Source organism: Populus nigra, chromosome 17, assembly GCF_951802175.1.
Source record: "Populus nigra chromosome 17, ddPopNigr1.1, whole genome shotgun sequence".
In the NCBI taxonomy this organism is placed as follows: domain Eukaryota; kingdom Viridiplantae; phylum Streptophyta; class Magnoliopsida; order Malpighiales; family Salicaceae; genus Populus; species Populus nigra.
In genome coordinates, this window is record NC_084868.1 from 12,235,618 (window position 1) to 12,304,366 (window position 68,749).

At 33.1% G+C, this 68,749-nt stretch overlaps 11 protein-coding genes and 1 pseudogene across 14 annotated transcripts; 11 read left to right on the top strand and 1 right to left on the bottom strand.

The window, feature by feature from the left end:
- Positions 1-2,949: 2,949 nt before the first annotated feature.
- On the bottom strand, positions 2,950-5,278 carry LOC133676973 (serine carboxypeptidase-like 45). The gene is made up of 10 exons (XM_062098799.1): positions 5,047-5,278; positions 4,851-4,955; positions 4,648-4,743; positions 4,441-4,533; positions 4,256-4,326; positions 3,877-4,149; positions 3,587-3,711; positions 3,393-3,485; positions 3,193-3,310; positions 2,950-3,090 (listed from the first exon to the last, which is right to left on the bottom strand). The coding sequence occupies exons 1-10, from the start codon at positions 5,276-5,278 to the stop codon at positions 2,950-2,952; spliced, it is 1,347 nt and encodes a 448-aa protein (XP_061954783.1).
- Positions 5,279-6,560: 1,282 nt separating this feature from the next.
- LOC133676895 (mitotic-spindle organizing protein 1A-like) lies at positions 6,561-8,441 on the top strand. Of its 3 annotated transcripts, none has more exons than XM_062098683.1 (3): positions 6,561-6,744; positions 6,934-7,185; positions 8,082-8,441. In XM_062098683.1, exon 2 carries the CDS (start codon positions 6,957-6,959, stop codon positions 7,179-7,181), a length of 225 nt encoding a protein of 74 aa, XP_061954667.1. In that variant the 5' UTR covers positions 6,561-6,744; positions 6,934-6,956; the 3' UTR covers positions 7,182-7,185; positions 8,082-8,441. The 3 variants fall into 3 exon arrangements, with proteins under 3 accessions (XP_061954667.1, XP_061954666.1, XP_061954665.1); XM_062098682.1 differs by having other exon boundaries at positions 6,564-6,744; positions 6,886-7,185; positions 8,079-8,441; XM_062098681.1 differs by having other exon boundaries at positions 6,564-6,744; positions 6,886-7,185.
- A 3,569-nt stretch (positions 8,442-12,010) lies between these two features.
- On the top strand, positions 12,011-15,640 carry LOC133677560 (IQ domain-containing protein IQM3-like). The gene is made up of 9 exons (XM_062099639.1): positions 12,011-12,276; positions 12,404-12,518; positions 13,169-13,234; positions 13,389-13,477; positions 13,619-13,706; positions 13,812-13,943; positions 14,056-14,148; positions 14,897-14,998; positions 15,089-15,640. The coding sequence occupies exons 1-9, from the start codon at positions 12,098-12,100 to the stop codon at positions 15,449-15,451; spliced, it is 1,227 nt and encodes a 408-aa protein (XP_061955623.1). The 5' UTR covers positions 12,011-12,097; the 3' UTR covers positions 15,452-15,640.
- A 123-nt stretch (positions 15,641-15,763) lies between these two features.
- On the top strand, positions 15,764-19,021 carry LOC133677559 (putative SWI/SNF-related matrix-associated actin-dependent regulator of chromatin subfamily A member 3-like 1). Its single transcript, XM_062099638.1, has 3 exons — positions 15,764-17,372; positions 17,553-17,844; positions 18,084-19,021. Exons 1-3 carry the CDS (start codon positions 15,846-15,848, stop codon positions 18,881-18,883), a joined length of 2,619 nt encoding a protein of 872 aa, XP_061955622.1. The 5' UTR covers positions 15,764-15,845; the 3' UTR covers positions 18,884-19,021.
- Positions 19,022-19,769: 748 nt separating this feature from the next.
- On the top strand, positions 19,770-21,022 carry LOC133676974 (putative SWI/SNF-related matrix-associated actin-dependent regulator of chromatin subfamily A member 3-like 1; annotated as a pseudogene).
- Positions 21,023-23,665: 2,643 nt separating this feature from the next.
- Positions 23,666-26,748, top strand: LOC133676975 (putative SWI/SNF-related matrix-associated actin-dependent regulator of chromatin subfamily A member 3-like 1). Its single transcript, XM_062098801.1, has 3 exons — positions 23,666-25,132; positions 25,234-25,528; positions 25,770-26,748. Exons 1-3 carry the CDS (start codon positions 23,666-23,668, stop codon positions 26,564-26,566), a joined length of 2,559 nt encoding a protein of 852 aa, XP_061954785.1. The 3' UTR covers positions 26,567-26,748.
- Positions 26,749-32,206: 5,458 nt separating this feature from the next.
- On the top strand, positions 32,207-33,888 carry LOC133676976 (putative SWI/SNF-related matrix-associated actin-dependent regulator of chromatin subfamily A member 3-like 1). The gene is made up of 2 exons (XM_062098802.1): positions 32,207-33,748; positions 33,832-33,888. Exons 1-2 carry the CDS (start codon positions 32,207-32,209, stop codon positions 33,886-33,888), a joined length of 1,599 nt encoding a protein of 532 aa, XP_061954786.1.
- Positions 33,889-33,931: 43 nt separating this feature from the next.
- LOC133676710 (putative SWI/SNF-related matrix-associated actin-dependent regulator of chromatin subfamily A member 3-like 1) lies at positions 33,932-35,290 on the top strand. The gene is made up of 2 exons (XM_062098434.1): positions 33,932-34,217; positions 34,462-35,290. Exons 1-2 carry the CDS (start codon positions 33,932-33,934, stop codon positions 35,259-35,261), a joined length of 1,086 nt encoding a protein of 361 aa, XP_061954418.1. The 3' UTR covers positions 35,262-35,290.
- A 2,701-nt stretch (positions 35,291-37,991) lies between these two features.
- LOC133676977 (putative SWI/SNF-related matrix-associated actin-dependent regulator of chromatin subfamily A member 3-like 1) lies at positions 37,992-39,579 on the top strand. The gene is made up of 2 exons (XM_062098803.1): positions 37,992-39,497; positions 39,562-39,579. Exons 1-2 carry the CDS (start codon positions 37,992-37,994, stop codon positions 39,577-39,579), a joined length of 1,524 nt encoding a protein of 507 aa, XP_061954787.1.
- Positions 39,580-39,690: 111 nt separating this feature from the next.
- On the top strand, positions 39,691-41,230 carry LOC133676647 (putative SWI/SNF-related matrix-associated actin-dependent regulator of chromatin subfamily A member 3-like 1). The gene is made up of 2 exons (XM_062098360.1): positions 39,691-39,976; positions 40,203-41,230. The coding sequence occupies exons 1-2, from the start codon at positions 39,691-39,693 to the stop codon at positions 41,006-41,008; spliced, it is 1,092 nt and encodes a 363-aa protein (XP_061954344.1). The 3' UTR covers positions 41,009-41,230.
- A 1,654-nt stretch (positions 41,231-42,884) lies between these two features.
- Positions 42,885-44,062, top strand: LOC133676978 (putative SWI/SNF-related matrix-associated actin-dependent regulator of chromatin subfamily A member 3-like 1). The gene is made up of 2 exons (XM_062098804.1): positions 42,885-42,960; positions 43,068-44,062. The coding sequence occupies exons 1-2, from the start codon at positions 42,885-42,887 to the stop codon at positions 43,838-43,840; spliced, it is 849 nt and encodes a 282-aa protein (XP_061954788.1). The 3' UTR covers positions 43,841-44,062.
- A 13,422-nt stretch (positions 44,063-57,484) lies between these two features.
- Positions 57,485-61,841, top strand: LOC133677399 (probable mediator of RNA polymerase II transcription subunit 26b). Of its 2 annotated transcripts, none has more exons than XM_062099437.1 (9): positions 57,485-58,666; positions 58,880-58,948; positions 59,079-59,161; positions 59,836-59,888; positions 59,998-60,122; positions 60,230-60,257; positions 60,373-60,683; positions 60,801-60,858; positions 61,131-61,841. In XM_062099437.1, exons 1-9 carry the CDS (start codon positions 58,127-58,129, stop codon positions 61,253-61,255), a joined length of 1,392 nt encoding a protein of 463 aa, XP_061955421.1. In that variant the 5' UTR covers positions 57,485-58,126; the 3' UTR covers positions 61,256-61,841. The 2 variants fall into 2 exon arrangements, with proteins under 2 accessions (XP_061955421.1, XP_061955420.1); XM_062099436.1 differs by having other exon boundaries at positions 57,487-58,666; positions 60,768-60,858.
- Positions 61,842-68,749: the final 6,908 nt, after the last annotated feature.

Sequence of the window (68,749 nt, forward strand, 5' to 3'; positions counted from 1 at the left end):
TCTCGAGGCATCGAGAAAATATTCAAAAAGAAGAATTGCAGTTGAGGGTGAATGAGGAAGAGGTTATCTTTAAAGTTTTAGAGCCATCAAGCATCCTATACTGGTGACTCGGTGAGAGTTGTTTCAGCATCCCTGCAATTGATTACTTGGTTCATCGAAGGGTTTAAATCAACAAAAGGAGCCGTTGGACGAGTTTTGTAATGAAGCTTATCAAAATGCAAAAATCTACAAGGAAAGAACCAAGAAGTGGCACGATCAAAAAGTTTTGTTGTTCAATTCACGACTTCACTTGTTCCCAGGAAAACTAAAATCACGATGGTCATGTCCTGTCACTGTTGCTAAAGTTTTTCCACTTGGAACAATGAAAGTCACTCAAGATAAGAAAGGGATATTCACAATGAATGGTCAATGTTTGAAGTGCTATGTGAGTGGGGAACTTGTCGGCAAGAGGAGTGACATCCTTCTTGATCCAAATAAATGAAAGAAATAATCATTCTATTGACTATAACTAAGCGCTATTGGGAGGCAACCCAACATTAAAAAAAAAAAGATGAAAAAAAAACACAAAACCTTAACTTCACCCTTTTTCTTTTAGTTGTGTGTGCGGATTAAAAAACAATTGAGCAAGATACAAGTTTATGTTCAACGCAATCATACCTTCATGGTGACTAGCTTGCTAAAAAGGGAAGTATTCATACTTTCTTCTTTTTTCATTTCACATCGAGGACAATTCAAATTTAAGTTTGGGGGAATGGATATCCAGTTATGTTTAATGCTAGTGTCGGCTATGTTTATTCAATTTTTTCTTACGAGAGATACGAAAAGTGAACTTGCATTTGTATGGGTGTGACATGTTTTTAGGATTAACTTTACACTCTTAGGCTCTTTGTTATGCTAAGCATTTCATTTTTTATTTGGAATAGACAATATGTCTTATAAAGCAAGATTAAAAATACTTGTATTTTTGAAAATTATTGAAATACACCTTTTCTTGCAAAGTTATGCGAGTTATGTGACTATGCATAAAAGATGAGTAATGTTTTTCGTGTGATTATCCTTTTGATATAGTCTTAAACAAGGTTTAAGAAAATAGAGTGATAATGATTAGATAATTAAATGGATAAATACATATGAAGTTCTATCTATTTTAATATTTTGAGTTGTTTAGTAATTAGGGGTATTCATCACAAATATTTATTTTTATATCAAATAACAGCTTGAAATATGAGTATGCAAAATACTTTACACATGTAACTTGTTAAGTAACTGGGTCCATTCATCACAAATATTTATATTTGTATCAAAAAACAAGTGACATTTTAAAGATCAAAAAGATTAGAAAAAAAAATAGAAAAGTAAATGAATAAATATCTCTTTAACTTGCTACCTTGTTTTTAGCGGTGAGAAAGGGTGATTATAGGATAAGTTTTACATGATTGATTATGTTGGTTGCATGATAAATATGATTGAGTTTGGAATTATGTAAAGATACTTAAACTAGAGAAAGTGGGTATGCATAGTTTTTCTTTATTTGCTATTACTCATGTATTAAGTTGGAGTGGGATGTTTGCATGGTAGGTCCATTGGGTGTGATAAACTTAGCCTAAATATGTTCATGGTTCTTTGTTTTATGGTTTTTTTTTGGCTCCAGGATAAACAAACATTCAAGTTAATTTGATGGTATTTTATAAGGAAATTTATTTCACATATTTTTTTAGTTTTAATTGTTTCGGTTCAGAGTATTTAGTATACTTTTTACCTTGGTTATTTATAATTCTAAGTATCTTTGGTATTTATTTAATTCTTGGGAATTCATGGTATTTTCAAGTATTTAACTATCAAATTAGATTGAAAATGAGATGATATCTCTATTGAAAATGAGATCATGTGAAGAGACAGATAAGAGGTTGAATTTAAAGATCAAATCTTAGTTTATTTGTTTTAGTCAATCTAGGACACTGATTAATTTTCAGGTTATAGTTAGAGCTATACAACTCGATTTCATGTGTTTTTTACCTTTTTAAAAAGAAAAGATATAGGCTTACAATTTCTATAAGGGTTTTTTTACCTTTTCAAGTTGTTATGTGAAGTTCTAATATATGATTTATATAATTATCTAACACCTCTTATCAAGTAAAAACCCTTTAAACTTGGAAATTCAAATCTGTGATCATTTGATCAATAAAGCTCTAGTACCATATCAAATAACAATCCCATCCTAAAAACTTAATTAAACTATTAGGTTAAGCCCCTAAAATATGATTTATATAATTTTTTTAATAAATCTTGTGTCACAAAAGGAGAATAGGCTCCAATTATTTGCTTGAAGAATGTATCAAATATTTATTGATTAACCACAGACAGAAAGGCGGTCCAAAGAAACTTATAAATGATTGATTGGCAGGATAAGAGAAATCAACCCCATAGGAATAGTATGTTTGCTTCTGCAGAATAAGGAAAGGAGTTCTTTCTTATACCAAAAAACATGTTCGGTTCAAGAGTTTACGGAAAAGCTGCCAGTGGTCAGAGCAAAAATTTTCCAATTATCGAATTTGAACATTGTATTATATGCACAAATTAATTTTAAAAATAATCCTATTTAAAAAGTCATTATAAAGATCGAACCTTATGAGTGCATGCCTGCGTTACATGCACATGAATTTTAAAGTACAGCAAGTTAGAAAAACAAAAGAGATGGCGCCTTGGAGTAAACGACCGTTTCATGCAAGACTTATTGCAATCTTTATAGATTGTTCAATAAACAATTTTATGGTTTACATTTTCCACTCTCAAATCCTAACATTTACAGATGAAATATTGCAAAAAAATTTAAATGTCGTGAATACCGGTCGATAAAATTGTTAATTCTGGTAGTGGTAGTTTTATTTTTATTTTCAGGATGAAGCCTAGCTTCAAATACATGCCCATAAATTTGTTCGGTGAATTTAGCTAGACAAGAGGCTTCCCAGATAGAAATGCTGCAAATAGTGCCAGTGATCTTGCTGGTGATGAAAATGGTGTCATTTGAGAGCCTCCTCTAGTGGTGGTAAATGTCAGGATGTCATCATAGACTTGTGTCCATCCGCCAACCTGAGAACAAAAATTTAAGGACACAAGATCAGGAACCAAAACCATACTTACTTCTTGATGGTATGTAACTTGGTTTATCTAAAGCTGCAGCAACAGGCTAACCTGTTTACCCTCAGACCAAGCTGTATAGGGCACAGTTGCGTTCAATCCCAGCTTTTTTGCCATGCATTCCACCAAAGTCCTACTCCCCGTAAATGGGATAACAGAATCCTGATCTCCACTGTGTTTCAAGTTTGTGTCATTAACATTGGCAGTCTCGTTTGCTAGTTGGTAAAAAGAGATGAAAAGGCCGGTTCATGTACCTGTATACTAGAACCCGGATGCCTGATCTGACTAATGAGCCCACCACATCAATTGTTGGTATCTCTAGGTTTCGAAGATCATAGTGTGTAACTCTAAAATGAAGCAATAAATCAGAACAAGTAAGTGTGATCCTGTATTGGTAATACAAAGTAATGAGAAACTAGAAAGAAGAAGAGTAGGAATTATTAATTACCTACTGCACGAAGTCCATTGTGGAGTTCCAACAAGCTTGGCATGAAGAGTTTCTTGCACATCTTTCCTGTTCAAATATAGAAAAGTTTTATCTCCTACACAAAGATCAATATTCTCTCCAGATTTCTGCATAAGGGGAAGCAAAATCCAATAATAAGTCCAAAGGAGAGCTGTAATGGTTTTAGACGAACTGTTATGTCCTAAAGAGCGTACAGGCTGACTGAGTGCATCCTGTAGTGATTGATCTGATGAGAAAGACTGGAACCTTGGTGATAATGGATGATTATGAACTCCCAATAGCGTTTCTGATTCACCAGACGATAGACAAACATTTCCAGTGACATCATATGTATCAATAACGTCCGGAATTTCTGCATTAAGTTGATCTACCACTTCCAAACAAGAAGCCGAAAGGGAGGCTCCTAGACGCTCTCGCCAGAGTTGTGAAGTGTTACATACTGCACTGAGAAGTTCATAAGTAGGGTTTGATATCAACCCATGAGACCAATAGAAGTCACCTTCCGAGTTAAAATCTGTACCGAACTCCAATAGAGGGTTTCCTAGCTGAAATGCCAAAAATCAGATCTTAAGAGGCCAATGAATATCACTAGAAAATACAACGGTAGAGAAGCTAATATAAGAATTCGGAATTCTATGTTGCACTACTCACAGCTATGCCCTTCAAATTGAATTTTAGTCCTGACTTCACAATGAGGTAAGCAAGTTGTGGTATATAGTGTCCTGTCAAGGAACAGAGTTCAAGATCGCTGGTACATTAGACCAACAGTCTCAAGCTTTATCCTTATCCCTGTCAAAATATTTCGTGATGCGCTGTTTTCATTGAATTAAACACACCTGCGTAGCTCTCTCCTGTGATAAACAAATCCCTATTCTTGTACTCAGGAAATTTCAGGAACCAATTCTGTAGGAATACAAAATTGTCTTGTGCTGAAGAGAAAGCAGCAAAAAAATGTAAATAGCTCATGATTTGAATTAGATAACAAAAGTTTGAATTGACTAAAGCAAGAACAGCTACCAGCTAGAGCAGGAAATGTGTTAAACCTGTGATAGTGTCGTTCACCAAGTTATAGAAAGATTGATTGGCAGAATAAGAGAAACCAACCCCTGCTGGCGATTCCAGGAACAGCATATTTGCTTCTGCAGAAAAGAGGAAAGGTAGCTTTCAGAAATTCTTTCAATCTGTAAAACAGAAGGAAACCTCCTGCTAACTCTAACAGAAAACGTACAATGTCATGTGGAATAACCTTTGTTCCAACTATAATCATTTCTAACAAGACTCTCTCCACCACTTGGTCTGAAAGGGCCATTCTCAGAGAAAGCTCCTGCTCCAACAGAAGAACAACCAGGCCCTACAGACGGAACGGAACAAACAATATAACGGCAGTTAAAAACAATTCTGGTGTAGGAGAAAAACACAAAACAAAAGAAAATTTGAAGCACCCCCATTTAGCCAGAGCACAAGAGGCCTTGAAGCTGGGTCTGATTCTGCTTCGACAAAGTAATAGAAAAGAGCTCTGTCTTGATTTTCATCTACAGTTACATATCCTGCATATTGCTGGAAACTGACTCTTGGTTGCCCTGGCAAACTCAGGAGTTTATCATCTACAGCTCTGCATATTTGCATGAAAGTTGCTGATATCACTACCATAATTATCCATGACTGAGCCCCCATGTTGCTGAGAAAGAGAGCCGCAATGTTTCAAATTATGCCTCAACTCTGTGATTTATATCGAAGTTTTGCAACTTCACTTCTACTTATAGCATGGCAATCATCGAAACCTTATCCAAAACATTTTCAGGGAAAAAGTTAGACTTACACGGTCAAATAATATATGACATCAAAACATTACAAGAATTAACAGCCAGGTGAATTAACTCATGCTTTTCATAAGCTTGCCCAAAGACAAAGTGCCGTCCTTGGAAAACCTCCGAAGAATATGTTCGGGCACCATTAATTGGTTTTTTCTTTGAATTGACCATTAAGCAGGATAAATACTTCAGGACATCAACCGATTAATTGGTTGAGATTTGGAACTAGATAATCCAGGAGATTGTATTTATAAGCAGCTCTATGATCTTGTTTGCTTGACCCAAAATGTCTACTGGGCTACTAGTTTGCTGTAGGCTTATCTAGGCTTTTCAGGAGGGATCGATTCATATTTTATGTGGCAGCATTCAAAATTGAAAGTGGTGTTAACAGTCATTTCCCTAAGCCCTTATGCCATCCTAAGATCCAATGATCTTAGACAAATCAAAGCATGGATCACAAGTCAGGCCGACAGGGCTAACTTTTTTATTCTCATATCAAACCATCCTCCAAAGTCCCGCCGGTAAATGTGATAAATGAATCCTGATCTCCAGTTCTCCACTGTATAATTTTAACTTTATGCTGTTGTCATTCACAGTAACGTTTGCCATTTGGAAGAAGAGATGAAAGCTTGTTCACTTGCCTGTATCTTTGTAGTAGGTATCTCTAGGATCCGTGGATCATGTTGTTCAACTATATGGTGAAGAAAATATAGCATATGATCAAAAATACATATTAAAACTATAATGGGAATTGATTAGTAATATATAACATTATTAAAGCATACAATTAAACAGAGATTTTAAAATTTTCATTTGCTTACATTAAAATTCCCTCCATAACAAGAAGGAAATTATATTTATAAAAAAAAAAGATAAAAACAAAAACAAAAGAAGGAACAAAAATCCTAGAGGGTGGAGGCTTGTTGAAATGTAGTGAAGCTTCTTCTCCAGAAAAAAAATTAAAAATTTTCATTTTCTTGCATTAAAATTTTGATCCAAATGTCGAATGTGCTTACCTTAGAATTTTTTGTTTTTTTTTTTTTTTTTAAAAAAAGTTGTAAATTGGAGAAAATAAGTCAATGACAAATGGCAAAAGGTGTCAACAAAGCCCATTGGGCTACTATGAAATCTTTGAGTAGTTTCATGGGCTTGCCAATAGAAGCAACCGATGACTCCCCCTCTCCCTCCTTCGCAGGGATCCTTCACTCCATTCTCATCTGATTCTCTCTCAAATTCACTTCGATCGAACGCATTTGACTGGAAACGGAAAAGGGTATTCTTAAATTGAAGCAGACGTGAGATTTATCCTCAAAGACTTCATTTTTCCAGGTTCTTATTTTCATGTCTTCTGTAAAGTTTTAATCTTTTTCGCAGTTTAGGAAGATTCGAATTTTTGTTAGGGCTATTGGCGTGATATTTAGTTTATAAATCATGGGTTTAATCTTTTTATTCATTTTATTTTGAATGAAGTGCTGGATATTGGAGTTGAGATCACAAGAAGGAATTTTCCCTCTTCAGATATTGTAAAAATTGTTGCTGTCATGGATCCAGAGGCTGCAAAGACTGCAAGAGACTCTTTGAATTTGGCATTTCACATGTCAAACCTTCTTGATACAGGACTTGATCGACACACCCTTTCGGTTCTTATTGCCCTTTGTGATTTGGGTTTGAACCCAGAAGCACTTGCTGCTGTTGTGAAAGAACTCCGGAGAGAACCTGTTTCATCTTCACTGCCAAATTCTAGTGCTCCGGTAGCTAAACCGTAGTTAGGTAATGGATTTGTAATGATTTCGGTAGAATGCAATGTAAGGTAATATGATGTTTGCTTGTTTGTTGATCGGATTTTTTCTTTTTGTATTGAAATTCAAAATGCAGCGAACCACTTGTAGGTTTTTTGCCCTCCCTGACTTGATGAGTTGTAGAAATTTGGGTACCGTTTGTAGAGGAGTGGAGAGCTCTGTCTCAAACACAATTATGTGCTAAAGATGGAACTTGTTGTCTAAGCGTCCACTGTACTTTAGTGATTTCCTCTTGTTAAAGCCTGTGTGTTCCTGACCAAACATGCGTTTTGATTGAGTTTAAGTTGTTTCGGTTGTTTCATTCATGTTGCCCTGTTAGCAAGAGAAATTTTAATTTGTTTTCCACTGTTGTTGGCTGATTTGCCTCTCCTACTTGGGTTTGTTTATGAAAGTTCTATTCTAAACACCTCCACATGTTGTGCCAGCAGAAACTGTTGTGTGCAATCTGGCTTTCTATTGTTCTACTATAAGTTGTGAAAGATGGTAGGGATCGTACTTAGCTTATTTAAAGAAACCTGCCCTTCTGATCTAGCAAGTTAGTGTTCCACCTTTTGTTTGTTGCAGCCTCTTCAATTACCAATACATTTTGGGAAAATGCATTTCTAATTATATGCAGTTCTAATTATATGCAGTTCTGTTGTCTGTGCTACTGTAGTCTGTCGAATGCTTGTAAGGTTTTGTGAATATTCGAATTTCCTTGCCGAACTAATTTTGCTCATGTTTTGGATTTTATAATGCATTTTATTCTGAACATTGCACCGTGCATTATATATCTATACCTTTTACTCTACTTCTATGCTATGGAGTTCTTGCATCTCCATGACACTAAATGCGTTGACTGACCTCCAGTATGGCTTTACCCAGCAGGACCATTGGGTTAAGGAAATCCAAATCTGACTGAAGCATAGTTGCAGCTTTTCTCTAGGCAGCAAGCGCAGATCAAATTTCGCAAATATTGAAGTTGCTGAAGTGCAATTGTTGATAGTTTACCTTGATGGAAGTTTTAGATTTTCTTCACCTCTGCTTCAGAAGCTTTTCTGTAGCTATGCTTGAGATGTTCCTCTCCATTAGATCTATGACACATGCTGTGTTTGGAACTTCACCACCCCTTTATGCGTGAAATGCATTGAGAACTTTTATGTGCTGAAATTTTTGTGGCCGGTGTCAACGTTGTTATATCTGGATAAACCTGTGATGGAATGAAGCTCCTGGGCATCAAAATCTAATTATTTCGGTTGTATGTGCAACTGTAGAAAGAGGCCTCATGTGTAAGCAATATGGATATCATCATAGTCAAAAACTTGCAACACAAGAAAAACATCCAGCTCAGCACATTCATAATTTTGTTGTTTTTTTTATGTTGTGTTATATTTTTTTAAAAAAATCAATATGAAGTAAAATTGGATTTTAGTTAATAGTGGTTATTTTTTAAAATATTATTTATTTAAAAATATATTAAAATAATATGTTATTATTATTTTAATATTAGTATATCAAAACTATATGAAATATAAAAAAAATTAATTTGAAGCAAAATAATCTAAGTATATATTTGATATTATGATGTAAAGTGTTTTTTAAAAATATTTATTTAAAAATATATTAAAATAATTTTTTTTAATTTTTTTTAATTTTTAATATCAGAATATTAAAATTATAAAAAAATAGTAAAAAATCAACTTGATATTTTTTTTCAAATTAAATATATTTTTAAATGCTTATAAACTTAGTTTCAAACACAATATAAAGCGAGGGTTTTTTAAAGTGTAGTATTGGTTATTTTTTAAAATATTTTTTATTATTATTAATATATTAAAATAATTTAAAAATATAAAAAAATTAATTTTAAATAATAAAAAAATCAAAATTTAAAGCAACGCATATCGTAACGCAAGCGTTCGAAACGGCCCTTGAATTAATGGATCCCACCAGGTTCTGACAAAATGATTTCAACGTCAGAGTGCTTTCACTGTATTTCCTTCCTCATCTCAACCTGATGGTCCCCAAAATCGAAGGGGTCGGGAACAGGAGAGGGCCTCGCACAGTCGAATATTTTCTTTACTTTTTTTTCTGCCACCGACATGATTAAAGCTGTATTTGCCTTGGTAATGTCAATTTCCTTGCAGAAGTACTTTTTCGAGCTAAAAATAAATAGAATTGGGAATATTTGAGGATCTTTTAATTATTTTTATTTTTTTCTCTTTTTAGTTTATAAAGAAGTCCAAAATATCTTCTTCTTTTTTTAATCTTAACATAAGACTTTTATAATAATAATCTACATCTTAAAAATACTTTGAAAGAATGATATTATAAATAATTTAAAATGATTTTTTTTATTATTGAGATAATAATATATTGAATTAAACTGAGTTAACCTTTCAATTCTATAATACGGATCATATAACTATGATAACTCTATATAAATCAAATCAAAATAAATTATGAAATTTAATTTTAAATAAATTTGTTGTTGAATGAACAAATTAGAAAAATTTTAATAATAAAAAAACAGTAAAAAAATCTAAGTTTGCTTGAGTTAACTTACAAAACCTATGACCCAAGTCATATGACCAGAATAATTTTATAAATAATAAATAAATAAAAATAACAAAATCTAATCCATAATTAACCAAATATTAAAGATTTTGAATGATGAAACTGAAAAAAAAAAAATTAAGCTTATACCTGAAAAAATATCGTACAACAGTTTGATCTCACCTTCTAACCCACTTCTTTTTCTTCTTATTGTTATTATTGCTATTATTATTGTTATTATTATTATTCTTGAGTATTTGGTATGATCCTCATCTTATGTTCCTTGTTTTTATTTTATTTTTATCTCTTATAAACTAAATTTTAAAATTTCATTCATTATACTAAGCTATGCCATTTCTTTTTATTTTTCTAGCCTGGTTACTAAACATATATCAATTTAGGATCTGTGTGACTCGGAACCGAACCAAGTTTTACAATAAATAAGAAGAAATTAACATGGTTAAAAATCCAAGTTAATCTATAACTTTATAAAAATTTATTGATTTGTTAAAAAAAATTAAAAAAAATAAATTAACTTCAGTTAATATAAAAAACATGTGATTTGAATGTTACCCTGAATTAATTTTAAATCAGCTTTAATATTTATAAAAAAGGGATTTTGATCCTCTTGCTTCAAATCTCATTATTGATGAGAGGAAAAATTAAATAAATAACCTTATCCAAACCACTCCTCCAATCCAAACAAAACCCAAGAAAGCTGCCCCACATGAATTTAATAGCTTAAAATTAATTTATTATTTACACCAGAAAACATAAAAAAAAACGTTAGGTTTTCTTTTCAGTGGTGGGTGTAGCTAACCCCTAGCAGTGATACGACAGAAAAAAAAGAAGTAATAATAATAATAATAATAATTGTTTTGTTGATGTGTCACATCAGATGATGAGATCCACGTTCCCAACGTGGAGAATATAAATCTTAGTTTGCCTTTCAAAAAGTTTGTCCTCTTGCCTTTTGTAATATACGTAGCATATTTAATTTTATTTGTTTTTTTTGGTAATGATATTTAACTCTTTTTCTTTAGATAATTTCAATTTAATCCCTGTAAAAGATGAAAAGTTTAATCTTTTTACTTAAAAATATTTCTTTCTTCAAAAATTAATCTTTTAGAGATTGAAAATTGGCTATATCCCCCTTAATTTGGTCCTCTTCTCTTAAAAAAAAAAAACTACTTTTTATTTTGATACTTAATAACAAAACTTTTTTTTTTTTGTCCCTATGAAAGTTTGACATATTTCTACTTCCACTAAGTCGATTAATGAAATATAATAATTTTATATATATGAAAAAAAAATTAAGATACGAATTCATGTGTTTTTTAAGTGATTTCAAAGTGATTTTTTCAGTGAAAAATTAAATTAATATTTTTTTAAATAATATTGATATGAGAATTAGATCATTTATCTGTTTATGATGCAGGTTCATTTAATTTTTAAAAAAACATTAAGAAAATATTTAGATATTACTAATGTGTTTTCATGAAAAAAAATTAAATCATATATTAATTAACATAATATATCCCATTTAACTTGGTAAATCTAAAAACAACTAGAAAAAACATAGTATGATTAAAAATATTTCAAGACAATATTTTTTTAAAATATTAAAATATTAAAATAACAACATATTGAATCGATTTAGGTTAACTAGGTTAACATGTAAAATCTACAAATCGTGTTATAAGACCGTAATAATCTTGTAGAAAACGTATCAAAAAATATTTTGAAGTTTAATTGTTAATTAACTCAATGTTAACTGATAAAATTAAAAAAAAAATCAATAACAAAAAAAACTCGAGTTAATCAGGTTAACCCGTTAAAATCATGATCTGAATCAACTATAATAACTCTATATAAAACAAACCAAAATAAATTATAAATCTTCATCCACAATAAAAATAAAATTAAAAAAAAAAAAGAGTCCTCCTCCATTAGTTTCTGTTAATTATGTCTGAACAATCCTAAACCACTGGCTGTTTTATAACAAAATCATAAGAAACAAAAAAGAAGGAAGAAGAAGAAGGGACATGAGGTCCAAAATATTCTGCTGTTCGTCCCCACCTCAAACACCATCAAAGCGTGAAGACATCCAACAACTTACTAGCTGTCAGCGTATGATACTTGCAAGGCTTCAAGCACCAACACAGAAGGACTACCTGGTTCTGAATATATTAAACTTTACATTTATAAACATTTAATATATTTTTAAACAAAAATATTTTAAAAAACATTCACTTGTTAGTATAAGAAGGACTACCTGGTTCTGAATAAAGTACAAAAGCTTTTTAAAATAATAAACATCTCACCACACAAACAAAAACACATCATCCATGGACACTCTGAAATCGCAATGTGCTGATATGTCTGCAAAATGTGAGGGATCCCTAAAGGGGAGGAATCGCAAAATGTTTAATGAGATTGCTGCCGTGGTGAAGGTGCAGCAGATGTACAGGGGTTATCGCACTCGCCGCAGGATGGCAGACTCTGCTGTCGTTGCTCAAGAACTTTGGTTAGTCCATCAAAAACTTAGTTTCTGGTGTTTTTCTGGTATTATATGTGATGTACTAGAATTAGGGCTAAATTTTACTGGACACTAATTAACATTTGTGGTTTGTATTGATTTTAATTAAATTAAGGTGGCAAGCAATATACCATGCTGACTTGAATGAAAATACGGTTTCCTTCTTCAAAAACTCGAAATCAGAGACTGCTGCTTCAAGGTGGAAACGTGTTGGATCTCATGCTTCTAAGGTCTCTCTATAGTCTCTACTCATTGATTATGTGTTATCAAAAATTGTCTTTTGTTTGTTGAGGACAAGGAAATTCTAAAAAGTTTTTATTTTTCGACTAATGATGCAATAAACACCAAGCATAGTGATGAACATCAACAATCTTGAATTTGGCAGTCGTGGACTCAACAATCTTCAATGGTGACCCACGAGATGTAATGAATATTGAATTAGGTATAGTTATTAAACCCGGATTGGATAATAAAACTTACTATCTTGATTGACCTAAGACTTAGAATGGATTGTGTTTAAAAAAAACAAGTGAGGGTTGATCTGTTTAAATTTGGATGACTTAATAGGCAACTTACAATCTAATTAAGCCTCATTTTAACCTTTTTTATTTATAAAATGAACTTATTTTTATTAATATAAATTAAGCTATTAAATTCATGATCCGAGTTATGAATCGGGTTAGATTTAATAACTTTGAAACTATATATGAATATAAAAAAATACCAATAAGCCACAAGGCTGTTAATCAATTAATAAAAAATGAACAAGGTTTTTAGTTGCTATTTTGTTTTACAATATATATAGTTTTATGCTACCAAAAAAGAAAAAAAGAAGATATGCTATGTTTAATTCGTGGAAATTTGGACTAATTTATGGCAGGTGGGCAAGGGCCTAAGCAAAAACGCAGAATCAGAGAAATTGTATTTCGAACATTGGATTGAAGCTGTAATTACATTCTCTTCGCACTGCCAATTTTCCATTTTTTTTCTTAATAATTATTCTATCATTTGGATTATTACTATTAATTTGCAGTAATTTTGTTGAAATCTGATATTGTGATTTATTTTTATCTTTTTTAAATATTTTTACATTAATTTAGATTGATCCAAGGCATCGTTACGGGGCATTCTTGTATATGTATTTTAAGAAATGGTCCGAGACAAACTCCAGTCAGCCTTTTTTTTACTGGTGATGTACCTTTCCTTTCCATCTTCTGATATTGGAATTTTTATTTTTATTTCATCGTTACAGCTTTCTTTCATAAAACATTTTGGATTTCAAGCAATTTATTCATGTATTGCTAAAGGTGTAAGCTTGCTACTCTTTTAGGTTGGATGTAGGAGATGGCAAAGAGGTTGAAGTTGAAGAATGTCCTAGGTCAAAGCTTCAAGAAAACAGCATAAAGTATCTAGGACCTGTATGCAATTTTTTATTATCAGCATAATTATAGCTTGAGTCATAAATTCTTTTTTTTTTTTTGAAGTTCCTAACAGTCTGCCATCTATTTCTTTCTGCGAATCAGAAGGAAAGAGAACAATATGAATGCATCATCATTGAAGGGAAGTTTTTTCACAAACAGTCCAGAAATCTTGTTGATACAAAGGGAAAGTGGATATTTGTTTTGAGCCCCACTAAGAGACTGTATGCTGGACAGGTGAGAGGTCATAAATTGTGCAGAAACAATTGATATAGCTATAGTTTTCTCTTTAACTCTACTGTTTCTTGTATATTCATAAGCATCTTGATGCATTTTTTGCTGCTTGCAGAAAAAGAGGGGCAAGTTCCATCATTCGAGTTTCCTGGCCGGAGGTGCTACTATAGCTGCTGGAACGGTGATCGTAGAGAATGGAAATCTTAAGGTGTGTCAAAGTCAGAAAATCATCTTAACTTACAATAATGCTTTTTGAATTTAAAATCTATGAATTATTGACAACTTAATCATTAAAATTCTGACACCTTATCAATCAATCCACAAAGAATATAGGTTTTAAGAATAGTTTTATAATATATTCTCTAATAAAAAATCCTCTTGGACATATAATGTTGCCCCAATGGAGTATGGGTATTGAATTTTCTACACATTGTATACAGGTCGATTTAAGAAATACAAAAGTTAGTATCATTGTCCCTATTAAATTCTGGCATCCATTTTTTTTTAGCTTTACCGCGCATTGGATTATTGGTGCGGTGAGAGTGGACCCGATCTAATTACATGGGTTGACTCGTGATTCAAGTGATTCGAGATTTAAACTTGACCCATGACCCAGGTTGATTCTTAAATCGGGTTTAAGAAATATGGAATAAAGTTTGATAGCTTGACCATGCAGAAAACCTCTCTAGTTTTCATTGATTTTTGGTAGAGTTGTAGGCACGGTAGAAAAACTTTTATCAGTGAAGCCCTTGAGACATGTTACTATATATATATATATATATATATATATATATATATATATATATATATATATATATATATATTTTAGAGTGATTTTACTATAAAAATTTTTTGAGGAATTTTATTTGAAAGATTTTGTGAAATTATTTTTCTTTTTGGGGAGATTCTGTTGACGAATTCTTGGGATGTTTTCTTTATTTATTTTAACTCTGCAGTTCATTTCTCCAATGAGTGGACATTACCGACCAACACAAGAAAAATTTGAAAGCTTTCTATCATTTTTCAAGGACAATGGAGTGAATCTTGATGAAGTCCAGGTAACTTTACTGTAAGGCTTGGGCTGTTATCCATGGTAGCAAATTATTTTTTCTCGTGTTATGTTTCTGGTATCTCTGTTCGTTTTGCAGGTAAACCAGGCTATTGAATATTCCAGCGCCAGCGATTATGCAGCCAAACTGAGTGGAAGTGGGAGCGGTAAGATGATGGAAGTTGCCAAGATTAACTTAGAGCCTCCTCCTACGATGAGAACTCCCCATGAAGAGAAGGATTCTAAACTACAAGAAGTTGACAAGGAAACCAGAGATGAAAACAAAAGGACATTGTCGGAGGGTCTTGAGGAACCGAAGGCAACTATATTCGATCTTAACAAGTGGTCAACTGGAGCTGGCCCAAGAATTGGTAGTATTGCAGACTACCCAGCTGAAGTGCGAGAACAGGCCCTGGAGTTTGTTAACTTATCTTCAAAAACTCCACCCGCTTCAATGCTGTAGGTGGATTGCTAGCCAAAAAGTCTGAATCTCCTTTTTAATGGCTTTTGCTTTGTGAATGACTAGAGCGGTAAACTGCTGTAACTTGTCTTTGTATTCTGGGAGTTCAAGGCCTCATAGGCTCCTGCATGTGTTTTAATATTATAAATATTAAAAAAAGGAAGCCCAATTTGGTCCTCCCGATTCCAATCAGCCCATCCTATCCTATCCTACCGATAACCGTCACTAACTAACTCGCTTCCGAACCCGCGCTTTTCAAACAAATATAACGGCTCTACCAGCTATTTTCATTCTTCACAGCACAAGCAAAACACCCCCCCCCCCCTCTCTCTCTCATTGCGTTCACTGACTGAAGAAAGAAACAAGAAAAAGCAGAATCTTTCTTTCATTTGCTCTAATGGAAGTGGAAGAAGAAGAAGAAGAATATCGTATTCTGCTTGCTTTTGGTGATAGGCGATATGCTCCAACAGAAGAATATCAACAAATTCGACAAGAACAATTACCACTTGTCATGAATCTTGATGCTTGGAAAGATCCATCTACTTTTCAAGATTGGCTATCTTTTGGTTCACGACCAATCCGGACTGAAACCACCCTTGTTTGTTCTTTTACCACCACTATTGTAGGCCTTAGAGATGCAGAAATCAATGATCATGAATTGCTTCGATTTGTACGTTATCGACAATGCCCTTATGATGAGTATGCTATAAAGGTTTTAAATTCTAGCTCTAGAGAAATGGGGTACCTTTCTACACCAGTTGCTCAGGTTTTATCTCCTTTAGTTGATCTTCGAAAAATTAATCTTGAAGGTGAGGTGGCTTTTTCAAAAGTTAGACATGACATGTCTATTCTTTGTGCAGTTAGAATCCTTGCAAAGGCAGCTGATGTACAGGGTGTTAGAAAAGAGATTTTGCCACTCGACTTGCTTTTACATAATCTACCTCGTGCAAGTTTTGGTTCATATGAGGATTTGGGGCTTAAAGAAAAGAGTAGGATTGAGAAATTGGGGACTTTGGAGCCACCAAAGAATGTGATTAAAGCTAAACTTCTTGATCATCAAAAGGAGGGGCTGTGGTGGTTGGTGAATAAAGAGAAGTCGGATGAGTTGCCCCCTTTTTGGGTGGTGAAAGATGGGCTGTATCTGAATGTTTTGACAAGGCATCAAACGAATAGGAGACCAGAGCCTTTGCATGGTGGGGTTTTTGCTGATGATTATGGATTAGGCAAGACCCTGACCTTGCTTTCTTTGATTGCTTTTGATAAGGTTGGCAATGTTACTGAAGGAACAGGCGAGGAGGACAGGTTAGAGTTTGTTTCTCGTGGTAAGAATTGGGGAAGGGTGAGTGAAAAGGGTACTGGAGAACAAAAAATGCATAGCCTTTTGGATACTAATATAAAAGAAAGTTCTGTGCGCATGGCCGGGGAGTCTTCTAGTGCTTTGGTTGCTAAGAAAACACTAGTCGTGTGCCCTTCTGCTGTGTGTTCGACATGGGAAAACCAACTGCAGGAGCACACTCAAAAAGGTTCACTTAAGCTATACAAGTATTACGGGGATAACAGGACGAAGGATGCAGAGGAGCTTATGAAATATGATATAGTGTTGACCACATATAGTACCTTGGTTGCTGATGGATGTGAGCAAAAACGGTACCCTTTGATGAAGATCGAGTGGTGGCGAGTTATTTTGGATGAGGCTCATGTGATTACGAAGAAAGCAAATGAACAGCAAAGTCGGGAACTTGTTAAATTGACCGCTAGGAGGAGGTGGGCTGTTACAGGAGCACCCATCCAGAATGGATCGTTTGATTTATCTTCTCTGATGACCTTTTTCCGGTTAGATCCACTCTCTACAGAGTACTACTGGCAACAGTTGTTGCAGAAACATCTTGCTAATGGAGATGAGAAAGGGTTCGTCCGGCTGCAGGTAATATCAAGCTGCAGATTATATTAAATTCCGGTATTGTGAAATGTTATGTACACCTAAGGTATTGAAAATCGAATTGACAGATGCAATCTGTAATATTTAGGATTATAGTATGCAGATCTCTTGTCCCACTCGACTGAATGCTTCTGTGTTTTTGTGATTTTCTTTAAAAATTTTCAGGAATTAATGGCAACCATTTCTTTGAGGAGAATAAAAGACAAGGTTTTAGTTGGATTGCCATCTAAAACTATAGAGACAGTTTCCTTCGAATTTTCTGGAGAAGAACGTGAACTGTATAATCAGATGGAAGCAGATTCCAAGAATGTTGTTGCATATTTTATTGCAGCTTATAAACTACGCAGCCGCTATATATCTGTGCTTTTTTCAGTTATTCAACTTCGGCAGTTATGTAATGACTCGGCCTTGTGCTCTATGGATCTCAGATCATTGCTCCCTTCTGACAATATTGGAGGTATTGGAGAGTTCTGCCTGTTTATATTTTTGTTCAATTTGGTTTTTGCAATTTCAATTTGCTTAGAGAACCAGAAACTCTTGCGATGTCATTTGGAAGATAGTTTTTTAGACAGTGCTATCACCGAAGAGTCTTACAAAACTTCTGCAGTTATTTCAAATTGTGGAAGTTCTTGCCACATTTTTTCCCTGACAGTATGATTATAGCGTGCTTACTATTTGATCCTTGTTTCCAAGCAGATGGATCCAAACATCCGGAATTGCTTCGAAAGATGATCGATGGGCTTCAAGATGGTGAAGATATTGTCTGTACGGTTTGCCTTGATCCACCAACTGAGACTACAATCACAATCTGTGAGCATATATTTTGCAAAAAGTGCATTTGCCATCACCTACAACAGAAAGTAACCGAACAAACCTGCCCAAATTGTCGGCGTCCTATTTCTTTCCCTGACCTGTTCTCAGCCCCTCCAGAATCTTCGGATCCCGAAAACCCTAAAAAACTGTCAAGAACAATCCCTTCCAAAGTCTCAGCTCTCATAAAACTCTTGAAGGAATCTAGGGTTGTAAACTCAATCAGTAAATCAGTAGTTTTTTCACTGTTTGATAAGATGTTGGCATTAATGGAAGAGCCTCTGGAAGATGCTGGCTTCAATACATTGCGGTTGGATGCATCAACAGATGAAATAAGGCAAGCTGAAATAATCAAGAAATTTAGTTCAGCAGGAGCAGACACGGTTCTGCTTGCCAGTCTCAAGACTTCAGGAACCGGCATAAACCTCACAGCTGCTTCCAAAGTCTACTTGTTGGAGCCATGGTGGAACTCAGCGGTTGAGGAACAGGCAATAAACCGTGTTCATCAATACGGACAGCAGGAGAATGTAAGAATTGTTAGATTGATTGCTCAAAATAGCATTGAAGAAAGGATATTGGAGATGCAGGAAAGGAAGAAAGTGGCCAATGAAGCTTATGGAAGGCAAGGACGACCAAGTGAACAACAGGAGGCTAGCATATTTGATCTCTGTCGCCTCTTATTCTGATGAGTATACCTTGGTTTTTTTGGAGTGTATAGTTTTTGGACATATAGAAATCCATCTGTACTTTGTTTTAGGTGCCAGTGGTTGTTAGTTTCTTTTCTTTGCTTAATAGTTACAGGTTTGCTAATGATTTCAGACTTTGCTCTCTGCTGCAATTCTTCTTAACCGTTAGTTTGAACTCTATATCAGTTAGCACTAAAAAAGAAGAAGAATAATTCATTTTCAATCCTCTTCGAAAGGAAATGCTACTAAGCTCTCCTTTAATGTGAACCTTTCTATAAAGAGCCCTTTGCTCTCTGCTCACAGGCAATTTCTGAACTTGCTGATTCAGCATGTGCTATAGGCAATGGATTAAAGCCAGGATCTTCTGAAACATTATCTCTTAGATCCATCCTTTAAGCTGGTATCTTCCGAAACACCATGTTTTAGATCAGGATCAAACATGGATAATAAACCAGTGTTAGTAATAAGACATTATCACAAATAATTTTATCAGTTAATTTAAACAGTGGCAAATGAGGATGAAATGATAAAATGTCAACTTCCTTGTTTATGTTTTCAAAATCTTTTTTGTAGACTAAATTGCTAGAATTACAATTTCACTGATCACTAAACAAATAAATTCTATAATACCAATCAATCAATTTTGGTTCATGGAGTATTTTTTTTGTGTGTTAACCCGGGTATCTTCACACTCTTTTTAAAAGATGAGACTAGTCTCATTCGGAGTTTGTAGATGTCCCTTCCAACAAGTGCGTTTCTTGAAGATCGAACTTGTGTTCTCATTCTTGTAAGGATATAGCGGTGCTTTAACCGCTAGATCAACACTTCATTGATTTTGATTCATGGAGTATAATTTTTATAGTATAAATTCTTAGTTTTTGGTCTTATGAGGATTTGGGGCTTGAAAAAAAGTAGGATAGATAAATTGGGGACTTTGGAGCCACCAAAGAATGTGATTAAAGCTGAACTTCTTGATCATCAAAAGAAGGGGCTGTGGTAGTTGGTGAATAAAGAGAAGTCTGATGAGCTGTCCCCTTTGGGTTGCATCTGAATGTTTTGACAATGCATCAAACGGATAGGAGACCAGAGCCTTTTCATGGTGGGATTTTTGCTGATGATCATGGATTGGGTAAGACTCTCACGTTGCTTTCTTTGATTTCTTTTGATAAGGTTGGCACCCTTCCTGAAGCGACAGGTAAAAGGTATAGGGTAATGTCTGTTTCTAGTGAGAAGAAGAGGGGTGGCCTGGTGAGTCGACTGGGAACTGGAGGACATAAAACACTTACCCTTTTGGGTAGCAATACGAAATAAAGTTCTTTGGGCATGGCTGATGAGTCTTCTAGTGCTTTGGTTGCTAAGCAAACATTAATTGTGTGCTCTTCTGTCGTGTGTTCAACATGGGAAAGCCAACTACTGGAACACACTCATAAAGGATCACTCAAGCTATACAAGCATTATGGAAACAGCAGGACGAAGGATGTTGAGGACCTTAAGAAATATGTTATGGTGTTGACCACATATAGAACCTTGACTAATGAGTGCTTTCGACGCATGCGTTGCCCTATGAGGAAGATCGAGTGTTGGCGAATCATTTTGGACGAGGCTCATGTGATTAAGAATGCAAATGCCAAGCAAAGTCGGGCAGTCACTAAATTTACTGCTAGGAGAAGGTGGGCTGTTACAGGAACACATCAAGAATGGATTATTTGATTTATTTTCCCTGATGGCCTTTCTCCAGTTAGATCCACTCTCTATAAAACGGTACTGGCAAGGCCTGTTGCAGAGACCACTTGCTGATGGGGATGAGAACCTACTGCAGGTAATATCATGCTGCTGATTATATTCAATTCCTGCACTCTGAAACTTTGTGTGTCCTCCCTAAGGTATTGACAATGGAATAGACAAATGCATTCTGCAATATTAGGATTACAGTATCCAGGATCTCTTGTAGTATCACTCATCTGGATTCTTTTACGTTTTTATGATTTTCTTTAAAACAATTTCAGGTTTTAATGGCAACCATTTCTCTGCGGCGAATAAAAGACAAGCTTTTAAATGGATTGCCATCTAAAACTGTAGAGACAGTTTCCTTACAACTTTCTGGAAAAGAACGTGAACTGTATGATCGGATGGAATCAAGTTCCAAGGATTTTGTCGATAACCGATAGGCTACGCAGCCGCTATTCATTTGTGCTTTTTTTAGTTTTACGACTTCGCAAGTTATGTGATGATTCGGCCTGTTCTCAGCCCCTCGAGAATCTTCCAATCCTGAAAACACTAAAAAAACATCAAGATCAACTCCTTCTAAGGTCTCAACTCTCGTAGAACTCTTGAAGGAATCTAGTTGTTATGACCTGAATTCTAGATCCATGACCGGTATATAGATAAGGTTTCCCTTCAAGATTCCATACTTATACGAATCCAAATTTACATACTAACTTATCCTTTAAATAAGTCCATTAGAATTCAACGCAGTGCTAATAATAAAATTAACTTTATAATATAATTTATAATATAATTTGATTGTCTTAATACAAGATTTAATACAAATTTATAATTGTGGAGCACTAACTAGACATAAAGAAAAAGTACAAATTTCAACCAAAAGAGCAAGTTTTGAAAGTCCAACAAAAGTGACCCGCTAACAAACTATAAGCCTATAAAGATAAATAATGAGATGGTGAGTTCAACAACTTAGTGAGTAGATAACATTTAATATATATACACAAGGTAATACAACAATGAGAAATATATATATATATATATATATATATATATATATATATATATATATATATATATATATATATATATGACTTTAGATTCTTATAAGAATATTTCTCAAATAGACCTTAACAAGAATATCATATGGTAAAACTCGTTAGAAAATCAAAATGAAATGAGCATGAGGTTTCATACTATAGAATGATCAGTGCACACAGGTTGGTGACTCTCCCGACCAACTAGGGTTCAGGTACAATGTACACAAAGAATAACACTACCTTGTTAGCATGGATATTCTGACTGACATACCATATGTTCATAATCATAATCAAACAAATATATTCATATCTAAAGGCTCAACTCATAATATCAATCAAATGAGGAATTATCAATTCAGAAGCCAATTCAAAATATATATTAGTTTATATCAAGAATTCAGATTCAACAATTGATCATGCGTTATTATAACAAAGATAATAATCAACATATATATTATCAAGCAGCATGATCCAATTCATATTAACAACTGAAAATATTTATAATATTTCTCATACATATAAAAAATTATCCACTCACCTGACTCGAAAGCAAATAGAACTTGAAAGCAGATACCGAAGAAAATCCTATATATTAATGTCTTGCCGGTAGAATATCAGGATTATTTAAATAAAAAGGAAATATATTCAAAAACAACTTGAAAGAATATACAACCTATTTAATACATTTAACTAAGGGTCTATCCTATAACCCTATATGTTTTTGAACAAACTAGTCATTTTTTTCAAAAACCCAAAATTAAATGATTTTTCCGAAATCTAATTCATAATAAAACAAATAATAAGACTTGATAATAATTCACTAAATAACCCTCAATTTTCATCAAACAAATATGCAAAAGCAAATATTACAGCTAGAGATCAATCTGGAATTTATCATATTTTTAAGGTTCAAATAGTAACTTTGTCAAATTGGAGGATCAATCTAAAAATATTATAAATTCATGACTATAGTGGAATTTTTATGTTTGTTGACTTCAAGTAGGGGTGTTCATTTTTTGTTTGGTTCAATTTTTATCAAAAAAAAGTAACCAAACTGAATTAAAAAAAAATGAAACCGGTTCAAACCGACCGGTTTCGGTTCGGTTCGGTTTGGTTTTTTAGAGCAAAAACCGGTTCAAACCGGTTTCGCTCGATTTTTTCCAGTTTGGCTTGGTTTTTTCGGTTTGGCTCGATTTTGTCTCGGTTTGGCTCAGTTTTTTATCCGGGTTTTTTCGGTTCCAGTTCGGTTCGGTTCGGTTTTTTCAATTTCATGCTTAAAAAACCGAAACCGAACCGAACCGGTCAGTTTTTTCAAAATTTTAATCGGTTTTTTTTCACGGTTCTGTTTTTTTGGTTATTTTTTTCCGATTTTCTTGATTTAATTGGTTTTTTGGTTTTTTTGAACACCCCTAACTTCAACCCATCATATTTATTTTAACTTCAATTTTATTCCATGAAGGCTTAATTGTTTTATATGAACAAAATTTTATTTTATTTTTCTAATTCAGACATTAGCCAAGCACTAAATTTTCCTTTGATATTGCAAAATATTCATATATATATATATATATATATAAACAAAAACAAACTATTAAATCAAATTTCAAATAAAAACAATGTAAAAGAATTAATTTTTTTTAAAAAAAATTGAATGACTAGAAAAGAAGAACTGATCATTTGTTTAACCCTCGAATTCCAAAGAAAAACAATGTAAAAGAATGAAACTATATTCGTTTTTTCTTATAAATGTATAATTTTTAGTGCACAAAAAATATAATGAATAATAAAAAAGACAAGGGAGAGCCCAGACCCTGACCCAAAAGGCCCAGCCCGTTACACATCCCAACTGTCTTTAACTAACTCTCTCCCAGCCCGCGCTTTTGCGCTTCTATTCTATCAAATATAACGGCTCTACCTCCTCCCCTCACATTCTCTACACCCAAAACCTCTCTCTCTCTCCCTCTGTTCACGGACTAAAGAAAGAAAAAGAAAAGAGTGAATCTTTCTTTCATTTTCTCTAATGGAAGCAGAATTAAAGGAAGAACAAGAAGACGCACTGGGCCTATACATGAATCTTTATGCTCGTCCAGATTCTTCTTCGTTTGAAGATTGGAAATATTCTTCTTCACAACAAATCCGGTATAAAACCAGCCATGTTTGTTCTTTTATAACCCATATTGTGGGCCTCAGAAACCACCCTGCTATAGTATTCAGTGACCATGAATTGGTTACACTTGTACGTTATCAACAATGCCCTCGTGATAAGTATGCTATAAAAGTTTTCAATACTACTTCTATGGAGGTGGGTTACCTTCATGATCAAGCTTCGGCTGCTTTATCTCCTTTAATTGATGCTCAAATGATTAATCTTGAAGGTGAGGTGACTGATTCAAGAACTGGAGATGTTAAGTACTCTGTTCCTTGTCTCGTTAGAGTCTTTTCAAAGTCAACTGACCTAGAGAATGTTACACAATCGATTTTTGGAAATACTTTGAGCTTCACTGGTGAGCCTCGTACAAATCCCGAGACAAATGAGGGTAAGGGGGATAAAGAAAAGGGTAGGATAGAGAAATTGGGGACTTTAGAGCCACCAAAGGAGGTGATTAAAGCTAAACTTCTTGATCATCAAAAGGTGGGTTTGTGGTGGTTGGTGAATAAAGAGAACTCTGATGAGTTGCCCCCTTTTTGGGAGATGAAAGATGGGTTGTATGTGAATGTTTTAACAAGGAATCGAACGAATAGGAAACCGGAGCCTTTGCATGGCGGGATTTTTGCTGATGATTATGGAACGGGCAAAACTCTAACTTTGCTTTCTTTGATTGCTTTTGATAAGGTTGGCAATGTCCCTGAAGGAACAGGTGAGGAGGATGAGGGAGTGTCTGTTTGTAGTTGTAAGAAGAGAGGAAGGGTGAGTGAAAAGGGTACTGGAGAACCAAATACACATACCCTTTTGGATAGCAATATAAAAGAAAGTTCTGGGGGCATGGCTGATAAGTCTTCTAGTGCTTCGGTGGCTAAGCAAACATTAATTGTGTGCCCGTCTTCTGTGTGTTCAACATGGAAAAACCAACTACTGGAGCACACAGAAAAAGGATCGCTCAAGTTACACAAGTATTATGGGGATAGCAAGATTAAGGATGTTGAGGAGCTTAAGAGATACGATATAGTGTTGACAACGTATGGTGCCTTCGCTAATGAGTCCTTTGAAAGGTGGTGCCCATTGTTGAAGATCGAGTGGTGGCGAGTCATTTTGGATGAGGCTGATGTGATTAAGAATGCAAATGCCATGCAAAGTAAGGCAGTCGCTGGTTTGACCGCTAGGAGGAGGTGGGCTGTTACAGGAGCACCCATCCAGAATGGATCGTTTGATTTATTTGCCTTGATTGCATTTTTGCGATTAGATCCACTCTCTAAAAAAAGCTACTGGCAAAGCCTGTTGGAGAGGCCACTTGCTAAGAAGGATGGGAATGGATTCTCGCGACTGCAGGTAATATCATACTGATAAATATTTGCCTTGATTACTGTTTTTGTTTATTAGTTATGTTGGTTTTAAGTCTCAACTTGTAATGCAACTTCATAGACTTTCAGGATTTAATGGCGGCCATTTCTTTGCGGAGAACGAAAGACAGGGTTTTAGTTGGCCGATTACGATCAAAAACTGTAGAGACAGTTCGCTTTAAAATTTATGGAGACGAACGTGAACTGTATGATCAGATGGAAGCAGAATCCAAGAAAGTTGTCCGCAAACTCATTGCTACTGGTAGACTAAACAGAATCTCTGCATCTATACGCGGTGCAGTCATACGACTTCGCCAGATGTGTAATGATGCAACCCCGTTCTCGTTGTATCTCAAATCATTGCTACCTTCTGACGATATAGGAGGTATTGAAGAGTTCTTCTGATGTTATTGTTAATATTCTCTTCAATATGGTCTTGAATTTTTTATTGCTTAGAGTATATGAAAATTCTTCTGATGTTATTTGGAAGATAAATTTTTGGATAGTGCATTTGTACAGAGAAAACTTCTACAATTATTTCAAGTTATGGAAGTTCTTGCAACATTTCTTTCCTAGCAGTATGGTTATAATGCGCTTACCATCTCAACTTGATTGTAAATTAACAGATGCATCAGAACACCCAGAATTGCTCCGAAAGTTGATCGATGTGCTTCGCGAAGATGAAGATTTTGACTGTGCAATTTGTTATTGTCCACCAACTGATGCTGTGATCACAATATGTAAACATGTATTTTGCAAACGATGCATTGGGACTTGCCTGCAGAGAACCAGAACCAGCTGCCCAATTTGTCGTGGTCGTATTTCGATGTCTGACCTGTTCTCAGCTCCTCCTGAATCTTCCGATCCTGAAGATCCTAGAAAATCTACAGCAATAATTCCTTCCAAAGTCTCAACTCTCATAAAACTCCTGAAGGAATCTAGGGACGTGAGACCAACCAGTAAATCAGTGGTTTTTACAATATTCCAGAAGATGTTGGTAATACTTGAAGGGCCACTGAAAGACGCTGGCTTCAATGTATTGCGGTTGGATGCATTAGCAGATGCTAGAAGGAGAGGTGGAATAATCAAGAAATTTCGATCAGCAGGACAGAACACAGTTCTGCTTGCGAACGTTAAAGTTTCAGGAGCCGGCATAAACCTCACAGCTGCTTCCGAAGTCTACTTGTTGGAGCCGTGGTGGAACTCAGAATTGGAGGAACAGGCAATAGACCGTGTTCACCAATATGGACAGGAGAAGAATGTAATAATTGTTAGATTGATTGTTCAAGATAGCATTGAAGAAAGGATATTGATGATGCAGGAAAGGAAGAAACAGGCAATTGAAGCTTTCGGAATGCGGGGACCCAAGGAACGACGCGAGGTTAGCTTAGAAGACCTCTGTAGCCTCTTATCCTTGGAATAACATTCCCATGTGCATGCCTGCACCCTGCACATGGTGTTCTCAAGGCGGTAGAAGAAGGCCAAATCTCGAATCTCTATAGCTTAGGTTCTCCTTTGTTTGTAGACCTAAAAAAAGTGCATCTTTTCAAGTGTTCTTGGAATTCTTGGAGGTTGATTTCTATACTTGTTTGCATGACAAGAAATAAAACCTTAATGGATCTATCCTTAACAACAAAAGATTACTAGCTTATTCTACTTCTAAGTTTCTTCTATAAGTATGTACAATTGTTATATTCTGCTTTTGGTTATAATACGCGTGTAAGGATTCAAGTTTACATATAAATTAATTTTTCATATGTCTAAAATGCATGCTAAGTTTATTGTTTAATTTTATTGCAAGATTAAGTTGATTAGGTATAATTGCATGATATAATAACTAAACAATTATGATCTCTAGTTAATCTATAGCTCATGTGTCCAAGGGGGGGTATTTACCCTGTACTTCCTGTTTTGATATAGTAATTTACTTCAAAACTAACTCACAGATAAATTTATTTTATTTCTTCCATCAAATTCATTACATCACAAGGATTGTTGATGTTCATCACATGTTGTGGGACTTGGACAGATGTAATGGACCCCAACGATTTAGATTGCATTAGTATTGGTACCACTTTGATGATAGAGTAAATGTAATACCTCAATTTTTGACCCAAACCTAAGTTCAAGTCAGTTCAAACCTAATCTAAATTAACCTAGATATATAAGAAAAAATTGCAAGAGAATTTTTTTCTCTCTTCTAATTCTTATGGCTGTTATAACTCTCCTCATATTAAATCAAAAATTTTAGTTTTTGATCTTGAATTTTTAGGTTTAAAAAATGTGGAAATAGCAAGTGATTCCCTCTCATATTACTTTCGATTATAATTTGTTTATAGAAGGAATAAAGAAGAGATTAAGGTTTATAAAAATTTGAAGTTTATATTGTTAAGATTGATTCATGATTATTGTCGCACCCGACATCGCGGCGGCCCTAAAAATAATTCTTGATTATGGAAAAAGAACAGATATCTGGCATCTTGTTCTTTTAAGGGAAAATGTCTTGTTTAAGGAGTCGCCACCTAGTATTATGGTCACTAGGAACCCTAACTGGTCAACAGAGATTCTATGGTACGGGATTGGTTACGTAAAAAGGAAGATATTATCACCCCTTAAACGTTCTGCCTAAGGCAGACTGCATTGCTGATTTTGTCTTAAATTGCTAAATATTTATTGGTTTGTGCTCTGATGGTTTACTTGCAATATTCCTGACTCTGGCGCCAGTGAATATTCAACTACGAATAATTCCAACTCTGGCGTTGGTAAATATTACGTAGCTAAAAAATAAATTTGGATCAATATTTTTATTCCTGACTCTGGTGTCAGTGAATAAACAAATAAAATAAATTTATTTTTATGCATGCACATATTTTTTAATTTTTTCTAGCTAAATAAAATAAAATAGAACGAATAAAAATAATATAAATTTAAACCGGTATTTTTATTCCCGACTCTGGCGTCAGTGAATAAACCAATAAATTTACATTATTTTTATTCATGCATACACATTTTTTATTTTTTCTACCCTTTTTTATTTTTCTGTTTTTTTATTTTTTCTATATTTTTTTTGCCTTTTATATTTTTTCTATTTTTTTTTATTTTTTATTATTTTTGGGGCTAGGTCCAGCCTGGTCACTGGCCCAAGCCAGTGACCCGGCTGGGCAAAGGCACGCACCACGCGTGCGTGCCAAAGTTAATTAAATCCAAGCTGCACAGTAAAAGGAACAAAAACAAACTTACCTGATCCGCAGACGTTGCTGGAGGCGATGAAGACGATGGGGATGTTCCTCCTGAGTGATTGGGCGGTACTTAGCAAAGGACCCGTTTCAAACTTCCCTTCTGTTCTTCTGGCCTTGCTTCTTTGGCTGCTACTGACTTGGTGTGGTGAAGCTGGAGACGAGCGGCTGAACTGATCAACGCCAGCAGCTCCTCTGTTTTTATTTGCTTGCACTCTAGGGACGAAGATGAAGCATAGCACCCTAGCTCTTGCTCTCCTCCATCTTCTCTGGTTCTTTCCTCTGTTCGCTCGTCACTGGTTTCCGAAGACGATTGTGATGAGGGTGACTTCTGTTTCGTTCCTCCTCTCTGCCTCTGTTCTCAAAGAAAGAAAGAAAAGCTCTGGTCCCTATAGTCTCTCTGTTCTTGCTTTTTTATTATCTCCTCTTCTCTGTGTTCCTTTGGTTGCCCTTGCGTCTGTCGGTTCGGGTCTTCCTTTTTCTTCCTGTCCCCCCAGTTTTTCTTTCCCTTTTTTTTCCAGTTTTTCTTCCTGATGGTTTGGAGTGTGTAGCTGGAGACGAATAATTAGGCTGACCAACGCTTGCAGTTTCCCTGCACTTCACTTGCGTTTTGAGAACAAAGGCAAAGCAGGCCTGCTGTCCTTTTGCTCTCTCCCTATTTCTCTGTTTTTAGGTCCCCTCTCTGTTTTCGCTCCTGCTCTCCATTGGCCCCTCGGTTCTGCCCTTTCTTCCTCTGCTTTTTTTAGTTCGGCTCTGCCTGGCTTTTTCGTGTCCGGGCTTAGCTTCCCCTCTCCCTTGGTTTTTTTCCGTCTAGGATTTTTAGCCTCTGGGTCTTTTTTTTTGTCTTCCTCCTTCCCCCTCTCCTGTGACCTTTCGTTCTCTGGCTTTTATAGCCAGAGAACAATCCGTTTCTTCCAACCATTGATTGCAGGTGTAATGGCAGCGATGGCAGCGGCGGGCGTCCATTGCAGAAGATGAACAGAGTATCCACAGACGGCGCCGTTTTGAAGTTTAACGATTATTTGCGTTTTGGCCCTTGAAGTTTTAAACGTTTTGTAATTAAGCCCCTAGTTCAAACTGTAATTGGCCCCCTGCATTTGCACGCCATTTTCAATGTGATCCTTGGATTTTAATTTTTTAATTTTGACCCCAAAGTTTAAAATTTCTTCAATTAAGTCCCTGATTTAATTAATTTAATTAAATCCAAAGTCTAATTAAGTCTAAAACTTATCAATTCTCCAATTAAACCCCTGATTGGATTAATTAAATTAATTCCAAGCTTAATTAAGTCTCAAAACTTATCAATTCTCCAATTAAACCCTTGATTGGATGAATTAAATTAAATTCAAGCTTAATTAAGTCTAAAAATTTATCAATCCTCCAATTAAACCCTTAATTGGATTAATTAAATTAATTTCAAGCTTAATTAGATTAATTTTAAAGTTTAATTAAACCCCAAAACTTTCAATCATTTTGCCCTTAACCCAAATTTTAATTCATTCTTCATTTATTTCATTTTACTTGTTTTTTCCATCATTATTATTATTATTATTTTATCATCATTTTTTTTCAGTAAATAAAATAATAATAATAATTAAAATAAAATGGTCAAAAATTGAGTTATGACAATTATTATGAGTTTAAGGTTAAGTGATTGATTTTGGGTATGTTGTTAGAAATAAGAATTTGTTAATTGATTTATTTAATTGATTTGTTATGGGTTAAGAAATTTGTTTAAACTTTGCTGGGAAATCTGAAAAGAATGATCTTGAGGTTGAAGATGATGAAATTTTATTTTGGTCCTTGATTTATAAAAATTACAGTTTAGTCCCTAAACTTTGGAAAATTATAATTTGACCCCTAAAATGTATTTTGGAATTCTGGGCAGCATTCTTACAAGGTTAAGGATTCTGAATCTCAGTTTGATAATTGATTTGTATAATTTTCAGTTTAGTCCCTTCATTTTGGAGATTTACAGTTTAGTCCTTGAACTTTGAAAAATTACAATTTGGTCCCTAGAACGTAAATTGAGATTCTGGACATAATTGAAGATGGATCATAGGTGAAATTTTTAGTATGGTTATGTATTTCTGACATTTATAGTTTGGTCATCCAATTCTGGTAAAATTATGTTTTGGTCCTTGATTTCTAAAAATTATTGTTTCAATCCCTAAACTTAGTATATTATGTATTTTCATTGAAGGTACTTCTAATGATCCTTAATAGCATTTTTCAATCTTTATCTAAAATTCCTTTTACTTTTATATTTTTTCTAGATGAGAGATAATCTTTAATATGCATGTAATATAAATAAATATGCATGTTGATTATATAATGAGTATGACTAGTTAATTTCTTGAATATTTATATTTGTTATTTTATTTTTGGAGTACTTATCTATTCTTGAATTTGCGCTCGCATTCTGTTGAAATAAATTATACTCGATATGATATACATTGTTTTGATAATTATGTGAATATTTGTTATGCCTTGATATAAGACTTGTCAGTAACTCCATGCTCACGAAGAGTAGTTAGTCTATGTGCACATAGTATTCTGTATACCTAGTTAGTGATAGAGGCACTTGCCTGTGGCGACTGATCCTCCCACATTTGTCACCTTCGGGTGTCATCTGATTATCTTTGACATGTATTCCACTGTTTTATGATAATATGCTTAGTATGTATATGTATATCAAGATAAATCGACTTACAAACTATTAATATCTAAAATGTATATTAAATATTTTTCTCTCACTGAGTTGGATGAATTTACCCCTTATTTTTAATATTATTTTATGTTCTTAATTTTTGTTAGCAAGTGAACTTTGTTGAGTGTTCTTATTTCTTCAGTTTTGATCGGTATGTCTTGCTTGTTTTGCGATGCTTTTCTTTTAGTTTTGATTTAATGTCTCAGAAACTCTATTATTACCCTATTTTAATTAAGTTTAGATTTTGATAATATAATGAGTATTATTAATTATTATTTTTGTTTTAATTACGGATAATAAGTTATAATCATTAGGTACAAAAACCAGTGTATCATCTGTATACTGAAAGTGACTAAGAAACTCACTATTATCATATTCAATTCCTCTAAAATAACCAGATGTAGATGCACAGGCCCTCTACTACGTACTATATTAAAAAAAAAGGGTGAAACTGGGTCACCTTTCGCAATCCTCGCTGGTCTCTATTTATTTTTTCAAAGAACACGAGGAAGTAGAGAGCTTTCAATGCCAAAGCAAAACGAGGTTAAAGCAAGCTTTAGCTAATAAAAAAGATGCCAGGTGGGTATCGATGATACTGCTATTGCCAACAAAAATCTGAGTAAAATGCGAAAAGGAAAATTAATGCCTGACTTATAATATAATTATTGATTTTAAAGTTATTATTTCCATTTTCTATAATGAATTCTTTCAATGTATAAAATAATAATTCCAAGAGTTTTTGCTTCCTACCCATGATTTTTTCTTTTATAAGCATTTTGTCTTGAAGTAAAGTTTAATAATAATAAAACTATTATATCTCATAGGGAATTGCTTGATCAGCTCTACGTATAATAATAATAATAATAATAATAATAACAACAACAGATTTATATCCTATCTATTATCAAATCCTACACTAACCTATCCTTTTTAACCGTCACTAACTAACTCGCTTCCAAGCCCGCGCTTTTCAACCAAATATAACAGCTCTACCAGCTATGAGCTACCTTCAATTCTCAAAACACACAACAACAAAAAAAAGACTCTCTCTCTCATTTGCAGTCACTGACTGAAGAAAGAAACAAGAAAAGGCAGCATCTTTCTTTCATTTTCCCTAATGGAAGAAGAAGAAGAATTTCAACAAGGTCACCAAAGCCCAGTACTTTCATTTACTTCTGATGATGGTCAGGATTCTTCACAAGAAGAAGGTCTAGAAGATCCAATACCAAGACTACTTGCCATGAGTCTTGATGCCTGGAGAGATCCATCTACTTTTCAAGATTGGCTATCTTTTGGTTCACAACCAGTCCTGACTGAAACCACCCTTGTTGGTTCTTTTACCACCACTATTGTAGGCCACAGTGGTGCAAAATTCAATGAGCATGAATTGCTTGAATTTGTCCGTTATCAACAATGCCCTTCTGATAAGAATGCTATAAAGGTTTTAAATTCTAGTTCTAGAGAAGTGGGCTACCTTTGTACTTCAGTTGCTATGGTTTTATCTCCTTTAGTTGATATTCTAAAAATTAATCTTGAAGGTGAGGTGATTTGTTCAAGATTTAAATATGATACGTCTATTCCTTGTGTAGTTACAATTTTTGCAGAGTCAGCGGTTGCACAGAATGCTAAAGATTGGATTTTACAACACGGGTTGCGTTTATGTGATCAACCTGGTACAAGTCTCAGGTCATATGAGGGTATGGGGGTTCAAGAAAAGGGTAGGATAGAGAAATTGGGGAGTTTGGAACCACCAAAGAATGTGATTAAAGCTAAACTTCTTGATCATCAAAAGGAGGGCCTATGGTGGTTGGTGACTAAAGAGAAGTCTGATGAGTTGCCCCCTTTTTGGGAGGTGAAAGATGGGTCGTATCTGAATGTTTTGACAAGGCATCAAACGGATAGGAGACCAGAGCCTTTGCATGGTGGGATTTTTTCTGATCATTATGGATCAGGAAAGACTCTGACTTTGCTTTCTTTAATTGCTTTTGATAAGATTGGCAATGTTACTGAAGGAACAGGAGAGGAGGACAGGGTAGTGTATGTTTCTAGCGGGAAGAAGAGGAAGGGGGGTGGCATGGTGAGTGAAAAGGGTACTGGAGAACAAAAAATGCATAGCCTTTTGGATAGTAATATAAAAGAAAGTTCTGTGAGCATGGCCGGGGAGTCTTCTAGTGCTTTGGTTGCTAAGAAAACACTAGTCGTGTGCCCTTCTGCTGTGTGTTCGACATGGGAAAACCAACTGCAGGAGCACACTCAAAATGGTTCACTCAAGCTATACAAGTATTATGGGGATAACAGGACGAAGGATGCAGAGGAGCTTATGAAATATGATATAGTGCTGTCCACATATAGTACCTTGGTTGCTGAAGGCTGTGAACCCACACGGTGCCCTTTGATGAAGATCGAGTGGTGGCGAGTCATTTTGGATGAGGCTCACGTGATTAAGAATGCAAATGCAAAGCAGATTCGGGATTTTAGTAAATTGACCGCTAGGAGGAGGTGGGCTGTTACAGGAGCACCCATCCAGAATGGATCTTTCGATTTATTTTCCCTGATGGTCTTTTTCCGGTTAGATCCACTCTCCACAGAATGCTACTGGCAACGACTGTTTCAGAAACCACTTGCTAATGGAGATGAGAAAGGGTTCTCCCGGCTGCAGGTAATATCATGCTGCTGATTATAATGAATTTCTGTACTGTGAAATGTTATGTCCACCTAAGGTATTGAAAATCGAATTGACAGGTGCAATCTGTAATATTTAGGATTACAGTTGCAGGATCTCTTGTCCTACTCCACTGAATGTTTTATGTTTTTGATTTTCATTTTAAAAATTCAGAAATTAATGGCAACAATTTCTTTGCGGAGAATAAAAGACAAGGATTTAGTTGGATTGCCATCCAAAACTGTAGAGACAGTTTCCTTTGAATTTTCTGGAGAAGAACGTGAACTGTATGATAAGATGGAAGCAGATTCCAAGGATGTTATTGGATGTTTTATTACCGCTGATATTCTACACAGCCACTATGTATGTGTGCTTTTTTCAGTTATACAGCTTCGCCAGTTATGTAATGATTCGGCCTTGTGCTCTATGGATCTCAGATCATTGCTCCCTTCTGACAATATTGGAGGTATTGGAGAGTTCTGCCTGTTCATATTTTTGTTCAATTTGGTTTTTGCAATTTCAATTGCTTAGAGCACCAGAAACTCTTACGATATCATTTCGAAGATAGTTTTTTAGACAGTGCGATCACCAAAGAGTACTCTTACACACAAAACTTCTGCAGTTATTTCAAATTGTGGAAGTTCTTGCTACATTTTTTCCCTGACAGTATGATTATAGCGTGCTTACCATTTGAACTTGTTTCCAAGCAGATGCATCCAAACATCCGGAATTGCTTCGAAAGATGATTGATGGGCTTCAAGATGGTGAAGATATTGTCTGTTCGGTTTGCCTTGATCCACCAACTGATGCTACAATCACAATCTGTGAGCATATATTTTGCAAAAAATGCATTTGCCATCACCTGCAACACAAAGAAACCGAACAAACCTGCCCAAATTGTCGGCGTCCTCTTTCTCTGCCTGACCTGTTCTCAGCCCCTCCAGAATCTTCCAATCCTGAAAACCCTAAAAAACTGTCAAGAACAACCCCTTCCAAAGTCTCAGCTCTCATAAAACTCTTGAAGGAATCTAGGGTTGTAAACTCAATCAGTAAATCAGTAGTTTTTTCACTGTTTGATAAGATGTTGGCATTAATGGAAGAGCCTCTGGAAGATGCTGGCTTCAATACATTGCGGTTGGATGCATCAACAGATGAAATAAGGCAAGCTGAAATAATCAAGGAATTTGGATCAGCAGGAGCAGACACGGTTCTGCTTGCGAGTCTCAAGACTTCAGGAACCGGCATAAACCTCACAGCTGCTTCCAAAGTCTACTTGTTGGAGCCATGGTGGAATTCAGCGGCTGAGGAACAGGCAATAAACCGTGTTCATCAATACGGACAGAAGGAGAATGTAAGAATTGTTAGATTGATTGCTAAAAATAGCATTGAAGAAAGGATATTGGAGATGCAGGAAAGGAAGAAAGCAGCGAATGAAGCTTCTGGAAGGAAACGGCCATATGAACAACACGAGGCTAGCATAGATGATCTCTGTCGCCTCTTCTTCTGGTGAGCATGCCTTGATCTTTGTTTCATGATTCTTCCAAGGACATGTAGCAATCCCATCCGTAGTTTGTAATGGACATGTAGCAATCCATCTGTTTTTTCCTGCTACTCTTATGTGAATCTTGCTATGATGAGCCCCTTTGGGCAAAATTTCATGATGTATGATGATGCTCACAGGCAATTTCTGAACTTGCTGGTTCAGCATGTGTTACAGGTAATGGATTAAGCCAAGATCTTCTGAAACATTATATTTTAGAAAAGATCTAGTCCAGGATCAAACAGGGTTAATTTAAACAGTAATTTTATCAGTTAATTATTCGTATTAGAATTTCGATAATAATTAAACAAATAAAATCTATATACCAATTCATTGTGTAAATTTATCTTTATAAAAGTTAATTCAACAATTTAAAATAAAATAAGTAGAAAAAATATATCTCTTTAATCTAATCTGCATTTTTTTTTAATTAATTTATTCCCTTTTTTTTTAACGAAAACATGATTTGTTTTTAGATCTTCATAATAACTGCTAATGTGCCAAGCTTTGTGTGATGTGAGCTTTTGGAAAACCCTTGGACTTGAATGTTTACATCTACAGAAGCAATTTCATGAAGCTGGTAATGTTTAGACTTTAGACTTTAGATGAAAGTGATTTGAATCCATATCTAAAGCTGGTAATGTTTGCTGGCATTATTTCTATAGGTATATGACAATAAATTGTTTATCCCAAATATTATTTTTCATTTAATAGATTTTTACGACAATTAAACTGATGAAAACTTTTTTGTATGAAATAATTTTTTATAAAAAAATTCATAAAAAAAAATAAAAAGGATATTGCTTTTTATAAAACTGGTGACTTTTGATAGGCATATGAGACTAAAATAAAAAGGAAGATCATTGATAACAAAGATGAAATTATATTTTTTTAATTTAAATTTAAATAAAAAAATATGTCACCAATAATAAAGGGTGAGGTTGCTTTTTTTCTTAATTGAGGGGCAAAACATGCACTAAACAAAAAAATAATAATAACATGAATGTTGTGGCTTAACCTGTTAAACCTACGATTTAGATTATAAACTCAACTGAGTTCAATATTTTTTTTTATATTTTTTTTAAACTGGATATATATTAAAAAACAAAAACAAAAACAAAACTTGGACATGCGGATATATAGCCCAGCACCCTAGGCTTTTGAAAGGAATAGCCTAGACGCATGGGGCATTCAAGCCCATGCCCTCATGCTTGGACCCTTTTTTTCCTCATTTAAAGGGGTAGACAAATATTTTTTTTTAGCAAACAATATGTCGCTTGTTGTGACAAATGACATGTTATTTGCCAATGCAAATTCTAGCCACAACTATAGTGCTTTGAAAATGTGTGGATTTCTTATTCAAAAAACTCATTTTCAACTCTGTTCAACCTAAAAACATCATACAAACACTCTTAGAACATCTACAAATCAAATTTTCAACCTAATAAATCCAAAAGGTGGTCCAAGTCAAAAAAATCAAATCGAATAAAATTTTTCATTCTCGATGTATATCTGTCTTTTTTTAGAAAATATTGAGGTTCAAGAAACCATTATAAAACCTCTTTTGTCAAATGGAACATGTTGACACCGATTTCAGCTATTTTAGTAGTTAGAATAGGTGTTAAGGGTGGCTTTTTTTTTTACACCGGAATCCAACAACTTTCTCTCTCTCCTTAAACAAATCAGAAACCAGAAAATGAGAAAAATAAGTTTTTATACTAAAATTGAATTTACAACAACTAAATGGATCAATTACATATTAATTAAAATGAGAAAAATAAAGTTTTGTACTAAAATTGAATTTACAACAACTAAATGGATCGATTACCTATTAATTGAAAATAAAAAGGGACTAAAATGAAGTTTTCATATGAAATTTGAAGTTACCATCTATTTTTCATTTTTTTATTTTCATCTTTTATCTTTTAATTCAGCTTTTTTTTTCAATAAAAAAAAGTAATTTGGTATAAATTTTGGTTTAAAATGGTTTATTGTGAAAAAATATTTGATGATGAAATTAATTTTTTTAAAAAATATTATTTTAATCTACATTGACGTGTGAGATAGCGTGCATTACACATTGAACAGTAAAAGTGTCATGGCTTAGTTTTTTATAATATAATTGTAGATGAAAATATCATGAATATTAAAAAAAAAAAGTAGAAGGAAGCAAACTCAAAAGGACATTCTCTCGACTAACTCCAACCCAATCTAAAATGAGTGAGCTCAAAACCCAACCCAAATAAGCCCAATCCATTACACATCCTATGTTTTATTAATAGTCATTAAGGGTGTGTTTAGGAACACGATTTGCATCGTATTTTAAAAATTTTGATTTATTTTTTATTTAAAATGAAAAAAATTATGTTTTCAAATCATTTTGATGTGCTAATTTAAAAAAAATAAAAATATATATGTTTTACTATATTATAAGTAAAAAAACATTTTAAACTATCATTGCTAACACAATCTCAAATAATCTCAACAATGAAAAAAAAAAAAAGAAGAAGAAGAAGAAGAAGGAGGAGGAAGCAAACTAAAAAATACGTTCTCTCCCGCGCTTTTGCCCTACCATTCAATCAAATATAACGGCTCCACCTCCCTCACATTCTCTCTCTCTCTCTCTCTCTCTCTCTCTCTCTGTATTCACAGACTAAAGAAGAAACAAGAAAGTACTGAATCTTTCTTACATTTTCTCTAATGGAAGAAGGTCAAAAGGAGCCAGTTTCATTTGCTTCTGATGATAGTCAGAGTACTTCACAAGAAGAAATTCGAGAAGGTGAACAGAAAAATGAAAGCCTGAACATGATTCTTGATGCTTGGAAAGATTCGTTTACTTTTGAAGATCGGCGATATTCTTCTTCACAACAAAGCTTGCATGATACCATCTTTGTTTGTTCTATTACCACCAAAATTGTAGGCCTCGGAGCTATAGAATTCAATGACCACGAATTGCTTGAATTGGTACGTTATCCACAAAGCCCTTTTGAAAAGTCAGCTATTAAGGTTTTTAATTCTAGTTCTGTGGAAGTGGGTTACCTTCATATTCCAGTTGCTAAGGTTTTATCTCCTTTAGTCGATCTTCAAAAAATTAATCTTGAAGGTGAGGTAACTAATTCAAGAAATCGATATGATAGTTCTATGCCTTGTCTAGTTAAAATCTTTTCGAAGTCAGATGATACACAGAACGTTCAAAATTGGATTTTGCAGAATAGTTTGTGTTTTTGTGATCAACCTGGTCCAAGTTTCAGGGCATACGAGGGCATGGGGGTTCAAGAAAAGAATATGATAAAATTGGGGACTTTGGAGCCACCAAAGAATGTGATTAAAGCTAAACTTCTTGATCATCAAAAGGAGGGGCTGTGGTGGTTGGTGAGTAAAGAGAAGTCTGATGAGCTGCCCCCTTTTTGGGAGGTGAAAGATGGGTTGTATCTGAATCTTTTGACAATGCATCAAACAGATAGGAAACCAGAGCCTTTGCATGGTGGGATTTTTGCTGATGATCATGGATTGGGAAAGACTCTAACTTTTCTTTCTTTGATTTCTTTTGATAAGGTTGGCACCCTTCCTGAAGCAACAGGTAAGAGGGATATGGTCATGTCTGTTTCTAGTGGGAAGAAGAGGGGTGGCCTAGTGAGGGGAAAGGGCACCGGAGGACAAAAAACACATACCCTTTTGGGTAACAATACGAAAGAAAGTTCTTTGGGCATGGCTGATGAGTCTTCTAGTGCTTTGGTTACTAAGCAAACATTAATTGTGTGCCCTTCTGTTGTGTGTTCAACATGGGAAAGCCAACTACAGGAACACACTCATAAAGGATCCCTCAAGCTATACAAGTATTATGGAAACAGCAGGACGAAGGATGTTGAGGAGCTTAAGAAATATGATATAGTGTTGACCACATATAGAACCTTGACTGCTGAGTGCTTTCGAAGCAAGCGGTGCCCTTTGAGGAAGATCGAGTGGTGGCGAGTCATTTTGGACGAGGCTCATGTGATTAAGAATGCAAATGCCAGGCAAAGTCGGGCAGTCACGAAATTTACTGCTAGGAGGAGGTGGACTGTTACAGGAACACATATCCAGAATGGATTGTTTGATTTATTTTCCCTGATGGCCTTTCTCCAGTTAGATCCACTCTCTATAAAACGCTACTGGCAAGGCCTGTTGCAGAGACCACTTGCTGATGGGGATGAGAACCTACTGCAGGTAATATCATGCTGCTGATTATATTCAATTTCTGCACTGTGATACTTTGTTTGTCCACCCTAAGGTATTGACAATGGAATAGACAAATGCATTCTGCAATATTAGGATTACAGTATCCAGGATCTCTTGTAGTGCCACTCATCTGCATTATTTTACATTTTTATGATTTTCTTTAAAACAATTTCAGGTTTTAATGGCAACCATTTCTCTGCGGAGAATAAAAGACAAGCTTTTAATTGGATTGCCATCTAAGACTGTAGAGACAGTTTCCTTACAACTTTCTGGAGAAGAACGTGAACTGTATGATCGGATGGAATCAAGTTCCAAGGATTTTGTCGATTACTTTATTTTTGCTGATAGACTACGCAGCCGCTATTCATTTGTGCATTTTTTAGTTTTACGACTTCGCAAGTTATGTGATGATTCGGCCCTGTGTTCTTTGGATCTCACATCATTGCTCCCTTCTGACAATATTCGAGGTATTGCAGACTTCTTCTTGTTCATATTTTTCTTCATTTTGGTTTTACGTGAAAGTCTTGTGATATCATGTGGAAGATAGTTTTTATAGACAGTTATATCACCAAAGAGTTTTACACAGAAAACCTTCTGCAGTTATTTCAAATTATGGAAGTTCTTGCTTAATTTCTGTCATAGAGTATGTATGATCATAGAGCGCTTACCATTTGAAAACTTGATTCCAAGCAGATGCATCCAAACATCCAGAATTGCTTGGAAAGATGATCGATATGCTTCAAGATGGTGAAGATTTTGTATGTGCAATTTGCGGTTGTCCACCAACTGATGCTGTAATCACGAAATGTTTGCATATTTTTTGCAAAAGATGCATTTGGTACTACCTCCCACGTAAAGAATTCGAGAAAGGCTGCCCAAGTTGTGGAGAACCTATTTCTAAGTCTGGCCTGTTCTCAGCCCCTCCAGAATCTTCCAATCCTGAAAACACTAAAAAAACATCAAGAACAACTCCTTCCAAGGTCTCAGCTCTCATAGAACTCTTGAAGGAATCTAGTGTTGTGAACTCAAGCAGTAAATCAGTAGTTTTTTCACTGTTCGATAAGATGTTGGTATTACTGGAAAAGCCGCTGAAAGATGCTGGCTTCAATACGTTGCGGTTGGATGCATCAACGGATGAAAGAGGACAAGCCGAAATAATCAAGGAATTTGGATCTGCAAGACCAGGCACGGTTCTTCTTGCCAGTCTCAAGACTTCAGTATTCGGCATAAACCTCACAGCTGCTTCCAAAGTCTACCTGTTGGAGCCATGGTGGAACACAGCTGATGAGGAACGGGCAATAAACTGTGTTCACCGATATGGACAGAAGGAGAATGTAAGAATTGTTAGATTAATTGCTCAAAATAGCATTGAAGAAAGGATATTGGAGATGAAAGAAAGGAAGAAACTGGCAAGTGAAGCTTTCAGAAGGCAAGGACAGAAGGAACGACGTGAGGTAAGCATAGATGATCTCTGTAGCCTCTTATCCTTCTGGACCTGATCAAACAAGGTATATACAACTTAAAGTGCCGAATTATCCAAGGCCTGAACAATCCGAAATATCCTATGTAAGAAATTGGCTTGGATCATGGCTTTATTCACTAAGAATATTTCTACAGTCTAAAAGCAGACTTCAGTCTAGCTTGAATGGATATCATCTCCTAGCCGAACTAGATGCAACGTAAGATCACATACTGGAACAAATCTGAATTTGTCAAATTAATTAGTTGGAGTTAGTTTGTTCCTTGCAATTTGTGCACGGTTTGTCGCCTATTTCATTGGTATTCAAATGCTGATGGAAATGTTGACGGAAAGAAAATCTCCGAAGACATATTTTTTGGTCGACGACGTGTTTCTATTGGCAGATCTGTCGGCAATTAAAATACGGAAGGAATATTTTACTTTTCTGGTAGTGATATTAAACCTAATTATTTCAAAAAAGAATCTATTTATGACTTTATGTTTATGGATTGAAGACTATTACAAAAACTATTTGGGAATGGAAACAGAAAGGGGTTGAACATTTTATATTATTTAAATTTGATACTCGTAACTTTAATTGTTTTAAATTGATATAATTACATTTAATTTTATCAAATAAAACATTGACTAGGAATCCGATTTGTTTCTCAACACTCCGAGTGAGTAGCCGATACCAAGCCAACCAAAACAAATAACAAAAAACAATTTCAAATTAATCTAATGTAAAATGACCAAATCAAAAAAAATAATTAAAAAAAAAATAAAAAATAATTAAGAAAAAATTATGACTCAAGCCATAGACCTGATTAGGCCTAACAAGCTAGATTCGTTTAAATGTATGATAAGAAAAATGTATGATAAGAAAAATCAACAACAATAAATGGATCAAATTAAAATAAATTGGCGATCATGATAATCTGCAGGAAAAAAAACGCTTGCCAAAAAAAATTTGAAGTTCAACTCCTAGACAAACCAATGCTAAAAGACAAAATTAGGGAGGGGGGGATTGACCCAGAAAAAAGACCTAATTTAACCCGAGTTATTAGTATGTTAAAACAACAATCTAAATCGTGAGGCCAGTATAACCCTCACAGAAAACTAATAAAAAAATTATAATACTCAATTCCTAACAATCCAAACATAAAAGGATCAGAATTGAAAAGGAAATCAATTAATAAAAAGGACCCCAACAACAATAAAACACCAACAAACTCGTTAAGTTTGCCAAACCCCATGAGCCAAAATCAATTACCAAAAAGGATCCTAACAAAATAAAACACCAACAAAACCTGGTAAGTTTGTTAAACCTTGTGAGCTAGATCGTGCAAACAGAATAATCTAATAGAAGGTAAAACGAAAAACATTATGAATTCCAATTCTTAAACCAACCAAATGTGAAAAGACAAAATTGAAAAAAAATATATTCAAAAAAAGACTTGGTTTTACCTAGACAAACCCGTCAAAACTGCAACCTAGATCATGAGATCAGAAAAAACTCATAGAAAGGAAAGTAAAGAAAATCACAAAGCCTAATTTTTAAAAAATTCAATATTAAAGGATAAAATTGAAAATAAATCAGTATAAAAAAATCTAAAAAAAAAAATATGTCAGTCCGAGTTAACTTTTCAAACTCGTGACCCAAATCATGAGACCATAATCCTCTTATCAAATTAAATCATGAAGTTTAATTTTTAATTGATTTAATATTGAAAAATAAAATTAAAGAAAAAAAATTATTTTAAAAAAAATCCAAAATAAAAAATAGATAACAATTAAAAAAAATTACGATAAAAAGAGAGTTAGTTGAGGGAAAAAAGCTTTGGTTGCATCGCTTCCAACACCACTAAGGGATTCAATGTTCATTCGTTGAAGGAATCTTCACTCGCAGCTAGAACATGACGATTCTCCATGCGTTGATGTGTGTCATGCAAGTGCCAGCCAAGTTTCCATGTCCATTGACTTTATCCTACCGTATCATATTTGTTTTAATTTCAATTTCTTCCATAAATACTTAATTGTTTTATATAAATAATATTTTGTTTTATTTTTTATTTCCCAAATTCTATTTTCAATCCCAGATGAAGATTTGATCGATGTGCTTCGCGAAGATGAAGATTTTGACTGTGCAATTTGTTATTGTCCACCAACTGATGCTGTGATCACAATATGTAAACATGTAATTTGCAAAAGATGCATTCGGACTTGCCTGCAGAGAACCAGAACCAGCTGCCCAATTTGTCGTGGTCGTCTTTCTATGTCTGACCTGTTCTCAGCTCCTCTTGAATCTTCCGATCCTGAAGATCCTAGAAAATCTACAGCAATAATTCCTTCCAAAGTCTCAACTCTCATAAAACTCCTGAAGGAATCTATGGATGGGAGACCAGCCAGTAAATCAGTGGTTTTTACAATATTCCAGAAGATGTTGGTACTACTTGAAGCGCCACTGAAAGACGCTGGCTTCAATGTATTGCGGTTGGATGCATTAACAGATGCTAGAAGGAGAGGTGGAATAATCAAGAAATTTCGATCAGCAGGACAAAACACAGTTCTGCTTGCGAACGTTAAAGTTTCAGGAGCCGGCATAAACCTCACAGCTGCTTCCAAAGTCTACTTCATGGAGCCGTGGAGGAACTCAGAATTTGAGGAACAGGCAATAGACCGTGTTCACCAATATGGACAGGAGAAGAATGTAATAATTGTTAGATTGATTGTTCAAGATAGCATTGAAGAAAGGATATTGATGATGCAGGAAAGGAAGAAACAGGCAATTGAAGCTTTCGGAATGCGGGGACCCAAGGAACGACGCGAGGTTAGCTTAGAAGACCTCTGTAGCCTCTTATCCTTGGAATAACATTCCCATGTGCATGCCTGCACCTGGTCAAACTTGATATTAAGTTCTCAAGGCGGTAGAAGAGGGCCAACTTTAATGGTTTTAAGGGTTTGTTTGGGGCGTATATACAACTTAATGTTCATATAGCGCACAGGAGCAATGCATACTTCCTTGTTAGAGTGTCAGATATTTGGATCCATCAACAGTTTTTGTAACGGTTTTAGTTTTTCTCTTCTTTGCTTAATCATCAAAGGTATGGTAATGGTTTCAGACCTTTTCTCTCCTTGCAGAGCTTCTTTATCACTATTAGTTGAATTCTCTATCAGTTTAAACTGAAAAAAAAGAAAAAAAATCAAACATGTGAATCTTGCTATAATCTTGTATCTGGAATTCATCTCAAGTATATTTGTTTCATATTCTGATAGAAAAATGATAATAAAAATAATATTATCAGTTAATTAGACCTAAATTTAGGGCACAGCATTGTCAGAAAATTCTTATCCTGGTCCGTTAGATCAAATTTCTGAGAAAAGAACAAAGCAACGCAAAAAAGAGAATTTCCCTCTACAAGGTTTCCCTCATGTGAGACATATACAAACTTCGCGTACCTGGTACATGTTACTTACCATAACAAGTAAAAGAATAGGTTAATGACTAATGCCAAGGCTCTAATAAGTCTAAAAGATATATATATAACACAAGTGGTTAAAGCTAGGAAATTTGAGATTCTGACATTGAATTCTGAGGGGCTAGATGAGTGGAGACAATTTTTTGAGGGTGCAAATAGAACTATGTTTGAGGCCATCAACAATGCCATCACTGTGGCAGCAAAAGGCCACCCTGAAGGGTTCAAACTCAAAAGGGGTGAAATTGTGCAAACAGTTTACTCATCCTTATTTTCTCTGCATTGCAGACATGATCACAATGAGCTAACCCGGCCTGACAAGGCGAAACGGGAGAGCTTTAAAGATGAAGCTCAAAATGGAGGTGTCAAAAGTAATTCGATGGAAATGCGGTTGATTTGGCAGAAAATGGTTGTGAGGAGACTGTGTGTGACAGTATCAGAGATGATACAGATATGAAGACTGTCCAAGAAAGAAAATATAGCTATAGCGAAGCAGAGGCCTTTGTTGAAAAGATTGACGAAGAAAAGGTGGTTATCATGGAGGTTTTAAGAATTAAGTCTGTCATTGTCTTGAAGAGGTTAATTAGTCCTACTTGTTTCTCCCAGACTAATTCAAATTTAGGATCTATTAGCCTAAAAACTGTTTAGGGTTTACTGATAGCTGCTGTAATGTGTAAGCATTTAACACTTTAGACGCTTGATGTTTCATTCCTGTATTTCACAACATGTTTGAATCTTTCGCAGCGCAATCATTACAAATTAAGCATTTAAGTCATTATTATCAATTTGACTGAATGACCCTATAATTACACAAATATTTACAGTTTTTTTCTTGACATAAATATCAAATATGTATATGGAAACTAATGATTCTACTGAAAAGGACCATGCTAATAATCATTATCAAACATTTGTTATGCTTTACATGGTATAAATTACATGGGGTCTGTTTGCTGGCATTTCCATTCTCAATAATCTTCATAAAATACTTCAAAAAAGTCATTACTGCAGATTTCCTCTTACTAGACTGATAAACAAGTCTGAATTTATTGCTCTTTAATCTTTACCATTTATCATGTCGTTTTCTTTTTCCTCAAATAGTTTGTTTAGCTGTCATTTCGAACTCCCTCTATACCGAACCTCCTGCTTCTATTGAGTGTTAATGTTGCAGTGATTCCGAAAGGTGCAGATACTAGCAATGCTAAAAATAGGTCGCCACTTACCAAGGAGGTCAGCATGCCATTCAAGGAAGACAAGTACCATGTGATGAGGCAAGGATATGTTCCAACGTCAGCCAAGTCCGTCAGTACTAAGCATTCTAATCTTGAAACCTGATAATGTTACAGTTTATATTCATTAATAAGATCTTAAGAGGTTTACAGATTTTAGTCCCTATTTAACTCATTTTATTTGTTCTACTAGAAAGACAGACATATGGACGATGATGTTGCAGTCAAGCGAGAGTCGAAACCAGAAAGAACAAACTTCCTGAAGGATTTCAACAAGTCAAAATGTTTGCATTGTCTTTCTTGTCCATTCCAACGAGCCTTCTTTTTTCTTGTTCTGTTAGTAAAAGTAGGGATTTCTTTCTATTTTATTGGAACAGGGAAAGAAGCAACGTTTACAAGGACCTGTGTCAAAGCTTGCTATACTCACAAATGCCAGTTACTCGAACAATGAACATGACAGCATGAGACCACAAGGGCAGGGTTTGAACAAAATGATCAAGAATAAGCCTGATGTTTTCAGAAACAAGGACAAGATCACAATGCCTGGGAGTTCGTCGACCGATCGACGGGTTAATTAAGGAATATGATTATACCAGCATTCAAAACTTAATGAAGATGCAATGTTCATCTAAGCATGTATTAATTGTTCTACAGGAACATAGATTCAGGGACGAGGCTGCAATGCAAGATAAATTTGAAGCTGCAAAGAAAAAACTGCAAATAGGTTACCAGCAAGCAGAAAAGGGTCCGTATACATTTCACTTTTTCTTCTTTTAGAAACTTGTCGTGGCCATCTAAAACAAACTGTGAACTTCTCTTCCCTTCTTAATATATAGGATATCACGGCCATAAGAACACCCCATTTATGTTAAGCTTTGAAATATACATATCATAAATCAAATTAAACAAAACACACAACATTTTGTAAACTATCAAATATTCTTCAAAATCAATAACAACAAATAACAATCTATAATACTTGTTACAAAATCAAAATCCTATTTTTTAACTAAACCAGTGTAATAATAAGCATTCTAAGATATTAAAACAAAACTAAAAATAAAACCTCGTGAAAGTGAAAATAAGAACAGATACTCGCATGCTAAAAAATAAAGTACTAGGAATTCTTAACAAAATCAATTTACTAACATAAGCTAAAAATCTAAAAATAATATTAATAATAAGAGGTCAATTCAACCAACTCGGTAAGAAAATAACATTTAATATACATCATGGATATAACAAAGGTATAAACCGATACAAATATAAATGCGCGCGCCCACACACACACACACACACACACATATATATATATATATATATATATATATATATATATAAAGCATATTAGCATATGATAGTGGGATATATATCAACAGATGAGGTTTGTGGCTCTGATAATTATTGAAGGATTATTCTTTACGAGTTGGTTTCTCTTTCACCAACTAGGTGTATAGACTACTATGTGCATATAGACTAACTACTCTTTATTAGTATAGAGTTTCTGACAAGTATAATGATATTAAGATATAACAGATACTCGCATAGTTATCAAAGCAAATAAATGTCATATCGAATAGAATTTAATTTAACAGAATATAAATGTGATATCAAGAATAAATGAGTACTTGAAAAATAAAATAACAACATATATATTCAAAAAATAATCGGTTGTACTCAACATCTAATCAACATACATAAATTATATATATTGCATGCATATTAAAAATTATCTTATTCACTTGGAAAACAGAGCAAAAAACAAATAGATGAAGAATTGGAGACTACCGAGGATCGCTAGTAGGAACATTAGCAGAACCTATAACGAACACAGAAAACACTCAAAAATGACTTGAAGCAGATAACATAAAAGATTGCAACTCTAAGTTTAGAGACTAAAACGTAATTATAAAACCAAATTGACTTACTCAATTGATCCCGAACATATCTCGAATTGATTGAATCTAAAAGAACTGAATGAACCTCATTACTTAGTCAACTAGTCGATTGCCACCACAAGCTAACCGATCAGCCAGTTCAGATCAACCGGTTGATCGATATTTTCATATCTTGATCTACCAGTTTTTTATCCTCAAACCAAGATTTCAATCCTTAATCAAATCATTTTAAACCAAAATTAACACCTTAAATATTAATTTCACCTCTTAAATCATCTATATCTCAAATCAATATATTAAACATAATATAAATTCTAAAACACTTTTTTAATCCATCAACTATTAAATCCCAAATAGAAAGCAACAAAAGAAAGAGCTACTTGTTTCTTTAATCATTCTTAAAACTAAAAAGCTTAAGTTTAGATAGGATCGAATTCTTGGTATATTTGAGAGAAAAGTTACGGCAGGTGAGAAGAAAAAGAAGAGGAGAAAATCAATTCTTTGAAAAAAGAATTCTTTTTAAATACCTAGAATATATGGATTCTTGGGTTTGGGATATACTTGGGTTTGGGTTTGATGAGTAAAAGCATGAATGTTACATACATATGGACAATGCAAATCATGGAATTGCAAATCATGAAATATAAAAATGGAAATTCAAAACTAAAGTTATGATACCGTAATTAATAACATCAGGTTGTTTAGAAAGAGTGTGGTCAACTATTTCATATATGTTCAAAAAGAAATGGTCAAGTGTTTATCATGACTCGCCTTCTTCATTATCCTAATGCTATAAGCCTGCAATACATCGCTGGATTTTGACTCTACCTGGAAGTCTGAGTAAATTAGCGAGTGAGGTTTTAATTAAAGTTCTGGGAAGTCTTAACAAGGTTGACCTTGGACTGTGTTGGTTCGAAGAAAGGGAGGAAGGAAAAATTTTAGATTGTTTTATCACAGTTACAAGACTCGATCCGAACTGACTCGAGATCTAGGTTAATTATAAGTCAAGTAATTAACCTTGATCAACCTTTTTTAAAAAAAAAATTCTAAAATGATATTATTTGGTCAAATCACAAGTTGACAGGTAATCGAATTAACAGCAGAATATAATCATATGTATTACAACTGGGCTATTGAAATCTTGGTGTGAAAAATAATTTGTCGAGAATAAATTGGTAACCAATATGACCTCTTCCAACATATGATAAAAGGTCAAGCTCGTGACTTTTTTTCATTAGACTTCATGTTTGGTGTCTACATGGTTATTGACACCATGTTATCCCTACGTACCGTGTATTCCAAGCTTATTTGTTTGTCCACACCGATCCACTTTGACTTTAGATTGAAAATTGATAAATATCGTGTCCTGCTTTTTTTGTATATTAATCCCTTTAACCTGTGATGTAACTTTTGCAAAGCATTTCATCCAAGTTTTTGCTTGGTTTCTCCTTTGATTTTTTTCATCTTCCTTGACTGCTCATTAATTCCACGTTTTTCTTCATAATTGCATCACGATTTCCACCATCTCTAACTAGTTATCTGCCCAAAATGACAGCATATCTACGAGATTTGCTGCAGAAATTGAAGGGATAATCCAACGACCATGATGAGAGCAAGAATATACATAGCATCATGGATGATGTTATTAATTTCTTGATGAATGAATTCGTTCAATGAGTCCATAATATAATTAATGACTTGTATATTTTAGTATGTCGGCGGTCTTTCCTGGAATCCACTGTTTTTTGTCCTTCTTGGTTCTTGCTTAATGAGATGCAGGTTGTTAGACAAGCCACCTTGATATTCATCTATAATTATGCAAATCATATAGAACATTGCCGGATTTGACTCTGGATGGAACTCCAAGTTGTTCAACAACTGGGATTTTAATTGGATTTTTTAGTGTTGATGCAGTAGTTGACCATCGACTATTTTAGATCTTGCTTAAAATAACTGGTGGTGAAGAATTGATAACTTGCATGGTGAGCTTTTTCAACGCATGATCAAGCCCAAGCTCCTGGCTTTTGCCTTCATTGACTTTTTTTCAAGGAATATTTTTTAAGGAATACTGTACAAACCGATTTTTCATACAAAATTTTCATATAAATATATGAAATATTAATTATCCATCATTCATATAACCCACATTTTATCAAAAATCAATTAACATGACAGTTTTTATGAAGAAATTGTTGGTGGATTTTTTTCTCTTTTTTAAAAAAATCTTTTTGAACTGGTCATGATTAAATTTATCTTTCAGATCTGATTAAAGATAAATCATATATCTTAAAATCAAAGAATTCGTGGAAAAAAACGTTTTCAAGACTTGAATGTTGCTCATGTAAGAAGCATACCGCCCGTCAAAATCACTAAATTTCTTCCATTGACCTTTCAGTGCCCGAAAGGCCACTTTGCTCCGAGATCAGCCTCCTGCCTACGCTTTCACAACCCACGCCAACAGAAAATTGTATACTAGGAAGGAAAATATGGTAAATGATCCTGTTTCACTACATCTAAGACGAGAAGCATGCATGTTCAGTGAGAAATCAAGAATTAATAGCATTTACATATATAGTACATCCCTGCTTCATAACAATCCAAAATCGTAGGTGGTTTTTGAATTCCATTTTTCTTCAAAAAGTGTAATTGCTAGCTGATGATTTCATTCATCTGACTTGTTCTATCGCGTGGGGCTTACTATTTGGGGGTGAATATCTAATATTATGTTGTTTGGTTTCGGTAGGCTCGTTGATCTTGGAGTTTATGATTTGAAATTTTATTCAAGTTAGCTTTTAAATTGAACCGAAATAATATTAATCTAATAAGATTTAAATGATCCAATCGAGTTTTTAATAATATGATTTATCTTATCAAAAACATTAAATTAATCAATGCTAGAAAATTAGCATGTACAAAAAAAAAACACCAACGAAATTTAAATGTTGGTATGCTATGGTGACATTTATGGACCGAATTTTTCATCGTCGGTAAATTTTGATAGGAATATTTTTATGATATATACCGATAGGATCATAGTGAGAAAAAAATAAAAAAAAATCAAATAATATAATGAAATATAAATTTTATAGATAATATTATTAACAGAATTAACCATAAAACAATACTTTACATAAAATTAAATTAATGATCCAGGTCTTTTTGCATTAAGGGATTTTAAGGAAAAATAAAACAATATTTTTTTAATAAAAATAATTAAGTTGCTGATCTAATGATGGATGTCTTTTTACAATTATGATTTAACTCGTAGAATTTAAATTGGGTAACATTTGTTACTTTTAAATTAAAACAATCAATAGTCAGTATCCAAACAAAAAAAAAAAGAAATTGTCAATATTAATCTCGTTATATAATAATTTATTGGTATTACAAAAGACAAGAAGGTCAATTTTTTGTTTTCAAAGATCAAATTAATTAGCGGTGCTAAAAAATTAACAAGCATGCCTGAAAGTCACACATCATATTTGATGAGACAGCATTCTTTCAAAATCTTCATGCATGCTCCTGGAGGATTAAGGAGCGTAAGTAGGTAGATGTGAAGGTGGGAACTAGGTAGAGGATCAAGGGTGTCATGGCACCCCAACTTTGAGAAAGTTTGCAATTTAGTCTTAAGATTTTTTAAAGTTTTTAAATTACACCCTTAAAATAGAGATTTGTTTCTTTGCAAACCCAAAAATTATATATCATCTCTACAGCCTTTCGTTTCTTTTTAAAATTAAGAATTGTTTTTTATAAATAGGTTTTTTTCAGCCCCAAAAATTATATATCATTTCTATATATATATATATATATATATATATATATATATATATATATATATATATATATATATATATATATCCTTTCATTTGTTACTTTATTTTCAAGTTTATAATAAATTTTTTTTCATATTGGCACCTTTTCTTTTAAAATTCTAGTTTTGTCCATGTACAAAATTGTGAATGTATAGCATTACTTTGTGGAATATTTTTTTTATTAATGTGCAGGGTGTCCGGGTTAGCTTGTGTATGCCTTGACTAATCCCACAGACCCTGAAGTTAACGATCATATAAGCTTTCAGTGACTTTGAGATACTTTATGGAAAGTTAATAATATCAGTAATTAGTCTAATGATGGTAGATTTTTTTATGACAATAGTTAATAAATAGGATTAGGAGTTAATATTCATGATCAGTGATGCCTCTAATTAGAAGATTATAACCATTGCATCATCAAACTATTTGGAAAAAAAAAATCAAACATACCTCTAAATTATTAGGGAGTATTAGTTTTTCCATTCAAAATATTTTTTTATCAAATTTATTCCTAAAATATTATGATTTTTCAATTATGACTTATATTAGAGTTATTTAAAAAAAATATTAGATTCTATATAAATAGACGTCGATTTGTTATAGAATAAAAGTACAATTTGATGAAAATATGGATAAAAAAAACCTTAAATTAGACATAAGTCCTTGATTATAAATTCTTATTAAATGAAGATTAAGATTGATATAAAAAATTGTTTAACAATAAAATTAAAATTGGCTATATATATATATAGTTTAAGTGTGTTTTTTGCAGCTAGATTCTTTCCCTATTAAATTAATATGATTTGAGAGGTAAAATTTTGTTTAGAACCATAGGAGTTTGTCAAAACATACACTTTGGTCCCCAAAAAGGAAAAAAATTAGGTTCCAGTTATTTTCATATTTCATTTTCCTAACAAAGTGACGCGGCTTTAATGTTATCCAGCCTTGTTTGGTACCTCCGCTAAGCAGAAATCTCTGACTTTTCTCAGGGCTGGATAGGATCGTGCGCGTAACAAAACACGTGTTTAAAGTTGCTAAAGCACGTGGTTTTTTTATCACTTTTGAAACGCTGCAGTCCTCTAATTTTTATTTTTATTAAAAACAAATCACCAGACTTCTACAGTTAATTATTTTTTCATTTTAAATCCAGTTTATATTTTTTATTAATTTCAAATTTAAAACAAAATAAAATAAAATAATAAATTTATTAACATACATAATACAACACAAACACTAAACTACATGTCAATCTAATTTATACAAATTTACAAAATCAAACTTTCCACTCATCGGTATTTGATTGCTCTAGATTGGAACTTTATTGGCTATTAATTAGAAGTTTGTTTGAGATTATGATAGTAATAGCAGTTTAAAGTGTTTTTTATATAGAAATATATTAAAATTATTTTTTTTTATTTTTAAAAATTATTTTTAACATCAGCATATTAAAATAATATAAAAAAATTATTTTAAACAAAAACAGTTAAAATTTTAAAAACATGGGGCGTTTCCAATTACTCCTAAGCAATGTGGGGTTTGGTAAGCATTGATTCAATTGCTGATTTTGCATGTTCATCTCTTGTGCTTAATTTCCAAGTTTCAAGGCAGGAGATGGGAACTTTCCTATTGTAAGCATTCTTACCATCTCTTCACAAACATGCTTGAATTTCAAAGAACAATTGGATGGATGAGACAAAGCTCATAAATAAAATTTGGAATGAATTGCTTCTCCATGAATAAAATTTGACTGGACGACATTTTGACCACTAAAATAAAAGAAAATAAATGGAATGGTTTTTTTTAAGTGATGGTTTTTATTATTGAGGAAACATGGAGAAAAAAATAACTACGAGAAATAAGAAAGAAAAAAGATAGGGTTCTAAAAGTTTGGGAGAAGTAACAGAATGAAGAAAGGAAAGGAAAGGAAAAAAGATTTTTTTCTTTTAATTTTGAGTTTTCTAGCTCAAACTTTTAAGAAAAAAAAATTGAAAATTATGTTTAGAATAAATTATCAATATAATTAAAAGAATTGAGGTTTTTAATTTTATTCTTGGATTTTTTTTATTTAATCCTTTCGTGGCTCGATTCATTGAGCTAAAATTTTAAATTATAGTATAAATATAAAATCAAAAAACAGAAGACTTTAATATAAAACACATAGAAAATACACGGTCAATCTCAAAGTTTTTAGAATTTTTATTTTGATTTAAAATTTTATTTTATTTATTTTTTAGTCATTTTCTCTCTTTAAAAAGGATATAAAAAGTCCCAAAAAAAATAAAAAAGAGAGAAAGTTATCAAGTTATCACATTCTGATAACAAAAATAATCGATTTTAATATCAACAAATTCAATTTAACTAGAAAAATTTGATAATGGTTTTTTTTTTCTATGAATATGCCTCAAAAGATAGATCAGGATTTATTTAGATTTTTTTTATTCAATTAATTTTTTTAAGTGATTTCGGGGTATTTCAAGATTAAGAGTTGATTTATAGAAGCTTTTATTGTATTTTAAGGTGAAACAACTTAAAAATTATGTTTTTTAATTTGAAAAACTTTCGACTTGATTTTTCACTCACCTGAAGGGCCTGGAAAACATTGCAGTAAGTCACCTATCGCCCGATTTAAAAAGAGAGAAGGAGCAGGTGACACGGCGTGACCTTGGGTCATTTTCTTAAGGCCACGCGTGTATTGTTAGCCTATCAATGCCCAGCCTTTTTTTTATTTTGATTTTTTTTAACAAAATCTTAATTCGTACCTTCCCTAATTTTTATGTATTTGTTTTTACTTTGTATTTATTTTTTATTTAAATTTCAATTAACACCCTCTCTCTCTCTCTTTTATTAAATTTTTCTATTCACCTTTAAATTTAAATAGTAGTTATATTTTTCTATTTTTACAGTGCTAAGAGATTATTATAATTTATCTTTAAATTTGATATAAATAAATTATATTTCATGGTGTATTTACATTTAAGTTTTAAAAAACAATGGTTAAATATTTGTATAATCGCATATCTTTGGCTTTTAGAAGAAAGATTGGCCTTTTATTTTAACTTTTAAATAGCATTGATAACTCTTTCTAAGTTTATTGATTCATTAATATTTTATTTAAATTTGAACTAATACCCTCTTGTTGATCTGTTAATTGTTTTGTTTATATTTTTTTTATTAGTGTTTCAAAGAGATTATTATAATGTATCATTAAATTTCTTTTCTTTTATATTTGCTTTAAATAGAATTTATTTGCATGGTGTATTTTTTAAAATAAAAAATATTTTTTCTTGGTTAGAAAAAATAACTTTTAAGATTAAAAAAAGAAAAATAATGCATAAATTAAAAAGAAAGATAAGGGTTAAATATTTAAAAAATCCGATGGTGCAATCTATTATTCATCTATACAGTCAACCGCCTTTAACAAGTGGGGTTACATATGAGCATAACATTATTTTTAAAATAATAAATATAATTATCTATAAAACCCTAATATTACTTTTTAAATTCTAAATATTAGTCATGTTCATGTATGATTTGAATTCGAGTTTTCTATGTTCATGTTGATGTGTGTGTCTGTGTAAAATTATTTTTATATTCTTGTTTTTGAGATATTTTTTTTTTTATGTTACAAGTGAATTTAGAATTTATCAATATATCCTATTAAATGCAAATGATAACTTTTGAACCCACCTTGATTAATTTAATTTTAAACAGGCTCATGCCTATTAATTAGGTTTTCAATTAGGTCTGCTTGTCCAATTCAGATCTCAAATTATTGCTTTTGATTTTCGTAATTTTTTTACCATAAACACGAATCTTTTATTGTTAAAAACAAATATGAATTATTTTACTTAATGTGGGATGTTTTAAGATGATTCTCAAATCTTTTTTTTAGTAAAACTAATCACTTATATAAAATATTTAAAAATTAATTAGAATTCTTAGTTAATATAAAATTATATTATAATTTATTTATTTTTTACTTGATAGTTGGCCAAGATGTACCTTGTGGCATTAACAATTATCAAAAGTACAGATAAAATAAATAAAAGAAAATGAAATTGGCTTGAAACTTCTAATTTAAGCAACAATCAAAATTTAATTTATGTCTTGCACAAGTCCGTGTCCACCTAAAAACCAACCAATCCAAGTTGAAGGTGAACAACAGCTCATGAATACTCAGCAGCCATAAAATCTAATCTCACAGTCCGGTGACATATCTTACTCGTTTCCCCAGCAGCCATCCTACCAAAATTTACCGCCTACGCACCAACACACCTTTACCTACCAAAAGAAATTCAAATTGATGACGCGTCAAGAACCCAATCACACCTTGGGTACAAAAGCATGACAGAGCCGTTACTCTAACACAAAAACGACTCGCCGAGTTTTTAAATTTCAGGTAAATGACTCCGTATTATAAAACCAATGACGAAAACTGCTTTTGACACGTTTTTCAAACCGAAAGGTAGCGGCGACTCAGCGAGGAACCGAGTTAGGAAACTCAACAAACTGTGTCCTAAAACCGCCCACAATAATAGCCAATCTAAGACAGCCATCTACAAATAAACAAATACAGATCATGAAAAAGGAAAATCCCAAAAAAAATGTTTTTTTTTTATATAATTTAGAAAAAATTAACAAAGCCCTTGCATGTTCTTTTCTTTTGGCTTTAATGGTTTTGTTGCGGATTTTCCTCTAATTTTAATTTGAATTTTAATATTTTTTAATTATTATATATTTGATCTGAAAATAATAATATATAAAAAATTATTTATAAAAAAATTGATTGAAATTGGTTATTTATTATTAAAATGATAGATTTGAAACATGAGTATATTACATTGGTAATTTTTTAAGCTTTCAATCACACAAAATATAGTTATACTTTTGTGATATGTTTTTTAAAACTTGTTTTAATAATCATATTTTTTTTTAATAAAAATCATATTTCCAGCAAAAAATATTGTGTTGGCTAAGATAAATAAGAGATACATTAATAGAAAAATTTATTTTAAAAAAATTTAAAAAATTATATTTTTTGATTTAATGATAATACTAAAAAAATTTCCTAAGATTTAGCATCCAAGCTAGAGATCATCTAAATCAACAAATTTTGAACAGATTTTTTACAAGTATAAAAAAATTATTCAAGTCAATGGTATTATTAAAATTTAATATAATAAAAAAATCAAGTAACATTCTATGTAAGTTCAGATTTAGTAAAAACCTTAAATTATGGATCAGTTCTTAATCAATTTACAATTTATCTAGTCCATTGGATTATATATCTTAATGGTTTAATTTTATAGGTTATTGAAATTAAATGATCAACAAATAATTTATTTTAATTATAATAAAAATAGCATATTTAAACTATGCCGAGAAGATAATTTTTTATGACAGTGCAAACCAACTGAAGGAAATGATAATTTTTGAGGTATGTTTATTTTACGCAAAATATTTTATAAAAAAAATATTTTTTATATTTTTTATGTTTGTTTTGAAAAATATCTTTTATATAAAAAATATTTTATAATTAATTTTCAAACTTAATTGATTTATTAAGAAATATTTTTAATTTATAAATTTTTATATAATATTTTACGAGTAGTAATTTATTTATAATATTATTTAATTATTTCAACTATATTTTTATCTCATCATCATAATTATTACGATTATCTTATAATTATCTTCTCTTTCATCACTATATTATTGAAAAATATTTTAAATGAAAATATATAGTTCAAGTCAAATATTAAAAGCTATTTTATAAAAAACAAAATAAAATTTATTGTTAATTAAAATATTCTAATTTTTTAAAAAAAATTGTAAAAAACAACAACTATCTACTCTTGATCCACACATACAATGAAAATATAAGTAAATTTAATAAAGAAAAAAAATGTAATTAAACTATAAAGCATACTATATACAATCAAAATCATTCTCTATTTTTTCTTAATAATCATTTTATATTATCTATCTAATCTTATTTTCGTGTAAATAAAATGAGCTAGAAAGAAGAAAGAAGAAAATGAAAAATCCTTAGCAAGCATAAAAATAAATAAAACATTAAACAACAGTTTCAATGAAAGTGTGTTTGTTTTGTTGACAGCACAAACTCTCTCTCTCTCTCTCTCTCTCTCTCTCTCTCTCTGCCTTTTTACCGCACAGCACCTGATTTTGTGTGGAAGGAAACCAAACAGAACAAAGAGGGAGAGAAACAAAAACTCCAAATTATTTTCTCGCTTTTTTTTTTTTCCTCTTACTAGATTTCTGCCTTTTTTTTTGTTCAGTCTTACCTATAATTTTCCAGGACAAATATTTTTTTCCCAAGGAAAGTTTTCTTCTCTCCTTGCAACAATCCAATATCAAACAAAACCCCACGTTAGTTTTTGTCAGATGCTTTGATTCTCTTTCGATCATCATCTTCAACTAGTCCTCAATACCCTATCTTTAATGTGACCAAGATAAAACAGAAACCAGAAAGAAGAACAATAAACTTATTTTCGTAACATATAGAAATAATCAATTTTCAATCTTTGGTTTTTGTCTTGTATTTGATCAGATTTGGAAAAAGTTTGGTTTTTCATTTCTGGGTTTCTCTAAATAATAATAATAAAAAAAGAGTCTTTTTTTGGTTATGAAAGTCTCATGAATGTTAATTCTGTTTCTGGGAATTGCCAAATTTGAATAAAGAGTGATATATTCGGGTTCTTGAGCCGGGTCATCAGGTTACAATGAAATCTGTGTCACTTGATTACTGGAGGGATTATTTTAGGACAGCAAGTTCTGATATTTTTGGTATCATTGATCATGCAATCTTGGTTGCAGCATCTGATTGTCCAAAAGAGTTTAAATTGCGTAGAGATCGGATTGCAGAACGTTTGTTTTCTTGTAGATTGATAAAGTGTTCGGGTTGTAACCAGGTAGAGCTGGCGGTTCCGGGTCATGATGAAGATGAGAGGGATGATAGAGGTTGCTGTAGCAAAAGAAGGGATGGTGATAATTCTGGTAGTGATGATGATGAAGAAGAAGTTGATATAGATATTGATGATGGCGGGTTTGAGTACGAGGGAGGTGGGAGTAAAGAGAGCAAGGTGAATAGTAGTAATAGGGATAATGAATTTGATAATGGAGAAGTGAATGTGAATGATCAGTTGGTTAGTAATTTTAGTTTTGGAGAAGCTGAAGCTTTAACTGATGAGATTGAGGAGGTGTCTCAGACTGTTGATGAGGTTTTGAGGATCAAAGACATTCTTTATAACAGCCAAGATGAGGTAATTTATTTTTTCTTAACAGCATTTTAGTTGTTTTAGCTTATTTGGATGATTGGATTGTTGAATTATGTGGTTTTATGGATCCTTTAAAATGGGGTGTGTGAAGATTTTTGAGAATTGTTGTTTTTTGGTTGGAGAATATTGAAACTTGTTTTTTGAGTTTTCGAGTTTTCTGATTTCTGATTGTCTGTGCTATGATTGTTCTTATGACAGTCTGATTCTGTGTTGCTTGAATCATTGAGGAAGCTTAGATTAATGGCTTTGACTGTGGATACTCTAAAGGTTGGATACACTCTTTCTTTTAGTGTTTGAGTTGGATTAATATTTTTTGGCATTACAAATTTTTTTCTCAGTCTAATTTTTTATTTCCTTTACTTGAGTTTTTGTACTAATGGAGCTTGTCTTTCACCAGGCAACTGAGATTGGAAAGGCTGTCAATGGGCTCCGGAAGCATGGATCAAAGCAGATTCGACATCTTGCACGGACTTTAATAGAGTATGTGCTTGTTTCCTGTGCTGTACAACAGTTTCTTTATGCCTTGATGAAGTAGTAGTTTGTTGTTGTGTGCTAAATAATTAGCAATTCGACCATATCATAGGACTACATCATGTTCAACTTGGTTTGTGAGGTGACTTTATCCTTTCTGCTAGTTGTTCTCCTGTTTTGCTAAACCAAGAATGAACTTCTGAGTTATTGCCACTCTCTGAGTATTGAATATCTATAGTTTCCATGACTATAAATATGTGTTTTTTTCACATTTGTTGGTAGAGGTTTGGCATCCATTCAAGCATGGCATTTATTGGGACTTTTTTTTTTTTTTTGAGATACTAGTTCTGCCTAAGATACTCCATCTGTTTATTTTCTGGATGAGTTTGCCTGCCCTTTTGTTTCTTCTTCTTTCATATATGTATGAATAAGCCATGTGCACAATAAGAATATGCAGGCAGTGGCTTGCTTCTCAACCTATTTCAACTTTGGTGTGAGCATATATATATATTAGAAAATTAGTTTACTTGTTGCTGGAGACATATGGGTGTACAAGTGCAGTTAATGATGACATTGGACTTCAATTATCCACATTGTTTAGTTTGTAATACTAGAATGCTCCAGTGAATTTATTTGTTTATTTTCGATTATTTAACATTTAAATTCTCTTTCATCTGTTGCAGAGACTGGAAAGTTTTGGTAGACGAGTGGTACAGTGCTGCAAATGTTATACGAGGTAGAAACTTGCTCGCAAGTATTTTGTCATTGGCAGAATGCTTTTAGCGTTCTTTCCAACTCGGTTTGAAAACTCTCTGTGGCATCTGATTTTATGCTTGGACTTTTAGGTAATGAAGGTACTCCTGATTCTGTAAATCCTTCTGTTGTTGATGAAGAAGAAGGGCTTCCTTCTCCTCCTTTGGATGAAGGAGCTTTCTTTGCCACTCAACCTACTTCAATGGAGCTCTCACAAGTATGTTTCCTTTTCTTTTGATTTATGTTTAGTTTGTATTCAGGGTATTCTACATGGGGACTAACTTTTTGTACTACTTGTGTGTCCGTGTGCTGCATTGTATGAAGTTCTTTGATGGAATGGATGATGATGGAAGTGAGTTGAATTTGCCATCTTTTATTATTCTTTTTGATAGCTTTTGGTATTCAGTTCTTTATTTGAATTCCCCACTTCTTAGATTCATGATTATGAATGGGGAATGTTGTTTCAGATCCTCGAAACAATGGGGAATTCATCAAGAACCATGTAAGTAGAAGGAGACCTTCAGCAGAGAATCAAAATATTTCAAAACAGAAACAGCAGACTCCTAAGGCAGCAAATATGCCTTCTAAGGACAAAGAGAGTCAACAGATGAGGAAGCAAGAAGATGTTGTCAAGGCAAGTAAGCCTTCAAATGCCAATTCTGGGCCTGGGAGACCTCTAAAGCAAAATGTTGAGCAGAAGATGAATCAGGAAACTGTGTTAATTCGAAAAACAGATAAGGTTACCAGCCAGAGAAAGCCCCCAACTGGTCAGCAAGATGTAAGTAAAAAAGAAAAAAGAAATTGTATCAGTTTTAAATCTACAGCTGCAGTTTTTATCTGACACCCTCTATTATTCATCTAGAAACTTAAGAGTTCAGATGATGTTGCTGTCCAGATGAAACTTGAAGCCACAAAAAGGAAACTCCAGGAGCGGTACCAACAAGCCGAGAAAGGTTAGTGTCATTGCATCAAAAAAATGTGTTTCTAATTTCAAATCAGCACATTACCAGTAATAGTGATTTGTTTAGATTGAACACAATGTAATCCAGATTGAATATAATGTAATCCAAACTAAAGTTAAGATATGAAATCTGGTGATATATGAAACTGGTTCCAAGTGTTTTTTGAAATTAAGTCTGCTCTTATACAAGTTTCTGCGCAAATTTGAAGTTGCTGATTATTTCTAACAACTGTAATTTCTTTCTTCATTTTTTTCTCTCCACAGCCAAGAGGCAAAGAACAATACAGGTAATGGAGCTGCATGATCTCCCTAAGCAGGGACATGTTCAGAAAAACCAACCCATGCGACCAGGGAACCACAACCGGCACTGGGCGCATGGAAGGCGGTAAACATTTTTAGTTTTGCAGAGTACATATTCATCATCTTTCCAAGTATCTTCCATTTGGGAAGTCAGCGGAAGCGCGCTAATAACTCAGACACGCTGTTGTTTGATCTATAAACTATAAGGATCCACGTGTCAATCATACTGAAGAGTGGCCATTCTTGATTGCAAGGAGACAACATTTGAAACTCTAATCCCATTCTTAACACATTCAGTTGTAGAGATGCAGGGGATTGTATTGTAATGCAGTCTGGATTCTTGAATCTTGACATGGTACCAGGATGCATATCAGTAGAGAACTTTGATTTGCACCTGCCGGCTTCGTTGACTGCTTCTCAACATTGTACTTGCCCCCTTTATTGACTGCTTCTCAACCATTTTTCCCCCCTTAAATTCTCTGTCACAACGAGGCCTTCAAGTCATTGAAATTGTATACCTGAGTTTGCACAGAATAAGTGCACGACACAAAAGACACTGTAAACTACTTGAGGTCAATGTATAAGGTCAAATTACCATGTTCTTGTAGGGAATTGCTCTAATATTACCTGGCTCAAGCAATTGATAATGAAACTTGCTTGATTTTCTTTCGTTCATGATTTGAAATTCCCATTTGTGATTAGTTCAACAGAAGAAAGCCATGAAAAAAGAGAGAAAAAGAGGGTCAAATGCTCAAGTTTGAATGATGGTTTGTTGGCTGGATATATATTCTGAAAGTTATTTTGACTAGAAATCAAGCACTAGTTCCAAAGACACGTTTGCTTGGTCCACTATGCCAAACTAATCAACAATTACTAATAAAGTAATCAAATATGACTCTATTACATGACAAGATATCATTAAAAATTGCTACATGTTACATGTCTGAACGATTCCTGTCCAAAATCAGTGTGACCATGTGACAAGTGAAACATTTCCTTATTCTATAGGTTTTTTTTTTATTATATGAAGTTGGATTATCAGATATAAAATATAATCCGGCTTGAGATTAACTCGATAATCTTTTTGTTAGTTTAAATAGGATTTTATTTTTTAAAATAAATATATGAAAAGACATCGCTTCACCTCGTCCACTAACCTAAGCTTGGACAGGATATTACAACTATGCTTTTTTTACACTTTCTATTGAAAGGCTGATATTTTTAACAGAATAACTTTTTATTGAAAGGATGTCAAATTGAGCCAGCCATGGCCCCAATATGAACTCACATCGTCCCGCAGCAGACAGCATTTTTCTGCTTAAGAATATCCCTGTTCTCTCATCATGAATTCCCTGCCCTTTGTTTTCTTTTATATATATTTACGTTTTCTTCACCAAGAATTTGAAAATATGTCACCATTTAATCTTTAAAGTATAATTGTTCTTCTTGCTATTTTATGGAATTATATTTTTCTTTTAAATTGGAGGATGAGTGGAATTTATCTTCCTTAGTAATTACGTTTTTCAAGATACACATCGAGTAATTTTTTATTTCTTTCACCGATCATTATACATAATTTAATTACTTTTTATTAACAACTAATTTTTCAATTTATTAACACATCGAATAATCTCAAAAATTAAATCTTGCTTTATAATGATTATTTTTTATTTTTTAAGTTTTTATGAATGCTTTTGAAAAAAGAATATTTACACCTAATAGTAATTAGAAAAACATCAATTAAAATTCATTCTTTTTTTTTTTTAAGAACGTGCATGGTTAATTAATGATTTATTAATAAAAAGGTGTCGTTTTAATATTTGCGTTTAGATTTGATCTCGCCATTTTTTAGATAATGACATCTAGTGTACAAAACAAAAAAAAAAAAGATTCTTAAAGGAGTGGATTTAATTCTGTATCACTCATTAAGGTGAGATCAGAATAAGTATTCATTCGAAAAGCAATTTGCAGAATTTAAATAATTTATTCTGCGCGCATGAATAAAAATTAAAATGTTTTCAATGAATTTCCTCCAATTGGAGCTTGCCACCCCTGCATTTTTCAATATTATAGCTGAAAAAAGAGAGCATAAATAATGATAATCCTTCGAGGTATAATCTTTCAAATCATTTGAGTAATATTGTTTTTAAATATCATTATCAATGATACTCAATTTTCATGGTGGTAGTTAAATTAAGTATTAAATACTAGGCTATTATTTTTCATGCTATGATTTCCAGCTCGAATCTAAAAAGATATGTGGCACCGAAAAAAAATATTTTCATAAATACACTAGTCATAGTCGATGTGAAAGTTCGATAGGGATAGGAAATACCTTAACTATAAACTATATATTAAAAGAAAAATCATTAAATGTAATTTATGCATGGTTCATGGACACTTTACTTTCAAATACCATAAATTAAAGGAACTTCGTAATCTAAAATCTAATTCATCTATTATTCAATTAATTTAATTAAAATTAGTCTGATCAGCATTAAAAAATTCCTTTAAAAAAAAACAAAATCATTTTAATAAAAAAATTAATAAATTTGAGTTAACTCAATATATATATAGCCTAACAAACCAGTAACTCACATCCTTTTCCATATCACAATTCGAGGTGGTCCTAGAAACTATGATCCGATGCCTCACCGTCCATCCCTTCTAATAAGCTTGAAGACGAGGTTGCTGGTTGGGAGTGGTGGGTCTCTTCTTCAAGTTGGGGGCATGATAGAACCTTTCGAAGGTATTTTGGAAATTTTGGGGTGTGTTCAGATGACAGAAGACAAAACGATTTAAAATAATATATATTTTTTATTTTTAAAATTTTATTTTTGATATCTAACATATTAAAACAATTCAAGATCATAAAAAATTATTTTAAAGCAAAAAAAAAAACTAAGATTTTCAAAAATAATTTTAAACTAAAAAACAAACCAACAACTCTTGAACAAGCAAGCAAACAAACAAACTATTTTGCAGGTTAATTTGGTGTAAAGGGACTTCTTTTATTTGCGAAGGAAAGGAAGGTCTTGAAACGGGGAAAAAAGTGAAGGGAATAGATGACACCAAGCATGATTGTTTAGGTCTTTTAGAGGTCGTAATTTGTAGACATATTGTACGTACGTAGAGATGGAATTATAGAGGACTTCTCTGTGCAAATGATTTGGTTATTTCCATATGCAAATAGATTTTCCTGTCAAATTAATATTTAATTATTCTATGATCGTAGATCATAATCTATAAATTAATCGACTAGAAGTTTCCTTATATATAAGAGGTATTTAATTAAATAATTGAATTTATTTTATAGAATTTTCTTTCTGGAATTACTTGTCAAAAAATCTAATGCATCTCCCATTGATAACCATGCAAATTCAATTATTATTATTATTATTATTATTAGTTTCCTTAGCATAAGCAATGTTCTTTGAAAATTTGCTTGGGACCCTTTTCCTTTTTGACTTTATAGACATATGACTTTAAGACCAGAACTTTTAAAACACTTGTTGTTTCTTCTTCCTTGGACTTTTCTCTGTCTTGTTAAATGCTGTTGCCCATGAATTTAGCTTGTGTGAGTCGTAATCAATTCACTCACACGCATAACCTAGAACCGGTTTAAATTAAGAGTCACTTTGATAATAACCAAAGTTCTTACTTAATAAAATATTTTTTAAAAAATATATTTATAATTTTGTTCAAGATAGCTCTGCACACAGGGTTCGCATTTTTCACCTACCCTTTACGTTTAGCTCTAGCCCACTTTTCTCATGAGAAAAACCCTCGACTCTAACGATATGTATGATATACAAAGAATTAATAATCAGCCTTTTTTCCCATTCTCTTCCCTGTAGTTTAGAATCTAATTAAAACCAAGTCCAATTGTAGCGTACGTGGAAGAGAGGATCGATCTCAGGTGTTATTGATGGATTCTTTCACCTTTTTGGCGAGGACAAAGGAGGCTCTCTTGGCAGGCTGAAACAGGGAAGGAAAATGCTAGGAAGGTCAGCGTGCATGCATGGTTGCATAGCATTACTCAGTGGCATTGTTATTAGAAAAATTATATATACAGAAATAAAAGAGCAAGAATCCACGAGGAAAGGTCCAAATGCACTTCATTTTTTTATGAATCACACGTATAACTATAAAGTTTTGAATCTGATTTATAATTATTTTGAGTCTATTTATTTGTAGACACCGAAAATGACACTAAAGAATATCTTACAAATCTTGTTGGATCGCCAGCAGCTGGACTCCGTAAGATTTGCACTTCTAATTCATATAGGGTTATAAATGGGGTCAATAAAGGTTAATTCTGGGTCACTGTGGTGCCATTGTACAATCAATTAAACCTAAACAAGAAAATTTTTGGATTGGAGAAATAAAATATTTACAGGCTAGAAAAATTATAAGTTTGTTTTACATATGAATAGTCAGTGTCCTTATAAACGACACGCGTTTGACAACGTTGCTACAACAACTGTAGACAACATTGATGTTTACACTTGGTGTTTTAAAATTCTGGGTGAATTTCTGTTCTTAATTTCCTGTGTTTATATGTTGTAATGGAGTTGAATAATGTCATTCATATTCAATGTTTGACCATAAAAGTTAAGAATTAGTAACAATGCATTTTTAATATAGTTATTAAACTCGATTTAATATAGTAAATTTTGAAATTTTAAAATGCTGAATCTAATAATATATTAATTTGATAAAATTTGTTTGATTTTAGTAATTTGATTGACCCATTTAATAAAATTAAAACCTAGGTATGTTAATATTAAAAAAAAAAAACGATGTTATTTTAATAAGAGTGATTGAGTCAAATTAAACTAGTAACCTAGTAATACAGACATTTTTACGCTAATCTCACAGCTATGGTTTTAGAGTCTCAATACTTAGAATTTGGAATGTGATTGGAGAAAATGTTTGAAGAATCAATTACCCTTAAACAGTAATTAGATGCAAATTTCAAAATAGTTGGAAACTCAAATTGCTGTTTTCCTGATTTCGATCCCAAGAACTTGTACAACAGAGGAAAGTCAGGTTTTTGGAAGGGCAATTGTCCAGCAAAAAGTCATTGACATCATGAAACTAGCTGTTGGCACAACACAACATTTCCCATAAAAACACAGGAAACTGATTTTGCTCCCTTTCTCCTGGGGCTCCTGTCCCCTTTTCAACTTTCTTAGGGTCTTTTAGAGTCAGATTTTTTGCCTGTCCAAGGGATGATCCAGTCTTGGTGGCTGCTGGTTCTTGCCCTCCTAGAAATAAAAATAGAGCAATAATATTTTCTTATATAAAATATATAGACTGGTGATAGAAAAGGTCAAGAGGAAGAATAATTTAAAAAGCAAATATGAAGAGACCATCGATCTTAATTGTGCCCATAAAGGAGAGATAAAAAAAATAAATAAAAAAATCAGATTTCCATATTTTCAGTCTATCATCTCTTTTGAAATTTGCCGCATCTAACTATATAAAAAGCTGACTGAATCTATTTAATTTCCACATATAACTATTTTGAAATACTTTTTTATATTATATATATTGAATGTGATTAAGCGCTTTTTTTAAAAAAAAATAAAATAAAAAAACAAAAGATTTAGATGAGGTGAGGTGAGATCAGGAATGACAATTTTATCCGAATATAATGGATAATATTGATCCAAGCTGCTTTGAATGAGTGGATTTTTTTTAATAATTATCTTACTTGATAAATAATAAATAAGATAAAGATATTGTTAAATTGGATATCCATTAAGGTGAGGTGGAAATAAAACATTAAGAAAAAGGTGGGATCCACTTGTAATAATCCTTTTTTCCGACAATTTGTTTTCAGCAAACTAATGAGGCCCAGATTGAGAAAGAAGTGGGTTCCATGAGATTTTCTGGCCTTCTATGGCCCTTGAATTTAAGAATTACCTGCAATGCCTCAACTAAAGCCAACCCTAATTAATTATTTTAATGTAGGTTTCCATGCCACCGCAAAGTGACAGATGAAGCATCCAATCAAGGTGGCAAAATCCCAATATTTCCTCACCGTCTCCACAATATCTTGATGACAGCCAAGTGTTTCAAGCATGGTAGCTTGGGTTCTTTTATGGAGCCCATCTTTTCCTTCTTCCAATGCATGCCATGGTCCCTAGAAAAGTCTTTTTCCAACGCATTTTGGTAGTGATGAGTGCAGCAAATCTCACTAGCATGACCTTCCCAGCACTTGCCATGGTGATCATACACAAAATTGCCATGGATAAGAGCTCGATATATGGCTTTATCCTTAGCCAACTCAGGCAAAGGATAATATTTAAAACCACTAAGCACACGTTTCCTTTCCTAATCGTACAAGTAATACCATTTTAGACATCTAAGATTAGTCTGATATATATATATATATATATATATATATATATATATAGATATAGATATATATAGATATAAAAGACTCATTTCTCACGTTTGTCCTTAACCTTGGATTGCAAGTTAGGTATTTGAATTTGTCTTAAAAAACCATACTGGAGAATAGCACGTCGCCGTAAAATGGCAAATTAAGTTGTTCCGTGTGATCTTAAATAACCATTGATCTTAATGGGTTCGTGAAGATTAGCTCTTGTTTTTTACTTCATAAATTAGAACTATATATGAAATATTTTTTTGAATATTTCGTGACATATCTTATTATCAAATAAATAAAAAATCTTAAATAACTATTTCTATTATATACTCTGATCAGAATTTATAATTTCTCTTAATAAACCTGAAAAATAAAAAAATTGATTATGTTTAATTTTTTTTCCATGTAGAACTAGATCTTAAAAATTCCAAGTAGAAGAATAGTTTCGGATTTATTTTATTTCTTCATTTTAATTTTTTTTAACCAAGTATGTTTTTTGTCTCTTGACTCCTTTAAACTAACTAAACACAACTTAATTAATTGTCCACTATCAAATTCCATGGCTATAATTGGCAATTCACTCGCATCATATATTAAAATTTGGAATTTTATGCCTTGATTTATATTAAACCTTGTGGTTAAATAGGTTTGATTGAGGAAAAAGTGATCTAATCTTGTCCACGATTACATAAAACATGGCCATAAATCAGAAAACTCTTGGTACTAAATTTCGGGGGTGTTTTATTAAAGGACTCGAATCAGTGCTTATTAATAAATAAAATAAAGAAAGAAAATGATGGGATATTAATTATTAAGTTTCTTGGCAAGTCCAAATTAATTCAGAGTTCTATCTAATGGAAATAAAAAGGTCCCTTTTGTAAGCCTTCGTTTTCCATCATCACGCTGGATGTGAAATCAAGACTCCATTGACAAGAAACCATATTTTTGTGCTTTTCCAGCTAATTGTTACTAACAAAAAACTGAAAGGAAAGTGTACCGAAGTTATTAAATTTTGCCCAGCTGTGCTGATGGGTTGAGCGGGGTCAAGTCAAAATAATGTTTTTCTAAAAAAAATTTAAAAAATCAAGTTGGTTTTCAATCAGATCATGAATTAATTTATTGTTGGGTTGATTGAATTTTATTAGTTTAACCCCAATCCAGTTTAATTTAAACCCTAGGTTTT

Coding starts and splice junctions, on each gene's coding strand:
- LOC133676973 (XM_062098799.1), bottom strand. CDS start 5,278: ATGGGGGCTCAGTCATGGATAATTATGGTAGTGATATCAGCAACTTTC. Junction 4,327..4,440: donor CACAGGAGAGAGCTACGCAG/GTGTGTTTAATT, acceptor GTTCCTTGACAG/GACACTATATACCACAACTT. Junction 3,091..3,192: donor CTTGGTCTGAGGGTAAACAG/GTTAGCCTGTTG, acceptor TTTTGTTCTCAG/GTTGGCGGATGGACACAAGT.
- LOC133676895 (XM_062098683.1), top strand. CDS start 6,957: ATGGATCCAGAGGCTGCAAAGACTGCAAGAGACTCTTTGAATTTGGCA.
- LOC133677560 (XM_062099639.1), top strand. CDS start 12,098: ATGGACACTCTGAAATCGCAATGTGCTGATATGTCTGCAAAATGTGAG. Junction 12,277..12,403: donor GTCGTTGCTCAAGAACTTTG/GTTAGTCCATCA, acceptor AATTAAATTAAG/GTGGCAAGCAATATACCATG. Junction 12,519..13,168: donor TTGGATCTCATGCTTCTAAG/GTCTCTCTATAG, acceptor AATTTATGGCAG/GTGGGCAAGGGCCTAAGCAA.
- LOC133677559 (XM_062099638.1), top strand. CDS start 15,846: ATGGAAGTGGAAGAAGAAGAAGAAGAATATCGTATTCTGCTTGCTTTT. Junction 17,373..17,552: donor AAGGGTTCGTCCGGCTGCAG/GTAATATCAAGC, acceptor AAAAATTTTCAG/GAATTAATGGCAACCATTTC. Junction 17,845..18,083: donor CCCTTCTGACAATATTGGAG/GTATTGGAGAGT, acceptor GTTTCCAAGCAG/ATGGATCCAAACATCCGGAA.
- LOC133676975 (XM_062098801.1), top strand. CDS start 23,666: ATGGAAGCAGAATTAAAGGAAGAACAAGAAGACGCACTGGGCCTATAC. Junction 25,133..25,233: donor ATGGATTCTCGCGACTGCAG/GTAATATCATAC, acceptor ATAGACTTTCAG/GATTTAATGGCGGCCATTTC. Junction 25,529..25,769: donor ACCTTCTGACGATATAGGAG/GTATTGAAGAGT, acceptor GTAAATTAACAG/ATGCATCAGAACACCCAGAA.
- LOC133676976 (XM_062098802.1), top strand. CDS start 32,207: ATGGAAGAAGAAGAAGAATTTCAACAAGGTCACCAAAGCCCAGTACTT. Junction 33,749..33,831: donor AAGGGTTCTCCCGGCTGCAG/GTAATATCATGC, acceptor TCGAATTGACAG/GTGCAATCTGTAATATTTAG.
- LOC133676710 (XM_062098434.1), top strand. CDS start 33,932: ATGGCAACAATTTCTTTGCGGAGAATAAAAGACAAGGATTTAGTTGGA. Junction 34,218..34,461: donor CCCTTCTGACAATATTGGAG/GTATTGGAGAGT, acceptor GTTTCCAAGCAG/ATGCATCCAAACATCCGGAA.
- LOC133676977 (XM_062098803.1), top strand. CDS start 37,992: ATGGAAGAAGGTCAAAAGGAGCCAGTTTCATTTGCTTCTGATGATAGT.
- LOC133676647 (XM_062098360.1), top strand. CDS start 39,691: ATGGCAACCATTTCTCTGCGGAGAATAAAAGACAAGCTTTTAATTGGA. Junction 39,977..40,202: donor CCCTTCTGACAATATTCGAG/GTATTGCAGACT, acceptor GATTCCAAGCAG/ATGCATCCAAACATCCAGAA.
- LOC133676978 (XM_062098804.1), top strand. CDS start 42,885: ATGACGATTCTCCATGCGTTGATGTGTGTCATGCAAGTGCCAGCCAAG. Junction 42,961..43,067: donor TCCATTGACTTTATCCTACC/GTATCATATTTG, acceptor TTTCAATCCCAG/ATGAAGATTTGATCGATGTG.
- LOC133677399 (XM_062099436.1), top strand. CDS start 58,127: ATGAAATCTGTGTCACTTGATTACTGGAGGGATTATTTTAGGACAGCA. Junction 58,949..59,078: donor TGACTGTGGATACTCTAAAG/GTTGGATACACT, acceptor GTCTTTCACCAG/GCAACTGAGATTGGAAAGGC. Junction 59,889..59,997: donor TGCTGCAAATGTTATACGAG/GTAGAAACTTGC, acceptor TTGGACTTTTAG/GTAATGAAGGTACTCCTGAT.